Source organism: Myotis yumanensis, unplaced genomic scaffold, assembly GCF_028538775.1.
Source record: "Myotis yumanensis isolate MYYU_CA2020_CCGP unplaced genomic scaffold, mMyoYum1.0.hap1 SCAF_18, whole genome shotgun sequence".
Taxonomy (NCBI): domain Eukaryota; kingdom Metazoa; phylum Chordata; class Mammalia; order Chiroptera; family Vespertilionidae; genus Myotis; species Myotis yumanensis.
Genome location: NW_027223769.1, coordinates 202,917 through 275,005, shown reverse-complemented (window position 1 = coordinate 275,005; position 72,089 = coordinate 202,917).

Genomic DNA, 72,089 nt, shown 5'->3' with positions numbered 1-72,089 from the left:
ATTTCTTCATTTCTGGAGAGCAACTTGACACACATCATCCATAGCTGTTCATGAAGAAGTAGGAGTCCTGAGACCTTGACTCATGTCTCAGATTAGTGTTTCCACCATCAGTGCTCACTGCTTAAGCTGTTCCTTTGTTGTGTTTGTACGTGTCCCTAATTTTGACTAGTATGTGAGCTTCTTGCCTGCCTGCAGGACTCCTGTCACGTCTCTATTGTTGAGGAATTGGGGGCAGGAATCTTGCTGAGGATTGCCAGAAGGCTTCAATATTACCCATGCACTTTCATGTGTGTACAGCATGAATGCTGGGGAAAGGTCCTGATGTAACATACAAAAACAAAGGGATTCATAAGGGCCCCTGCAGTCATGATAACTTTATGGCATTTCTGTATTTTTTCAGTCACTAAGAGATATTGTGTATGAGTGTAAAGGATAGGATCTGATTGTTCATTTGTCGATTCTTGGAATATGTAATTGACTCCTACTATGTACCTCCCCATCACTATCCAGGTCCCTAGAGGCACAAGAGTGGATGAGAGAGACAAATTGGACATTATGGCTTATGTCCAACTATTTATTTACAACTAATATGTAAAAGGCACTTGAAGATGCCCTAAGATCCTTGATCCCTGCCAAACTTCTGACCTCAATGTGCTCCTCCAAAATTTTCCTGAATCTCTTTCACTGTCTCCCACACCCCACATCCAACCTTTCATCAAATCCTCTTGAATCCATGCTTTCAACAAATACAGAAACTGACCCCTTCCTCCCACACTAGTCTGACCACCCTCAGCTGTCACCTGGATGATTGCACTTGCCTCCTCACTGGGTTCCCTGCCTTCCACCCAGAAGCCACACAGGTGCTGAGGAAAGTAGGCTAAGGTGAACATCCTGATTCCTTTCTTGAGCAAGTTTTTCTGTCTGAATCTATGGCAGGAATGTGGGGTGCGGGGTGGGGAAGGGTCAAAAGTTCTTTCTGAGTTTTGTTTCTTAAAAGCTTGAAATCAATATCCCAAAATAGGAACTTCAGAAAGGCTAAATTTTGGATGCCTTCACTAAACACAGATCACTCACGCCCACTGCGGCTCTGAGCCCTCCAGAGGCTCCTCAGGGCACTCAGAGGGAAGCCAGACTTCTGGCTGTGGCCCCTCCCTTTCTAACTCCATCTCCTCTCATCTCCAGCTCTATCTGCTCCAACCAGTTTGCCTCCATTTTGCTGCTTCAACATTTTAATTTTTATTTTTTTATTGCTTAAAATATTACAAAGAGTAGTACATTGGTCTCCTCCCGCCCGCCCCCCCCCCCCTTGACCTTCCCCCGGCCTCCCTTATCCCTCAGTGTCTTGTGCCATTGCTCATTCTTATATGCATGCATGCAAGTACTTTGGTTGATCTCTTAACATCCCCCAATCCTCCCCAACCTTCCTGCTGTAGTTTGCCTGTCTGTTTAATGCAGCTCTGCCTCTGTATCTATTTTTTCATCAGTTTGTAACGGTCTTTATTATCCATAAATAAATGAGATCACGTGGTATTTTTCTTTCACTAACTGGCTTATTTCACTTAGCATAATACTCTCCACTTCCATCCATGCTGATGCAAATGGTAAGAAGTCCTTCTTTTTTACAGCAGCATAGTATTCCATTGTGTATATGTACCACGGTTTTCTAATCCATTCATCCGTTGATGTGCACTTAGGCTGTTTCCAGATCTTAGCTATGGTAAATTGTGCTGCTATGAACATAGGGATGCATATATCCTTTTTGATTGGTGTTTCTGGTTTCTTGGGATATATTCCTAGCAGTGGGATCAATGGGTCAAATGGGAGTGCCATTTTTAACTTTTTGGGGAAACTCCATACTGTCTTCCACAGTGGCTGCACCAGTCTGCATTCCCACCAGCAGTGCACGACTGATCCTTTTTCCTTGCATCCTCTCCATCACTTGTCGTTTTTTGATTTATTGATGGTAGCCATTCTGACAGGTGTGAGATAGTACCTCATTGTTTTGATTTGCATCTCTCAGATGTTTAGTGACTTGGTGCATGTTTTCATATGTCACTTGGCTTTCTGAATGTCCTCTTTTGAAAGGTGTCTATTTAGGTCCTTTGTCCATTTTTGGTTGGGTTGTTTATCTTCATTTCATTAAGTTGTATGAGTTCCCAATAAATGCTGGAGATTAAACCCTTATGGGTGATAACATTGGCAAATATGTTCTCCCATGCAGTGGGCTTTCTTGTTGTTTTGTTGATGGTTTCTTTTGCTGTGCAGAAGCTTTTTATTTTGATGTAGTCCCATTTGTTTATTTTCTCTTTAGTGTCCAATGCCCTAGGAGATGTATCAGTGAAGAAATTGCAGCGGCATATGTCAGAGATTTTGTTGCCTTTGGATTCCTCTAGTATTTTTATGGTTTCCCGTCTTACATTTAAGTCCTTTATCCATTTTGAGTTTATTTTTGTGTATGGTGTAAGTTGGTGGTCTAGTTTCATTTTTTGCATGTATCTGTCCAATTTTCCCAGCACCATTTATTGAAGAGACTGTCTTGACTCCATTGTATGTTCTTGCCTCCTTAGTCAAATATTAATTGAGCATATTGGTTCGGGCCGATTTCTGGGTATTCCATTGATCTATACGTCTGTTCTTGTGCCAGTACCAGGCAGTTTTGAGAACAGTGGCTTTGTAATACAGCTTGATATCTGGTATTGAGATCCCACCTACTTTGTTCTTCTTTTTCAGGATCACTGCAGTTATTGGGGGCCTTTTTTATTCCAGATGAATTTTTGGAGCGTTCGTTCAAGGTCTATGAAATATGTCATTGGTATTTTAATGGGGAGTGCATTGAATTTATAGATTGCTTTGGGTAGTATGGACATTTTAATGATGTCAATTCTATCAATTCAAAAACATGGTATGTTCTTCCATCTGTTTATGTCTTCCTCTATCTCTTTTTTCAATGTCCTGTAGTTTTCTAAGTAGAGGCCTTTTACCTCTTTATTTAAGTTTATTCCTAGATGTCTTAATTTTTTTGGTGTGATGGTAAATGGGATTTGTTTTTTAATCTCTCTTTCTGTAAGTTCATTATAGGTGTATAGAAATGCCTCAGGTTTCTTGGGGTTAATTTTGTATCCTGTTACATTGCTGAATTCATTTATTAAGTCTAATAGTTTTTAATGGAGTCTTTACGGTTTTTTATGTACAATATCCTGTCATCTGTGAATTAGGACAGTTTTACTTCTTCATTTTCAATTTGGATGCCTTTTATTTCTTCTTCTTGTCTAATCACAATGGCTAATACTTCCAGTACTACGTCGAACAGGAATGATGAGAAGTAGGCATCCCTGTCTTGTTCCTGTTCTTAGGGGAAATGATTTTAGTTTTTGCCCATTGAGTATGATGTTGCTTAGGGTTTGTCATATATGCCTTTATTATGTTGAGGTATGATCCTTCTATTCCCACTTTGCTGAGAGTTTTTATCAAAAATGAGTGTTGGATTTTGTAAAATGCTTTTTCTGCATCAATTGATATGACTATGTAGTTTTATCTCTCAATTTGTTTATGTGATGTTTTACATTTATTGATCTGCAGATATTGTAACATCCTTGCATCCCTGGGATAAATCCTACTTGGTCATGGTGTATGATCTTTCTGATGTACTGCTGGATCAAATGTGCTAAGATTTTGATGAGGATTTTGGCATCTATGTTCATGAGGGTTATTGGCCTGTAATTCTCTTTCATTGTGTCTTCTTTATCTGGTTTTAGTAAATGGGTTATGCTGCCTTCATAGTATGAGTTTGAAGTGTTCCTTTTTCTTGAATATTTTGGAATAGTCTGAGGAGGATAGGTTTTAGTTCTTCCTTGAATGTTTGGTAAAACTCACCTGTGAACCTGTTTTCCTTGGATGTTAGTTTGCTGGAAGCTTTTTGATGACTGCTTCAATTCCTTCCATAGTTTTTGGCCTATTGAGGTTTTTAGATTCTTCCTGATTGAGTTTTGGAAGGTTGTATTTTTCTAGGAATATGTCCATTTTCTCCAGGTTGTCTAGTTCATTGGAGTAGAGTTGTTCATAGTATTTTTTTAAATCATCCTTTGTATTTCTGTGGGGTCTGTTGTTATTTCGCCTCTTTCATTTCAGATTTTGTTTGTTTGGGTTCTTTCTTTGCTTCTTGGTGAGCCTGGTTAGAGGTTCATCAATCTTGTTCATCCCTCCACGACCCCTTCTTATGTTCCCAACTTTGACCAAGTCCAAAAACGATCCACCATATACCACGGAGGCCACAATTAGCAGGAAACAAAACAAAATTAGAAGAGAGATTTGTTTCCATTTCCCAGGTTCTGCTTTTTGAATTTCTAAGACCGGACACATCGAGTTTGCAAAGCAACAACAAAAACCGACAACGAATGAAGACCCTGATGTCTGGCCTGAGCTCTGGGTCATGGAGGGCTGGAAACAGGGTAGTCCAGTGTAGCCTGCAGGTGGCAGACGTCACAGGGACATGCATGTTTACTGGAGTTGTTCTTTTATCACTGAATATTTATTTAATTCTTGGAGATATTGTTCTTCAAAGGTGCAGTGAAAATGAATATAGAATGAGAACACTTTTGATGGTTAGTTCGAGTCTTCTCAGATCTGGTGAAAGTGCCACTCAGAGGCAACCTGGGAATGATCTGGGAAGTCAAGCCATCTATTGCTGTAAACACCACATCAGAGGAGAGGAAGAAAAATGGGAAACATTTATTTGGAGGATTGTAGCCACATAAGGAAAGAAATGGGAAAATATGAAATTATGGTAAAGATCGGCACTGTAAGATGACAGGTTCAGCTAATTACAGGTAGATGATGTCAAAGTAAAACTTGAGCAGAAAAATTTTGGGAGGCAAGAAAGTCCTTATTCAAGACCATGCAGCAGGGGAGTGAGACTGACCTCAACACCACTGATAAAAGGCTGGTGAGATTTTAATAACAGAAGGAATCATAGGCATCTCTGTTTGCTAATTGGATTGACACAAAAGATAAATGAAATTCATTAAATCCTGACAGGATGGTTTTCATTCTTGTTACATTTAAACCTCGCTCACAGATAGGTTTTTTATTAATGAGAGAGAGAGAGAGAGAGAGAGAGAGAGAAAATATCAGTTGCCTCCTCTAAATGCCTTGACCAAGGACTGAACATGCAAACTTTAGGTGTTTGGGAGAAAGTGCCAACCAACTTGGCCACGCTGATGAGGGTAAGCAGGATTTTTTACATCTTGGTTTTAAATCTCCCCACCCAAGTTAAGCTTCTACACTTCCTCAGAGCTTGAGACACAGAAAACAGGATAGTTACATTTTAACAGAATGGACCCAAACCCTCTATGCAGATATTCTAAGAATCATATTACTGGTAAGAAGTTGTGTTTATGAAAAATACACTTCTATTGATTTCAGAGAGAAGAAGGAAGAAGGAGAGAGTCATAGAAACATCAATAATGAAAGAAAATCATTGATTGTCTGCTTCCTGCACACCCGTACTGGGAATCAAGCCTGAAAGCCAGCATGTGGCCTGACTGGAAATTGAACCATGAACTCCTGTTTCTTGGGTTGATGCTCAATCACTGAGCCTCTCCAGCTGGGAGGTAAGAAGCTTTTAAGTAGACTTAAGTATATTTCAAAAGGACAGAGAAAGAATCTGCAATTAGAAATTACAGTTACATTTATTTCTAAAGGAAATACTCTAAAAAATTAAAGAATCCTAGTCAGGAAGAAAAATTAACAATTCTGAGGGAATAATGAGGCCTCTTGTTCATAACACAGCTACTTTCTGCACAGTGAAGTGAAACACAACTAAATCCTTTCAGCCAAGTCCCAGTTTGCATTGCCATCAGTTCCTGCAATTTATAAAGAAGTGCAAGTTCCCAGCCATTTATAAATAGATGCCAAATAGTTGAGAGAGTGAACAAAGATGGCATCTGATATCCCAGAATCCTGTGCTTCTGGAGTTTTCCATGTAGACACTACATTTCTCTCTACAGTCACCTTCCCTTTGTTCAAACTTCATCTCCAAGGAAGAAGAGTATTCTACATTCTCCAACATGGATGGTTTCTGATTAGTGACCTAAGTGCAGAGGAATGACATTCACCTTCTACTTTGCTCTGATGCAGTTTTTTCTATGAAAACTGAAATGGGAGCCTTAACAGCCTCTTGAGATTAGGCGGCCTCACCCTCACACTTGACCTGCAGTCTCTCTAGCTTTGGGTAATGCCCTCCTTTCAAACAAATTATGAGTCTTCAACAGGTCAAAAATAGCTCCATAAAAGGTGAGGTCATTTGCACTTCTGTGGGCATCAGTTTGAACTAGGACATTTCCTAAGCATCTCTTATATTACCAATGATTTAAATTCTATTATATCAACTTAGACAACAGGGTGCTACTGAACTTATGCAAATAAGTCTATTGCCATAAACTTAAGAATACTCCAGAGGGCATTAGTAGCTTTGGGGAAGACAAAGTTCCCTGTTGCATCTCACATAGGTGTTCTCTTGTCTATTCCCATCATCCCAGGGTCCAGGCACCCTCCACAGGTCTCCCGGGAAACGTGAGAGAGCTCATGTTCCTGTCAGCTTACGTATTACTCCTGGGGGTCATTACACAATAACTGCCCCTCCTGTGAAGCACATGGTGTCCCCTCCATTGTGGACATGGTGCAAATGGAACCAACCAGAGTTGGGGTCCAATGTGGAATGTTACCTTATGCTAACAATTATGACAATGCCAGCTCACATTTTTTAGTATTTATTGATTCACAGCAAGTCTTCTAAGCAATTTCCACCAACACAAGAAATCTAATAGGTGCATTTGTATTTTCATTTTTTTTTTTTTTAGTTTAAGAATATAAGGGAGGGAAGGGAAGAGGATCACTAGTACTTGACATCTAACTCTACAGGTGCACTTTCAGTGGAGCTGACAGGGTTGGAGACTTTACACTGGTAGTTGCCAGCATCCTTTCTCCTGACAGGGTCTATGATGAGGGTTCTGTGGTCCTGGGAAAGCTTCATCCGCTTCCTGAGCCGAAGACTCGTAGCATTGAATAGCCAGTTGATGTAGATCTCATCTGTGTAGCAGGTCATGACCACGGCATCCTCATTCTCTGTGACTGAGGTATTGCTGGCTAAGAGTGTGGGCACACTCAGTGGCCCTGTGAAGAAATAGAGGATGAGAATTATTGAGTGTGGGCTTGAGACAGGGGGCTATGCTCCTTCCTCATAGATATCAGCCCCGACTCTGATTGCTCTGAGGGTAATTTGTTTCCACAGTAAAAATTAATTAATTCTAAAATTGCCATCAGTCCCTAGACCAAATCTACATCTCTGAGCTGAAGACCCATAAGTAGGAAGGATATGAACCAACGATTGATCTAGGGATCCAAAGACATCCAATAAGGCCACTGGGATTGGAGGAAAAGATGGGGCTATGGCTGCAAATAGACCTCAAGTGACTCAGTTCACTTTCTCGTGGTCTTTGGGATTCTGCTTAGGAACTGTATCTCCCTATGCCTCACTTTCTCTTCAGTGAAGAAAAATGAATATTTGACTGATAGGCGGACCATGTACTAATCATAAAATATTCACAGTATCTGACATAAATATTTGGAAGGAAAGCTGCTCAAATAAGAAGCATTTGTTATTGATGGACTTACAGAGAATCCCCTGGGCTGATCTCTTGTGGCTGAGCTGCTGCCAGGAGCATGTTTTCTCCTGCTCCTCCCTTGGGACACTGATCTTTCCCTGGACTCTCCTAAGTCCCCCAGAACAGTCAGATAATAATCTGGAGAGCTAGTCCAGTTGTGCTCTCCACACACAGTGTCAGGTGAAGGAGGGTTTAGCCCCAACTGGTGACTAGCTCAAGATCCTTGTGACTCTGCCACATGGGTAAATGTTGTTCTCACTCAGCCCTTCCCCGGAGGCAAACCCCAAGCTGACACAGGCTCCCCGGGGCATTTGCAGTTAGGACATTGTGACAGGGGCCTGAGAGGGGCTGCCCAAGCTAAGCTCCTCTGTGAGGAATTAAGGAAGCCCCTCAGGCCAGGTCCTTACAGAGCCCTGCAGGTTCTATCTCAGGGACAGGATCAGGGAAAGGGGCCAGGGACCTGGACTGAGACTGGTCTCCCTCTGCTGACTCACTCCCATCAAATTGCTCCTTCTCTATGTGGTGAATGTCTGTGGGGCTGGAATCTGGGAAGGGAACTCTGACCTTAGGGTATTTGTCTCCACTGTGTGTGTCATGCACTAAATTCCCAAACCCAGCTTGGGACATGATGCAGGGAGGGATAGAGGAGAGTCTAGGGCTGGCAGTCCTGTGTGTGAAGTAGAATTCACCCCTCCCAACACCTAGAGGTCAGAGAGCAATCACTCACGATATACTCTGAGCCGTCCAAATCCTCTTACTCTTCGAGAGTTTCGAAGGATGGCTACTACGATGTAAATTCCTAGGTCCCTCACAGTGACATTTCTTATGATCAGGGATCCATCAAAGTTTATTTGCTCTCGACCACTGTATTCGGGACCTGTTACATATTCACTGGAATTCCATTCACGAGACCCAATGAAATTATGGAACTTCGTCTCCATTCCCCTGTACCAAATAAACCCTGTAACATTTGGAGGTGTGTTGCGGAGACTTAGAATCACATCCTGCCCTTCAACAGCACCAGTGGAGAAAATAGCAAATCGAGCAGTGGTGGGCGGGATCCAGAAGGTTAAGAGGAAGACTAGAAGGGAAGAGAGAAATTGATCAGTATTTTGATCTATGTATTGGGATGGAGAGATGAAGCGTTTCTCTTCATCTCTCAACCTTAGTCTTCATTTGAGTTCCTGTGTGCATCTCCTTGGTCAAGGTCAGCAACATGGCCACCATGGCTTCAGCACCTCGGAACCTATGCTTCTTATTTTCAATTCTCTTTCCCAGCTGTCTGTGTGGCTGTCCTCCTTACTTCCCTCAGATCACTGTTGACATTAGGCGGCCTTCTTGGAGGACCTTCCCTGACCACGTCCTCTAAAGACCCTGTATCTTCACTCTCTGACCTGTCCCTCCTCTGTGACTTTCATGGCGCTAGTGGGTACCTGATGTCACAAGTATATCTCTTCTTGTTTCCTTTCTTTCCATGTAATGTGAGTTGCATATGGGCAGGGGATTTTGTGATCTTGTGTCCCCAGTGCCTGCCTGCAATAGGCTGCAAAAACCTGTTGGTGAATGAATGAGTGTCCCCAGGCTTGTTCACCTCTGATGTTGTATTTTCCCATATTTGTAGCTGGTGGTGGGGACAATGTTTAGCACTCCTGTTTAAAATGATTCTGGTATCACCTGAAATAAATTGTCATGACTGTGGTCAGTTGTCAAAATTTAATACTCAGTGATCAATAACTTAGCAAATTAACCACAATTGAGGTTTTCCTACCTCTCACCACTTCCACATGATCAGATATTACTGTTGCTGAGCTCCCTCTCTCATCCTACTCTTCACACCTGTCCTTTCACGCAGGTCCAAAGGGAAGCCCTTCCTTCCCTCACAGAGTATTGTCCTCCCCAGGAGATCTTGGCCAGTCTCTGACTCCCAACCTCCCTTCCATTCCCTGGGATTGTCCTTTCCTTACCAGCCAGCAGGAGCCCCAGCCAGGGGACATGTCCTCTGAGGGCAGAAGCTGCAGGGAACTCCATGGGGACTGCTGACTGCTCCGTCCCTTTCTCTGAGAGAAGAGCGCTAGGTCCAATAAGGCTCCCAGACACCTCTGTCCAGACTGGTGGGATGTGCTCTCCCTCCTCCCTGTGTGCTGAGCCTCCTGCTGGGACAAGATAACCTCTCTGGTCATGTGGGCCTGGGTGGGGTCAGGGCCCAGGACATTCCCCTCATTTTTTCCAACCCTGTTGCCCCTTTGAGTTTATCTTTACCCTGTATTTTTGTTCCTTGGAAACTCCTGAATCCTCTGACAACACACACACACATACAAACACAAACTGACACATGCACAGACATGTGCCCAGAAAGGCACTGGCCTGGGGCGTTCATTTCCTGGTCATTTTCTACAGCTCCCTGTCAGTGCACATTTGACTTTTCCCTTCAGAGCAAGAGGTCTGGGGCTGTTATGGGTTTACTCAGCGAGATAGACCACTGACTCAGAATTTAAATTTATGAGCCTTTATTAAGCTGGCCAGCTGACAACAGTTACACCACCCTGCCAGAGAGCAAAGGCTGAACTGCAAAGGTGACTGCAAGAGTTACAGTTTATTACTAAATTCTGTGGAGGCATAGAGAAAAATGTGTCTTCCAAATTCTGGGCCCCCCAATATGGAGGAAACTCTCTTTATTTATACTTTTTCTAGTCCTTTGTCTCCCAAATTTGGATTGAGACTTCTGGGCCTTCTGAGAAAGAAGGCCTGTGTGCTGGGAAGGGGCCATGAGACCATATCTCAAGGCCTGGCCTGATGTCAGTACCTTCCTATATATGTGTTTTAGGAACAGACAGCACAGCATGACCCATCAGGACAAAGTGCCACATATGCAGCCCAGCACATTCCCCTCTGGTTTTATGTACATGAATGGAATCATTGACTCTTCTGGGTTATTGTTGGGGAGGGAGTTATATTGACTGCTGAGGATTATAGAATTAATTCTTTGCTGAATGAAGTCAGTGGGACTGTTTATAAGATAAGGGCCTGGAATGATGGCCCACTGAGTCCTGTACTTTTTATTTTTCCTGGGCTGTCTTAAGGCGGGTGTGATGAAAACATGTCAGTATCCTGTCGACCTTGGTTGCCGTTGGGGTGGTCCTTTCCAAGCAGGACTCAGTCCTTGAGTGGCAAATTTTTTACCCAAACAGAGTCACCATGTTGGAAGGGATGAACCATATACAGGCAGATTATCTCAGAAGTGCTTCTGGTCTGCTTTCTGGGTATACTGTAAAGCCTGAAAGAACTTGAGTAAACTGGTAAGATGAGTAGTTCAGGGTCTGGAAGAGTCACTAGAATCTGTAAAGGCCCCACTGGTTTTAGGACAGCCTCTTGGGCTGCTTCGTCTTCAGCCTAGTTCCCTCTTGCTTCTGGGAGTCCATGCCAGTTGCCCCATTGTCCTTGCTCTGCTCATGTCTGTCTAAATGCCTACTATATTACCTCAAGGAACCTGGCTCTGAATTCTTACAGGGAAAATGGGCCTTGGATTTCTTCTGTAACTGCTTCAAGCTGAGGAGGATCAGAAGTTTCTCTCAGAGCCAAGGGATTCTTGCTGACTGTCAGAGGGACGATGAGGCCTGGACACAGAAGGTTGTGGGCTTGTGACCTGTCAGAGGCAAACTATAACAAATGGTCTGGTGGGAGGGAAAGAAAACATTTCAGTTTTAATAACCTCTATTGAAATCACGTTTATCTCCTTAAAATTACCCCTCTGTTTATTAAAATACTAATTTATTTACTGTATTCAATTTGGCCTGATTGTTTGCATAAACATAATAAAAATGGTAACCGACTACCTTTGCTGGAATCCTATGATTGAATCTTAATGTGCCCCATAGGGCCAGGAAGCCAAGCCATCCAGCTGCCATCAGGCCTGCCTGCAGTATCTGCTGCTCATTTTCCTTGCTTCAAGGCCCTTCTCAGCAGCCCTTCTACTCATCGTGGCACAGAGTGCATGGGGGTTCCATGCTCCCCTTCTACTCTGAGCAACGGCCAGTGATGGTAGGGCAAGGGCCTGACTCCAGCGCCAGCTATTTTCAGAGCTCCCAAGCAGGATACCAGCCTTTCTCCATGGCATCTTATTGGCTTCAAGTCTCCAGAGCTCAGAAGGGTTCTTTAAAATATGATACTCCAGCCACAGTTTCTAATTAATAAAAATACTATTGGAAACCGGTTTTATTGAATTTATGCAAAGAAATGTATTGCCATGATGTATTTAGCATTGCCAAATTTCGGAGGAATTATATAAGGAGAAAAAGCCACTGATCTGCCTTAAGATCTTCTGATTTTCCTTGTCAGTCCTTTTTAAGGACTCTCCAAAGTTATAACAAAATAATAACTGTGGTATTTCTTTTATCAGTCCCCTCTAAGTACTTTGGCATAACTATTTACTCTCTCTGGCTTACTGGCATGTACCATTTGATTAATTTCCTTTCATATTTCTTTTCTCCTTCTTATCACATACACAACCTTTATAAATTTTATACTTTTATTTTTTTATTTTATTTTTTTTAAATATAGTTTATTGATTTTTTACAGAGAGGAAGGGAGAGAGATAGAAAGTTAGAAACATCGATGGGAGAGAAACATCGATCAGCTGCTTCCCGCACACCCCCCACTGGGGACGTGCCCGCAACCCAGGTACATGCCCTTGACCGGAACCGAACCTGGGACCCCTCAGTCCGCAGGCCGACGCTCTATTCACTGAGCCAAACCGGTTTCGGCAATTTTATACTTTTAAATTAGCCTTTACACCTTCTTTCTATGTCCTTTAAAAATGCATAACTATGCCTCAGACCTTCTACTCAGTAATTCCTTATTCTTAGAAACCTCAATCCTTTCATGATTACTATAAAGTAAATAGCCAGTATTTCTTAGATTGTATTAGTCTAATTTAGTATTGGAAGGGTTAAAGAGAACAAAACGGGGCAGAGAAAAACTTACTGTGCTCAGTAGCGGCTTTCAGCCTTGAGTCCAGCACAGTTCAGAAAAGTAAAAATCAATCAAACTTCTGGTCTGCTTTCCCTGCCAACGGCCCTCCTCATTCCTGCATTAACCATTTCCTAAGCTGCTCTCTCTCCTAGATTTTTCCTTTTCTACTCTAAGCCCCAGAGGCTCAAATTCTTCTCCTCCTTTACCACTTTTGACCTCTCTGACTATCCCCCTGTACCTCCTTCTCAGCAGGCTGAGAGCCTACCACCCTATATAGCGAATCCTACCACTACTACCCCATCTCACACCCGCTCTGGAGCAGTTTTCAGCTCTCTTCCTCCCCTAGTTAGAGCAGATGCTGTCCCCAACAGAGACCTACTGTAAATCTATCAGGAAGGGCAGGCAAGCCGTAAGTCTCGGGCCACATGATAAAAATACATCAGTTCCTCTCCCTCACCCTATACAGGCTATAAGAAAATGTACTAATCTTAACCTAATAAGCCTTTTTTAAACTTCTTTGGGTTGCAACCTTATACCTTTAAATTAACCCTAGACTTCTAAAATTTTAACCTAACACAGCAAAATTATACATTAGGGGAAAGCATTTAAAAGTTCTCTACTTTCTTCCCCTTAAAGCACAGTTTGCCCTATCTTTAACAAACAACAGAAAGAGATAACAAATACTCTTATGTGTACATCCAGACAGCACAAAGTAGTTTTGTTTCACATAGACTCTTACACTGACATTCATACACCAGACAGTCCAAGTTTTTGACTTCTACCAAATGTTTACTTAGAGTATAAGCAATCCAAACAATTCCTGACTAATTGCCTAAGGGAGCTCCATGGCTTCACGGGATGTGATCAATCTCCCCTTCCACTCACTTGGAGTAGGCCTGATTGATAGGGGGTCGATGAAGATGACTGACCCTGACCCATTTTGACAAAGACAAAGACAACAAAGAACAAAGACAACAAACACCAGACAACAAACACCAGACAGACAAACCCGGTGCAGCCTAAAGCCGCATGAACCAGGGATGCCAGCTACCATCGTGGCCACAGGTCAGGACCAGGAGTACCGCTGCGTCCAGCCCTTTGTATAGGTCCTTCCGTGGGACTTCCCAATTCCATAATAACGACGGGAATTCCTTACCTCTCTTGAGAGTCCAGGTGGCTCGGTTTTCTGAATTGAAAGTTTTGGGTGAAGTCTCCTCCGGCTCCCTGGGACCAGGACAGAGACTGGAGGCCTCCTTTTTAGTCGTTCCCCACAGGGATGTGGGGTATCTTGCTACGTGCCTGGTGATAAATTGCAGAGAGCCTCCTGCCCTAAATAAGGGGTCCCTCTCACCCCTGTTGGGGATCTCGCTGGGGCCTCCGAATGCTTTGGGTTCACTCAGTGAGATAGACCACTGACTCAGAATTTAAGTTTAAGAACCTTTATTAAGCTGGCCAGCTGACTACAGCTACAGCTACAGCACCCTGCCGAAGCAAAGGCTGAGCTTCAGTGCCAACTTCCATGGCCAGCAACTACAGTTATAGCATCCTGCCTGAGCAGAGGCCGAACTGCAACCCTGACTGCAAGCGTTACATTTTATTATTAAATTCTGTGGAGTCCCAGTGAAAAATGTGTCTTTCAAATTCTGGGACCCCCAATATGGAGAAAACTCTCTTTATTCATACTTTTCCTAGTCCTTTGTCTCCCAAATTTGTAATGAGACTTCCAGGCTTTCTGAGGAAGAAGGCCTGTGTGCTGGGAAGGGGCCATGAGACCATATCTCAAGGCCTGGCCTGATGTCAGTGCCTTCCTATGTATGTGTTTTAGGAACAGACAGCACAGCCTGACCCCTCTGGCCAAAGTCCCAGATGTGCAGCCCAGCAAAGGGCCACATCAGGAAAATAGTCACAGGGATGCCCCGGCTCTGCATTAGATCTCCTTTGAAACTTTGTAAGGATTGGGATGCACAGATGACATTTTTGAAAGGCAGCTTCAGCAGCTGCCCAGGTACATGGATGCCAGGATGAGACTCTCTGAGGTGAATATGGGGGGGCTTGTCTCTCTCCTGTGTACAGGGAGGGTCTCCACATCTTGTTAAAATGCAGGTTCTGATTCGGCAGGTGTGCAGTGGACAAGAGACTCTGCATCTAACAAGCTCTCATGGGAGGTGGAATATACTGGCTTGTGGAGCCCACTTGCAACAGCAAGGCTGATGGAGTCACATTGCCTCCAGAGAGGATGACCCTCTAAATCCAGCATTTGCTCTTGCTACATCTTGGTCTTTGGTCAATCACCACCACACAGAGAGCCCCACAGGCCCCAAACTGGGGATTATTTCTGGTGGTGACACAGAAACACAGATGGGAACTAGGTCTCCTGTGTTTTCAAAGTTGGGATTTCCTCCCAGCAGGAAGACCACAGAGATAACTGGCGGAGAGAAAGCATCAAGATGGGTGATGACTGCAGAGGGGACCCTCCTTCTACCTCTGGTTGTCACCAGCCTGGCCGTTGTTTCCAGAGGCAGAGACCCCATCACGATGGGTCTCAGAAGGACATGTAGATTCTGGTGTAAAGTGTAAGTTGTGAAGGAAGGACTGTGTTGTGAGCCTAGGTGGTTGTGGGCTCCCTGGTCCTTGGGGAATATTTTCAAGGAGACCCTCCCTCTCTTTGCTGGTTGACCCTCTCTATGTCCTCCCTGACTGTTCAGGCAGCCTCTGTCCTCTGCCTGGGGGACTTTTTTGAGTTCACCTCGCCTTGCCCATGTGTGATTCCAGTTAAGAGTTCTGGAGCAGAGAAAACCAAGATGGCGACATAGGTAAACACCGGAGTTTGCTGCCTCTCACAACCGCTTCAAAAATTCAACTAAAAGACAAAACAGACATCATTCAGAACCACAGGAAGGCTGGCTGAGTGGAAATTCTAAAATTAAAAGGAAATAGAAAAGCATACTGAGACTCAGAGGAGGTGCAGTGCGTAAGTAAAATAGTAAGGTAGAGAGGCGCACACAGAGCAGACTGGTGGCTGAGGGTGCGGTTCTCTTTTTCAATCGGGAGAGAGTCTCAGCCTTGAGCTCCAATTTCAGGCAAATCTCTGGGGACCAAGACTCATATGGGAGAAACGGGACTGTCTGTCATCAGTCGGAACTTGAGGGCAGCTTTCATTCAGAGGTACTAGCAGCAATTGCTGGAAAAGTGAGAAGCCAGGACTCTGAAGGCAGGACTGAGAGCAGCCATAACTGCTTGCTCTGCTTGCCCAGTTGATCCACTGGGACCCGCCCGCCCGAGACTTGCACAGAGGCATTTGCTGAATAGCCTCAGGCAGAGGCGAGATTAGCAACTCCATAGAGATCCAGGACAGAAGTTCTCCCACTGCAGACACAGCTGAGACTCACAGCCAATTGGCCTGAAGGATAATCCCTCCTAGTGTTTCCTACAACAATCAAGGCTTAACTACAAGAAGACTGTGCACAAAGCCCACAAGGGGGTGCACAAAGAGTGTCCTCCTCATGTAATCGGGGAGGCTGAACCACTAGGCCCTAGAGGACACTTAGTACAGAAAAGCACTTTATCAACTCAGGGAAGCATAAAAAATGTGGAGAAAAAGAAACAGGACACAAATGACAGAAATGACAGAAATGGAGGAAAGCAAACTGCTGGATATAGAGTTCAAAACCACATTTTTAAGGTTTTTCAAGAACTGTCTAGAAGCCGCGGATAAATTTAGTAAGATCCTCAAAAAGACTGGTGAGACTGCCAATAAATGTAGTGAGATCCTCAAGAAATCTAGTGAGACCCTCTATGTTGTGATAAAGGACCAACTAGAAATTACCCATACACTGACTGAAATAAAGAATATTATACAGACTCCCAACAGCAGTCAGAGGACCACAAGAATCAAGTCAAAGATTTGAAATACGAAGAAGCAAAAAACACCCAACCGGAAAAGCAAAATGAAAAAAGAATCCAAAAATATGAAGATAGTGTAAGGAGCCTCTGGGACAGCTTCATGCATACCAACATCCAAATTATAGGGGTGCCAGAAGAAGAGAGAGAGCAAGATATTGAAAACCTATTTGAAGAAATAATGACAGAAAACTTCCCCTAACTGGTGAAAGAAATAGACTTACAAGTCCAGGAAGCGCAGAGAACCCCAAACAAAAGGAATCCAAAGAGGACCACACCAAGACACATGATAATTAAAATGCCAAGAGCAAAAGACAAAGAGAATCCTAAAAGCAGCAAGAGAAAAAAAGTCAGTTACCTACAAGGGTGTACCCATACGACTGTCAGCTGATTTCTCAACAGAAACTTTGTAGGCCAGAAGGCAGTGGCAAGAAATATTCAAAGTGATAAATGCCAAGAACCTACAACCAAGATTACTTTATCCAGCAAAGCTATCATTCAGAAGTGAAGGCCAGATAAAGAGCTTCACAGATAAGAAAAAGCTAAAGGAGTTCATCACCACCAAACCAGTATTATATGAAATGCTGAAAGGTATCCTTTAAGAAGAGGAAGAAGAAGAAAAAGGTAAAGATACAAATTATGAACAACAAATACACATCTATCAACAAGTGAATCTAAAAACCAAGTGAATAAATAATCTGATGAACAGAATGAACTGGTGATTATAATAGAATCAGGGTCATAGAAAGGGAATGGACTGACTATTCTTGGGGGCGGGGAAAGTGGTGTGGGGGATGCAGGAAGAGACTGGACAAAAATCACGCACCTATGAATGAGGACAGTGGGTGGGGAGTGAGGGCGGAGGGTGGGGTATAAACTGGGTGGAGGGGAGTTATGGGGGAAAAAAAGAGAAACAGATGTAATAATCTGAACAATAAAGATTTAATAAAAAGCCAAAGCCGGTTTGGCTCAGTGGATAGAGTGTCGGCCTGTGGACTGAAAGGTCCGGGGTTCGATTCTGGTCAAGGGCATGTACCTTGGTTGTGGGCACATCCCCAGTGGGAGATGTGCAGGAGGCAGCTGATTGATGTTTCTCTCTCATCGATGTTTCTAACTCTCTATCTCTCTCCTTTTCTCTCTGTAAAAAATCAATAAAATATATTTAAAAGAAAGATTTAATAAAAACAAAAGAGTTGGGGATAAGCATAGAGATTCCTGAAAAAGCAGCTGCCCCTAGACCCTGTTAAGGTCAGAAATGTCCAAACCTGTGGAGGATTGCTATGAGTATTTTAGGTGAATTCCTGTCATATGACTGCAAGCAAGACCTCAAATCCTGAGAGGAACAGCAGTTTTGTAGCTTGTTTTACACATTATAATCAAAGGAGAAGATGAAAAAAGTTACAAGAAAGATATTGGAAAGTGTGGAAAAGGATAGCAGGGAGATCTCTAGAAATAAATAAAAGGCAAAATAAAGAAAAAAAATATTATTTTTACTTTAGAGGGTCCAGGAGAGTTAACATTTCCAGCAGGTACAGAGGCTGTGCAGATAACCAGGCAACATGAGCGCTCTGTGGTCTTGTATTGGGGCGCCACAGGCTCTACTTTCAATGGATCTAGCAAAGAAAATTTGCTGGAGGTATGTGATGTCAAAGGTATGTTATTCATGATGCATAAGAACAAGGAAAGATCTCACTTGAGGTAAAGTCTAACATTTGCTAAGGAAGCTGTGGGCCTGTGACCTGACTACGTGCCATCTCCTGCCCAATTAGGCATTTGTGATCAGACCACACTTTACATCACTGAGCTTGTCAGGCCTGCCATCTGTCCCCCTGGGCTTATCAGGTTTCTGACACAACCTCATTTTCATTCACAGTTTCTGAAAGAGCAGGTGGGAAAGCACAGGCTTGACAGAGGGGCCCAGAAAAATCTGTTAGTCAGGGAATGGAAATAGGTCTCCTTCTGCACCTCCTTAGGCAAAATCCAGTTCAAGTGTGGATTCCCTATGTTTTGTATTTGCATCTCAATATCACCTTCTGGAAGGCAAAAGGAGACCTGCAGGCAATGTCAGGTCCTGCACTAGGAATGCTGACCAGGCTCCAGAAGGTGGAGCTCACTGTGAGCCCTGGACACAGGTGATCTCTGACCTCATGACTAAGAGCCAGACTTCTGGGGCCCAGTTGCAGTGTTACTCATGCCTCATGACTGCATCCCAGGGCAGGCTGGGAACAGTAATAGGATTGGCTTTTTCCAGAGTTTTATGAGTCCAATGTCCGGAGAGCTGTCACCTGTGGTGGTTCTGCTGTTTCCGGAGGATGTGCTGTTCCAGGTTTTCAAAGCCAGGTCCTGGTGAGGGCTCTTTTGGGAGAGGGTGCTGGCCTGGATAGTTGATCCCCTAAATGCCCTCCGTGTTTCTCATCACAGCATTGGGATGTTACAAGTAGTCCCCTGTGTCCCTGTCTGTCATCTGCTCTAGGCCTCAACACAAGGCCCAGGTTCTGGAGCAGCTCCACATGGACTGTAACCAGGGGACTCTGTGGGTCCCTCTGTTAGGGGAGTGGAGGCCCCCGTGGGACCCTCAGCACCTCTAAAATGAAAGCAACCTGAGATCCTATGTTCTCCTTTCCCATCCTGCTGAGGATGTTCCCCTTGCTCCCCAGGACACTGTGGGCTGGTGAGATGTCTTTAGGGGCCACAGGCAGCTGTATTCCTACCAGGGACCTTGGGGATGGGGAGTCATCCACTCATTCCCTTGAGGTGGGGGTGAGCACCCTCTTGCCTTGGTAGAAACTCTACCTGGGATAGAGAATCCAGAATGTCTGCCAGTTCAGTGATCTGTGATAAAAGGAAGAAAATAGGCTGCTTTCCAGTCCCTGAAGAGATAAGGGATGGGGAGGGCTGTGATTTCCTGCCAATGAAATCTGACTGATCTGCCCCTTCACTGTTAGGAGGTACCTGTCCCCCTTTCCTGACTCTAAGTGGGGTAAACACTTGGACCTGGGACATCACAGTGTAAAAGGGCTGTGGCCTCCTCCCAGGCTGACAGCAAGGCCTTTGTGTAGATAAAGAACATGATCTGACTGCAAGTGTCGCACAGGGTGACCAGCTTCCATGATATGACTTCCCTCATCCATTTAATGAATGCTTCCTGAGTATCTGTGGTGTTTCAGGTCGGGGCTGGGCCCTGGGAACACCACAAAGAGCAGAAAGTGCATGTGCCCTGCACTTGAGGAGTTTAACTTGTAAGAAGAGACAGGGTCTCAGATAAACGTTCCATAAACATTTGTGTAGAAAAGTCTTTCACACAAAGAATTAGGTACTTGTAAAATTATGAAAGGTCTAGAGCAGCGGTTCTCAACCTGTGGGTCGTGACCCCTTTGAGAGTCAAACAACCCTTTCACAGGGGTTGCCTAAGACCATTGGAAAACACATATATAATTACAAATTGTTTTGTGATTAATCAGTATAGTTAAATTATGTTCAATTTGTCACAATGAAAATACATCCTGCATATCAGATATTTACATTATGATTCAAACACTAGCAAAATTACAGTTATGAAGTAGCAACGAAAATAATTTTATGGTTGGGGGTCACCACAACATGAAAACTGTACTAAGGGTCACGGCTTTGGGAAGATTGAGAACCACTGGGCTAGAGATATGGAAGTTTAGGAGTTGCCACTGGAAGTTCCGTTTCAAGGTCACACTGGCAGAGCCCCTCCAAAAGGGAAAGAATTAGCTGTGTCTGCCAGAGGCCAACCATCAGTCAACACAGTATCAGAAATAATAGGACCATCTCCTCTCCAGCTTCCAAATTACACACCTGTGCATCTCAGGGGCTGAGTTTAATTCACATCTGGATTCTCAAGGAGTGGGTGAATGGAGTATTTAACCTTTCAGTCTACCTGATATCAGAGGGAACATGAAAAGGGGTGGAACATAAATGCCATGTGCCAATACATGGCATGTTTGAGCCCACATGCAGGCTGTGGGACTCTAGGCTAGTGATCCCACCTCAAAAATCTTCAGTTTCCCTATGTGATATCATACAAAGATATTTGGTGTTATTTCCTGGTTCTTAGAACTGAGCAACAAAAAATAGTTGGAATTTTCTGGTTTATAAGGGTTGATAAGAGTGTCTTTTGCGATGATGAAGAAACTCTGACAGGCCTCTGGATAGATGCAAGGTAAGGGCAGGTCACCATAAAGACAACATCTTGCTTAGAAGCTGGAATTTCCCTGAAGAGATGAGGGTACGTAAAATGTGTAGGAATTTTTGGCTGCCAATGTAAGAAGTGTTTAAACTTCTTTTGCTGCTTCCTGCATACCCTTACAAGATTTCAAGCCTGAAACCCAGGCATGTGCCCTGACTGGGAAATGAACCATGATCTCCTGGTTCTTGGCTTGATGCTCAACCACTGAGCCACTCCAGGAGATATAGGTATATTTCAAAAGGACAGAGAATGAATCTGTATTACATATTGCAGTTACATTTCTAAAGGAAATGCTCTAAAAACAAAAAATTGAGGTAAGAGGACTATAGTCAGGAAGAAAGGTTAGAGACTCTGACGGAATAATGAGACCTTTGGTTTATAACACAACTGCTTTCTGCACAGCGCAGGGTAACAGAACTGATTCCTCTCAGTCAACACAAGTTTGCATCGCCATCAGTTCCTGAAATTTATAAAGAAGTGCAAGTTAACAGGCACTTATAAATGGATGCAAAATAGTTGAGAGACTGAACAGAGATGGCATCTGATCTCCCAGAAGAATGTGCTTCTGGAGTCACCTTCCCTTTGATCAAATGTCATCTCCAAGGAAGAAGAATATCCTCCATCCTCCAACATGGCTGGTTTCTGCTTAGTGACCTAGTGCAGAGGACTGACATTCACCTCATCCTTTGCTCTGATTCAGGCTTTTCTATGAAACCTGAGATGGGACATTTAACAGCCCCTTGAGGTTAGGCGGCCTCACCCTCACACTTCACCTGAAGTCTCTCTAGCTTTGGGTGATGCCCTCCTCTCAAACAGATTATGAGTTTTCATCAGGTCACAAGTAGCTCCATAAAAAGTGAGGTAGTTTATAATTCTGTGGGCATCAGTTTGAACTGGGACATTTGCTATGTCTTGGTTACATTACCAACGTTTCCAATTCTAGTATATCAACAAAGAGGACAGGGTGCTACTGAATTTATGCAAATATGGCTATTCCTATAAACCTAAGTCTACTCCAGATGGCCTTAGTAATTAGGTGTTCTCTTGTCTACTCCCATTAACATAAGTGTCCAGACACCCTCCACAGGTCTCCCTGGAAATGTGAGAGAGCTCATGTTCCTGTGAACTTATCTCTTACTCCTGCCAGTCATCACACAATGACTGCTCCTCATGTGAAGCACATGGTATCCCCTCCATTGTGGAGATGGCACAAATGGGACCAACCAGAGATGGGATCCAATGTGGAATGTTACCTTATGCTAACAATAATGACAATGCAAGCTCACATTTTTTAGCATTTATTGATTCAAAGAAAGTCTTCTAAGCAATTTCCACCACCACAAGAAATCTAATAGGTGCATTTTTTATTTATTTATATATTTATTTATTTATTTATTTATTTATTCATTTTAAGAATAAAGGGGAGGGGAGGAGGATCAGTGGAGCTGACTGGGTTGGAGACTTTACACTGGTATTTCCCCGCATCCTCTCTCCTGACAGGGTCCGTGGTGAGGGTTCTGTGGTCCTGGGACAGCTTCATCCTCTCCTTGAGCCTCAGACTCCTAGCATTGAACAACCAGTTGGTGGAGCTTTCATCTGTTTAGTGGACCAGGTCCACAGCATCCCCATTCTCTGTGACTGTGGTGTTGCTGGCTAGGAGTGTGGGCACACTCACTCGCTCTGTGAAGAAAGAGAGGGTGAGAATGATTGAGTGTGGATTTAAGACCTGGGGCCATACTCCTTCCTCAAAGATCTCAGCCCTGACTCTGATAGTTCTGAGGGTAATTTGGTTCCACAGTAAAAATTAATTTATTCTAAATTTGCCATCACTCCCCTGACCAAATCTATCCCTCTGAGCTGCTGAACCCTAAGAAGGAAGGATCTGAACTAATGTTTAGTCTAGGGACCCATAGACACCTAATAAAGCCCTCAGTTTGGAGTTAAAGATGGGGCTATGGCTGCACAGATCTCAGGTGACTCACATTGACTTCTCATAGTCTGCGTGACTATGTTAGGGAATGTATCTCCATGTGCCTTGGTTTCCCCTCAATGAAGTAAAATGAATATTTGTCTGCCAGGCTGTCAATGTATTAAGCATAAAATATTCACAGTATCTGACATAAACTTTGAGGATGGATACCTGCTCAAATAAGAGGCATCTGTTATTGATGGACTCCATGAGAGAATCCCCTGGGCTAATTCCTGGTGGATGAGCAGCTGCCAGGAGCATCTTTTCTCCTGCTCATCCCATTGGATGCTGACCTTGGTTTGGACTCTCCTAAGTCCCCCAGAACAGTCAGCTAATAATCTGAGGATCTTGTCCAGTTGTAATCTCTGCTCGCAGTCTCAGGTGAATGACCAGGCTCCATCTCTTCCCGTCGTGGCTCTTAGGTTTGAGCCCCAACTGGTGACCTTGTGACTCTGGCATATGGGAAACAATTGGTCTCACTCAGCCCTTTTCCGGAGGCAATACCCAACCTGACACAGGCTCCCCAGGTGCCTGGAGTCAGGACATTGTGACAGGGGCCTGGAGCGAGGCTGCCCAAGCTGAGCTTCTCTGTGATGAACTCAGGGAGCCCCTCAGGCCAGGTCCTAACACAGCCCTGCAGGGACTACCTCAGGGTCATGGTCAGGGAGAGGGGACCAGGGACCTGGACTGAGACAGGTCACCCTTTGCTGACTCACTCCTATCAAACTGGTCCTTCTCTCTGTGGTGAATGTCTGTAGGGCTGCAATCTGGGAAGGGAAACTTGAACTTAGGAATTTAGTCTCCACTGTGTGTGTCCTGCACTATATGCCCAAACCCAGCTTGGAACACTATGCAGAGGGGGATGAAGGGGATTCCAGGGCTTGCAGTCCTGTGGGTGAAGTAGAATTCACCCCACCCGACACATAGAGCTCCGAGAGCAATCACTCCAAATCCTATTTCTCTTAGTGAATTTTGAAGGACGGCTATTACGACGTAGGTTCCTGTGTCCTTCAGAGTGACTTTTCTTATGATCAGGGATTCTTCAAGATTTACTCTCTCGACCACTGTATTCGGGCCCTGTTCTATATCATCTCACATGCCATGCAACAGAAGCAATAAAATGATAGTAGTCTGTCTTTTCTCCCCTGTACCAAATAAAGCCTGCACAATTGGGAGGCCTATTGCGGGTACGAAGAATCACATCCAGCCCTTCAGTGGCATTAATTGAGACAATAGCAAATCCCGCAGTGGTGGGAGGGATCCAGTAGGTTAAGAGGAAGACTACAAGGGAATAGAGAGATTTATCAGTATTTCATCTGTGTATTGGGATGGAGAGATGAGTCATTTCTCTTCATCTCTCAGCCTTGGTCTGCCTGTGAGTTCCTGCGTGCATCTCCTTGGTCAAGGTCAGCAACATGGCCACCATGGCTTCAGCACCTCGGAACCTATGCTTTTTTATTTGAATTCTCTTTCCCCACTGTCTGTGTGGTTGTCTTCCTCACTGCCATCAGATCCCTGTTGACACGCAGGGGCCTTCTTGGAAGACCTTCCCTGACCACGCCCTCTAAAGACCCTCTATCTTTACTCTCTGACCTGTGCCTGCTCTGTGCCCTTCAGGGCACTAGTGGGTACCTGATGTCACAAGTATATCTCTTCTTGTTTCCTTTCTCTCTATATAATGTGAGCTGCATGTGGGCAGGGGATTTTGTGATTTTGTGCCCCCAGTGACTGCAATAGGCTGCAAACGCCTGTGGGTGAATGAATGAGTGTCCTCAGGCTTGTCCATGTCCCATGATGTATTTTCCCATATTTGTAGTTGGTGGTGTAGACAATGTTTAGGGCCCCTGGTTACAATGTTTCTGGTATCACCTGAAATAAATTGTCATGACTGTGGTCAGTTGTCAAAATTCAATACTCAGTGATGAATAACTTACCAAATGAATGGTAATTGAGGTTTTCCTGCCCATCACCACCTCCACATTATGAGATTTTCCTGTTGTTGAGCCTCCTCTCTCATCCTACTCTGCACTCTGTCCTTTCACTCAGGTCCAAAGGGAAGCCCTTCCTCCCCTCGCAGAGCGCTGTCCTCCCCAGGAGATCTTGGCCAGTCTCCGACTCCCAACCTCCCTTCCATTCCCAGGGATTGTCCCCTCCTTACTGGCCAGCAGGAGCCCCAGCCTGGCGACAAGTCCTCTGTGGGTAGAGGCTGCAGGGAACTCCATGGTGACCGCTGCCTCTCCCTCTGAGAGAAGAGCTTGAGGTACAGTAAGGCTCCCAGGCACCTCTGTTCAGACTGGTGGGATGTGCTCTCCCTCCTCCCTGTGTGCTGAGCTTCCTGATGGGGCTAGATAACCTCCCTGGTCATGTGGGCTATGGTGGGATCAGGGCTCTGGACCCTTTCCTCATTTTTGCCAAGCCTGTTGCCCCTTTCAGTATTTTGGTTCCCTGGAAACTGGTGAAGCCTCTGACAACACACACATATACAAACACAAACTTACACATGCACAGACAAGTGCCTAGAAAAGCACTGGCCTGTCGCGTCCAGTTCCTGGTCATTCTCCACAGCTTCCTGTCAGTATACATTTGACTTTTCCCTTCAGAGCAAGAGTTCTGGGCCCCCCTCAGGAAAACTGTCACAGTTATGCCCCAGCTCTGCATTGGGTCTCCTGTGAAACTTGTAAGGATTGGGATGCACAGGTGACATTTTAGAAAAGCTACTTCAGCAGATGTCCAGCTTACATGGATGCCAGGAAAAGACCCTTTGATGTGAGGTTGGGATGCCCTGCCCCTCTCCTGTGCACTGGGAGGGTCTCCAGATCCTACTAAAATGCAGATTCTCACTTGGCAGGTGTGCCATGGACCAGAGCCTCTGCATCTGAGGAGCTCTCAGGGGAGGAGGATCTTACTGGCCTGTGGAGCATATTTGCAACAGCAAGGCTGGTGGGGTCACATGTCCCCTGAGGGATTACCCTCACACCCCAGCATTGGCCCCTGCTGCATCTTGGTCTTAGGTCTGTCAGCACCACACAGAGAGCCCCACAAGCCCCAAAATGGATATTATTACTGTTTGTGACACAGAAACCCAGCTGGGCACCGGGTCTTCCATGTGTTCTCAAATGTGCTGGGAAGCTGGGATTTCCTCTCAGGAGGAAGGCCACAGAGGTGACTGGCTATGAGAAGGGGTCAGTCTGGGTAATGACTGCACAGGGGACCCTCCCTCTATCTCAGGTTGTCACCAGCTAGGCAGTTGTTTCCAGAGACAGAGATCCCATCACCACGGGTGTCAGAAGAACCTGCAGTTGCAGGTGTGAAAGGTAAGGTGTGAAGCAAGGACTGTGGTGGGAGCTCAGGTGGCTGTGGCCTCCATGGTCTTTGGGGAAGGTTTTCAAGGGGACCCCCACTCTCTTTGCTGGTTGACCCTCTCCATTTCCTCCCTGACTGTTCGGGCAGCCTCAGTCCTCTGCCTGGGGGACTTTTTTGAGGTCACCTCACCTTGCCTTATCCATGTGTGATTCCAGTTATGAGTTGTGGAGCAGCGTGGAGATCCCTAAAAAAGCAGCTGCTCCTAGGCCCTATCAAGGTCAGAAATGCTCAAACCTTTCGGGGACTGTTATGAGTATTTCAGTTGAATTGATGTCATATGACTGCAAGCAAGATCTCAAATCCTGAGAAAAAAAGCAATTTTGTATCTTATTTTATATGTTACAATCAACGGAGTAGATGAAAAAAGTTGCATGAAATCCATTGGAAAGTGAGGAAAAGCATAGCAGTGAAATCTCTAGAAATAAATGAAATGCAAAATGGAGAAACACATATTATTTTTATATTGGAGGGTCCAGGATAGTTAACATTTACAGCAGGTACAGAGGCTGAGCAGGGAACCAGGCAACATGAGGGCTCTGTGGTCTTGTATTCGGGCACCACAGGCTCAGCCTTCAATGGGTCCAGCTAAGAAAATTTGCTGGAGGTATGTGATGTCAAAGGTACATTATCCATGATGCAGAAGAACAGGGAAAGGTCTCACTTGAGGTAAAGTCTGACATTTGCTAAGGAAGCTGTGGGCCTGTGACCTGACTACCGGCCATCACCTGCCCAGTGAGGCATTTGTGATCAGACCTCACTGTGTTTCACTGAGCTTGTGAGGCCTGCCATGGGGCCCCCTGGGCTTATGAGGTTCCTGGCACAGCTGCTTTTTCATTCACAGTTTCTAGAAAGAGCAGGTTGGATGGCCCATTCATGACAGAGGGGACCAGAAAAATCTTTTAGTCAGGGAATGGAAATAGGTCTCCTTCTTCACCTCCTTAGTCAAAATCCAGTTCAAGTATGGATTTCCTGTGTTTTGTATTTGCTTGTCAATATCACCACCTGGAAGGCAAGAGGAAACCTGCAGGCAATGTCAGGTACTGCACTAGGAATGCTGACCAGGCTCCAGAAAAAGGGAGCTCATTGTGAGCCCTGGACAGAGGTGATCTATGATTCTAGACTAAGAGCCAGACATTTGGTACTGGATCCCTGTGTGTCTCATACTTCGTGACTGCATCCCAGGTCAGGCTGGACACAGTAAGAGAACTGGTTTTGTCCAGAGTATTATGAGTTCAATGTCAGGAGAGCTGTACCCTTAGCTAGATGTGCTGTTTCAGGAGGATGTGCTGATCCAGGTTTTCAACTCTATGGCCTGGTGAGGGCTCTTTGAGAGAGGGCGCTGGCCTGGATAGTTGATCCCCAAAATGCCCTCTGTGTTTCCTGTCATAGCATTGGGATGTTACAAGCAGTCCCCTGTGTCCCTGTCTGTCATCTGCTTTAGGCCTCCCCACAGTACCCAGGTTCTGGAGCAGCTCCACATGGAATGTCAACCAGGGGACTCTGTGAGTTCCTCTGTTAGGTGAGGGGAGGCCTCCGTGTTATCCTCAGCACCTCTGAGATGGAAGCACTCCCAGATCCTGGGTTCTCCTTTCCCATCCTGCTGAGGAAGTTCCCCTTGTTCCGCAGGATACCGTGGGGTGATGAGATGTCTTTAGGGGCCACAAGCAGCTGTATCCAGACCATGGATCTTTGGGATGGGGAGTCATCCCCTAATTCCCTTAAGGAGAAAGTGAGCACCCTCCTGCCTTGGTAGAAATTCTACCTGGGATGGAAAATCCAGAATGTCTGCCAGCTGAGGGATCTGTGCTAAAAGGAAGAACATGGACTACTTTCCAGTCCCTGAAGAGATGAGGGGTGGGGAGGGCTGTGATTTCCTGGCAATGAAATCAGAGTGGTCAGGCCCCTTACTGTTAGGAGGTTCCTGTCCCCCTTCCTGACTATAAATGTTGTAAACACCTGACCCTGGGACATCCCCTTGTAAAAACGGGCTGTGGCCTCCTCCCAGGCTGACACCAAGGCCTTCGTGTGGATAAGGAACATGATCTGACAGCAAGTGTCACACACGGTGACTGGCTTCCATTATATGGCTTCCCTCATCCACTTATTGAGTGCTTACTGAGTATCAGTGGTGTTTCTGGTCAGGGCTGGGCCCTGGGAACACCACAGAGAGCAGGAAATACGTGGGCCCTGCGCTCGTTGAGTTTAAATTTTAAGGAGAGACAGGCTCTAAGATAAATGTTCCATAAACATTTGTGTAGAAAAGTCTTTCACACAAAGAATTAGGTGTTTGTAAAATTATCAAACATCTAGAGAAATGGAAGTTGAAGAGTTGCCAATGGAAGTTGCTTTTCAAGTTCACATGGCAGAGCAGCTCCTCAGGTAAAGAATTAGCTGTGTCTGCCAGAGGCCACGCCTCAGTCAACACAGTAACAGAAATAATAGGCCCATCTCCTTTCCACCTTCCAAATTACACACAAGTGCACCTCAGAGGCTGAATTTAATTCACATCTGGATTCTCAAGGAGTGGGGGAATGGAGTATTTAACCTTTCAGTCTACCTGATATCAGAGGGAACATGGAAAGGGGTGGAACATAAATGCCATGTGCCAATACATGGCATCTCTGGGCCCACATGCAGGATGTGGGACTCTAGGCTAGTGATCCCACCTCAAAAATCTTCAGTTTCCCTATGTGATATCATACAAAGATATTTGGTGTTATTTCCTGGTTCTTAGAACTGAGCAACAAAAAATACTTGGAATTTTCTGATTTATAAGGGTAGATAAGAGTGTTTTTGTGATGATGAAGAAACTCTGACAGGCCTCTGGATAGATGAAAGGTAAGGGCAGGTCACCATGAAGACAAAACCTTGCTTAGAAGCTGGAATTTCCCTGAAGAGATGAGGGTACATAAAATGTGTAGGAAATTGTGGCTACCAATGTAAGAAGTGTTTAAATCTGTAGATAATTTTTATGAGTTCATTTGATCCAAACTGATGAGAATTACTGGAATGCCAAAATTCAATGGATTGAGAAAATGCTTCAGAGAATGGGAGTTTTACTTCTTATTTTATACATTACAATCAAAGCAGAAGGCATAAGTGGTTACATGAAATCCATTGGTAAAATATTAGAAGGCAGGAGAGAGCAAAGTGGGGAAATCTCTAAGATTCAATAAAAAGTGAAACAAGTTGACACATACTAATTTTACATGGTTGGGTGCAGAATAGTTAACAGTTAACAATTAACATGATGACAATAATAATGAGGGGTTCTGCAGTGCAGTAGGAAGTCTGGAAATAAAGAAATTACTCAAACATTCCAAAGGTATGCTATTGTACACAGGCTCCATTAAACTGAAGATTGGCCTTTGTTAGGGAAGAGATTGGCCTAACACATGATTACCCACCATGGCTAGCTTTTGTTTAGAAAAATGTTCATTTCAGACCATCCTATGTGGTTACTGTAGGTCTCTGAGTTTGTAAATCCCACCACAGGCCTCCCCTGTGCTTGGTAGGTTGAGTATGTGGCCCGTTTATGTCAACAGGTTCATATTTTCGTCATAAGTCAATCTAAAGGATGAATTAATGACCAACATTTTGATTGGATAATGTGCTCCCACAGGGCTAAGAAGGCTCAATCCTAGGATGTCTTAGTGTAAGCATTTGTCTTGCTGAACAACCAACCATTGGGGATGAGCCAAGACTGTAACATTCGATGGAATTAAAGGCTGAATTTTCTTAAAACTGAAAAGCAGGTAAATGGGAGGCAGGAAGGTTCCATGGGAATTCACTAAAAAAGCCACTATGGATTATTTCTAACCTATAATCCAAGTTCTACTCTCTTTCTCATTTCTCTGTGTTTTGCATCTAGTATGACATTTACTTATAGTTTGAGAACAAAATCTACAACTCTTCAATTATTATAATCTGACCAGGAGATCGGTTCCCATTTTCTATGGTCCCTATATTTCCCATTGGAAATGCTCAAGTGCTATTCATTATTAATCTGATTCCTGCTAGTTTTGCAATTGGAAGTTATAATCTTAAGGTATATACAGAAACAAGACTCTAAGAACACAACGCTATAAATTACAATTACCATCTAAACATTCCAAAGTCAAGGAAGACAGTGATGTTTAATCAGTAAATGTCCTATGTCTCAGCAGCTATTATAGAGGGCCTTGTTTGTAAAGGTTCTATTTTAATATATATAGTTTAGTAATCCTTGCTAGGTTGAAGTGTAAGCTTATTCCCATAATCACGTTCTAGCATTCTTAAAAAAATACCTTTCTCAATATTTCTTTTCGACTAACTTTCTAGATCTCCCCATGATCTTCTTGGTTTATCGCTTTTTAATCATTCAAAAATAACCAACTTATGAATCATGATCAAAGTCACTAATCATCTGAGAAATGCAAATCAAAATGACAGTGAAGTACCATCTCACACTGACAGAATGACTATCATCAACAAATCAACAAATGACAAGTGCTGGCAAGGATGTGGAGAAAAAGAAACCCTTGTGCACTGCTGGTGGAAATGCAAACTGGTGCAGCCACTGTGGAAAACAGTATGGAGTTCCTCAAAAATTAAAAATGGAACTTCCATTTGACACAGTAATTCTATTTCTAGGAATATATTCCAGGAAAACAGAAACACCAATCAGAAAGGATATATTCACCCCTATATTCATAACAGCACAATTTACAATTGCTAAGATCTGAAAACTACCTAAGTGTCAATAACAGATGAGTGGATTAGAAAACATTGGTACACATACATGATGGAATAGTACACTGCTGTAAAAAAGAAGGAATTCTTACCATTTGCAACAGCAGGGATGGAACTTGAGAACATTATGCTCAGTGAAATAAGCCAGTCAGAGAAAAGTAAATATCACATTACCTCACTCATTGCGGGATATACTAAACAACAAACTAATGAACAAAAATAGAACCAGAGACATAGAAGCATCAAACAGACTGTCCAAACGATGAGGAAAGACGGTGGATGAGAGAGTAAGAGATCAACCAAAGGACTTGTATGTATGCATATGAGCATAACCAGTGGACACTGACAGTATAGGTGGTGAGGGCATGTGCTGGTGGGTGGAAGTGGCCAGGGAGAGGTCAATGGGAGTAAAAGGAAACTCATGTAATACCTTAAACAATAAAAAATTTAAATTTATTTAAAAGCATAAAAGTGCTTTTAATCTTAAAAAGAATAAAAAAATAACCAGCTTGCCCAGCCAGTGTGGATGAGTGGTTGAGCACCAACCATGAACTAGGAGGTCACAGTTCAATTCCCATTAGGGCACATGCCTAGTCCCTGGGCTCCTTTCCCCGCAGGAGACTTGCAGAAGGCAGCCAATCTATTTATGATTCTCTCTCATCATTGATGCTTCTCTCTCTATCTCCCTCTCCCTTCCTCTCTCTTAAATCATTAAAAGTATTTTTTCAAAAAACCTACTGATTAGGAATAACTACTTACTTTTAAATTGTCTTAAAAAAACACACACACAACACATTCCTTTCCTTTGCAATTGCATTCCTTCTAACTTTCAAAATGTTACCAGAAACGGAGCCAGGTCCTGAACAGATTTGCTTAAGGCCGGCCTGCAGTATGTGGGTTCATGATTTGGTTCAAGAAATATTTTACAACATGATTTCATGTGATTTGAAAGTATGTTTTTTAAAGCTTGGAACAGTGAAACAAGCAAAGGCTTAGAATAGCGGCAGTAGGAGGGAGACTAGGCAGGACTGTTTGGGCTCTCTTGAAACATGGGAATGAAGTGAGTCTAGGTGGGGCTGCTGTCAGCTCACATGTAAAACTGTTAGGGGGACAAATCAATGGGATTAGTCCCAGACAAGCTGCTTCTGCCCATTGCTCCCCTGGTTGCAAGATTCATGGGGACCTCATAGAGATTAAAAGAAAGAAAATTCACTCAAAAAGGAGATTTGGGGGGTGGGGGTGCCACAAGGAGGGCACACACTGGCTTCTTTGTCTTGAGCGATTTTATATACTTTCCAAACGTGCGGATTTAGCGGAGGTCTCAGGGGAGATCTCAAAGGAGTTTTCATCAGCTTTCCCAGATATCCCGTTTAAGGGTCACAGTCTAATAATAGTTCATTGCCAGGACAGGCAGTCTAAACCTCATTATCAGCAATATTACAGGGAAGGGACGGCCTCCCTGGGGCCAGTTTTGCACATTACTAGGCACCCGGGGCTCTCTACCCTGATGGCCTTCCATATCAGGCTGTAAATTGCTTCTCTAGTTTGTTCAGCTGTCTGTCTCAATTGTCTAATTCCACTCTCCAAGGAAGTTTCCTAGCTTCTTACTATCCTGTCTCAAAAAGAGAAAACATAAAATAGTATTATTAATAATACAAAGATATCATATATACCTTTAGTCATTATTAAAAATTGGACTATATATACAATGTTTGAGAAAAGTCCAAAGAACAAATATAATTACTATTATCACTAGTATTCACAGACAGGTAAAGATAATCAATTTGGACAGTTACTGTGTGTGAAGCCTCCCTACGCCAGCCAGAAGATCCACCACAGCTGAGAACAGCACCCACCAGAGGCCCTGCTACCAACGGAGGAGCAGCTGCTACCACAACTGACCAAGGAGCAACCACAGCCCGAAAAGCCACTGCCACCCAGGGAGCAGCCACTGAATGACTCAACAACTAGATATGTCAGTGAGATCATTCATGGGTAGACAAAGAAACCCTCAAAGGAAAGAAAAGAAGGACTCACCAGAAAAGCAGCTAAGTGAGACAGAGGCATGAAACATGATGGAAAAAGAATTCAGGATAAGGGTCCTAGAGTGCATGCACCGGACGGAGGAAAAAATCAATACCATATGCATGAAGCAAGAAGAAACAGATGAAAAAATCAATAACTTATGCAAGACCCAAGAAGAAATGAAGAGCGATATAGCTGCAATAAAAAATACCATTGAAAGCATCAACAGTAGACTAGGAGAAGCGGAGGACCGAATTAGTGAATTAGAAGACAAGGAAGCAAAACACACCCAAAATGTACTGCAATTGGAGAAAAAAATGAAAAGACAGGAGGAGAGCCTAAAGGAGCTTTAGGACAACATGAAATGAAACAACATATGAATAATAGGGGTGCCAGAACAACAGAAAGAGGAACAAGGGTTAGAAAACCTACTCAAAGAAATAATATCAGAAAACTTCCCTGAGGTGGGGAAGAAAAAAGTCACACAAGCCCAAAGAGTAACAAACAAGGTGAACCCAAAAAGACCCACACCAAGACACATCATAATTACCATGGCAAATGTTCAGAACAAAGAGAGAATCTTACAGGCTGCAAGAGAGAGATGGAAAGTTATATACAAGTGATCTCCCATTAGATTATCAAATGGTTTCTCAACAGAAATACATCAGGACAGAAAAGAATGGACAGAAATTTACAAAGTGATGCAAAGCAAAGGACTGAATCCAAGAATACTCGATCTAGCAAGGCTATCATTCAAAAATGAAAGGGAAATAAGAACCTTCACAGACAAAAAAATGGCTAAGGGAGTTTATCACCACCAAGCCAGCCATGCAAGAAATGCTAAAGGGATTGGTGTAAAAAGAAGAAGTAAAAAGCTCAGAAAGAAAACAGACACACAAAAAAAGAAATGCTTACAAACAAGTACCTCTCAATAATAACTTTAAACGTAAATGGACTAAAAGCTCCAACCGAAAGTTATCGAGTGGCTGAATGGATAAAAAAAAAACAAAACATGACCCATACATCTGCTGTCTACAAGAGACCCACCACATTAGAAGGGACTCACACAGACTGAAAGTGAAGGGATGGAAAAATATCTTTCAGGCAAATGGAAAGGAAAAGAAAGCTGGGGTAGCAATACTTATATCGGACAAAATACATCTCAAAGTGAAGGCCATAACAAGAGATAAGGAAAGCCACTTCATAATACTAAAGGAATCAATACAACAAGAAGATATAACCCTGGTAAACATATATCCACCCAATGCAGGAGCACCCAAATTCATAAAAAACCTCCTGGAAGATATCAAAGGAGAGATCAACAACAATACAATCATAGTAGGGGACTTTAATACACCACTGACATCACTGGATAAGTCATCTAGACAAACAATCAGCAAAGAAACAGCAATCCTAAATGACTCACTAGATCAGATGGACTTAATTGACATCTTCAGAACACTTCACCCCAAAGCTATGGAATATACCTTCCTCTCAGGTGCTCATGGGACATATTCAAAAATAGAGCACATATTGGGTCACAAGCAAAGTCTCCACAAATTCAAGAAGATTGAAATCATAAAAAGCATCTTCTCAGACCACGATGGCATAATGTTAGAAATAAACTACAATAAAAACAACCCAAAATAGTCAAACACTTGGAAACTGAATAGCATGTTATTAAATATTGATTGGGTTATCATTGAGATTAAAGAAGAAATTAAAAACATCCAGGACACTAATGACAATGAAAAAAAGAAAACAATCCAAAATCTATGGTACCCAATGAAAGCAGTCCTGAGAGGGAAGTTTATAGCTCTACAGGCCTATCTCAAAAAAATAGGAAAAAATGGTAGTAAATCATCTAACTCTTCAACTCAAAGAATTAGAAAGAGAGCAACAAGAAAACCCCACAGTGAGCAGAAGGAAGGAGATAATAAAGATTAGAGCAGAAATAAATGACATAGAGGTGAAAAAAACAATACAGAAAATCAATGAAACCAAGAGCTGGTTCTTTGAAAGGATAAACAAGATTGACAAACCTCTAGCCAGGCTCACCAAGAAGCAAAGAGGGAGGACCCAAATAAACCAAATCAGAAATGAAAGAGGCGAAATAACGACAGACCCCACAGAAATACAAATGATTGTTAAACAATACTACGGACAGCACTACTCCAACAAACTAGACAACCTGGAGGAAATGAACAAATTCCTAGAAAAATCCAACATTCCAATACTCAATCAGGAAGAATCTAAAAATCTCAATAGGCCAATAACTATGGAAGGAATTGAAGCAATCATCAAAAAGCTTCCAGCAAACAAAAGCACAGGACCAGATGGCTTCCCAGGGGAGTTTCACCAAACTTTCAAGGAAGAACTAAAACCTATCCTCCTCAGACTCCTCCAAAAAATTCAAGAGGAAGGAACACTTCTAAGCTCATTCTGTGAAGCCAGCATCACCCTAATACCAAAACCAGGTAGAGACAACACAATGAAAGAGAATTACAGGCCAATATCCCTCATGAACATAGATGCCAAAATCCTCAACAAAATCTTAGCAAATCGGATCCAGCAGAACAGCAGAAGGATCATACTCCATGAGCAAGTAGGATTTAACCCAGGTATGCAAGGATGGTACAACATCCGTAAATCAATAAACGTGATACATCACATTAAAACAATGAATGAAAAAAACCACATGGTCATATCAATTGATGCAGAAAAAGCATTTGACAAAATCCAACACCCATTTTTGATAAAAACTCTCAGCAAGTTGGGAGTAGAAGGACCATACCTCAACATAATAAAAGCCATATATGACAGGCTCACAGCCAACATCATACTCAATGGACAAAAATTAACACCATTTCCCCTAAGAACAGGAACAATACAGGGATGCCCACTCTCACCACTCCTGTTCAACATAGTCCTGGAAGTATTAGCCATTGCAATTAGACAAGAAGAAGAAATAAAAGGCATCCAAATTGGAAAAGAGGTAGTAAAACTGTCCTTATTTGCAGATGACATGATATTATAAATACAAAACCCTAGAGACTCCATCAAAAAACTACTAGACTTAATACATGAATTTGGCAATGTACCAGGATACAAAATTAACCCCAAGAAATCTGAGGCATTTCTATACACCAATAGTGAACTTTCAGAAAGAGATACTAAAAAAACAATCCCATTTACCATCGCACCAAAAAAATTAAGACACCTAGGAATAAACTTAACTAAAGAGGTAAAAGACCTCTACTCAGAAAACTACAGGACGTTGAAAAAAGAGATAGAGGAAGACATAAAGAGATGGAAGAACATACCATGTTCTTGGATTGGTAGAATCAACATCATTAAAATGTCCATACTACCCAAAACAATCTATAAATTCAATGCACTTCCCATTAAAAAACCAATGGCATACTTCAAAGATCAAGAACGAACTCTCCAAAAATTCATCTGGAATAAAAAAAGATCCCGAAAAGCTGCAGCGATCCTGAGAAAGAACAAAGTAGGTGGGATCTCAGTGCCAGATATCAAGCTGTATTACAAAGCCACTGTTCTCAAAACTGCCTGGTACTGGCACAAGAACAGATGTATAGATCAATGGAATACCCAGAAATCTAACTGAACCAATATGCTCAATTAATATTGACAAAGGAGGCAAGAACATACAATAGAGTCAAGACATTCTCTTCAATAAACGGTGCTGGGAAAATTGGACAGATACATGCAAAAAATGAAACTAGACCACCAACTTACACCATAAACATGAATAAACTCAAAATGGATAAACGACTTAAATGTAAGACGGGAAACCATAAAAATTTTAGAAGAATCCAAAGGCAACAAAATCTCAGACATATGCCGAAGCAATTTCTTCACTGATACAGCTCCTAGGGCAGTTGAAACTAAAGAGAAAATGAACAAATGGGACTACATCAAAATAAAAAGCTTCTGCACAGCAAAAGAAACCATCAACAAAACAACAAGAAAACCCACTGCGTGGGAAAACATATTTGCCAATGTCATATTGATTAAGGGCCTAATCTCTAAAATTTATAGGGAACTCATACAACTTAACAAAAGAAGATAAACAATCCAATCAAAAAATTGGCAAAGGATCTAAATAGACACCTTTTCAAAAGAGGACATTCAGAAAGCCAAGAGACATATGAAAACATGCTCAAAGTCACTCATCAGCCGAGAGATGCAAATCAAAACAACAATGAGGTACCATCTCACACCTGTCAGAATGGCTATCATCAACAAATCAACAAATGACAAGTGCTGGAGGGGATGTGGAGAAAAAGGAACACTTGTGCACTGCTGGTGGGAATGCAGACTGCTGCAGCCACTATGGAAGACAGTATGGAGTTTCCTCAAAAAAAAACTAAAAATAGAACTCCTATTTGACTCTGTGATCCCACTACTAGGAATATATCCCAAGAAACCAGAAACACCAATCAGAAAGGATATATGCAACCATATGTTCATAACAGCACAATTCACCATAGCTAAGATCTGGAAACAGCCTAAGTGCCCATCAACGGATGAATGGATTAGAAAACTGTGGTATATATACACAATGGAATACCATGCTGACATAAAAAATAAGGAATTCTTACTATTTGCATCAGCATGGATGGAACTGGAGAGCATTATGCTAAGTGAAATAAGCCAGTCAATGACATAAATACCACATGATCTCACTCATTTAAAGATAATAAAGATCCTCGCTCTGAATTCTTTCAGGGAAAATGGTTGTTGGATTTCTTCTGTAACTGCTTCAAGCTGAGGAGGGTCAGAAGTTTCTCTCAGAACCAAGGGATCCTTGATGTCTGTCAGAGGGACGATGAGGCCTGGGCTCAGAAGGTTGTGGGCTTTTGACCTGTCAGAGACAAACTATAACAAATGGTCTGGTGGGAGGGAAAGAAAACGTTTCAGTTTTAATAAGCTCTATTGAAATTCAGTTTTCTCCTTAAAATTATCCCTCTGTTTATTAAAATACTAATTTATTTACTGTATTCAATTTGGCCTGATTGTTTGCATAAACATAACAAGAATGGTAACCGACTACCTTTGCTGGAATCCTATGATTGAATCTTAATGTGCCTCATAGGGCCAGGAAGCCAAGCCATCCAGCTGCCATCAGGCCTGCCTGCAGTATCTGCTGCCCATTGTCCTTGCTTCAAGGCCCTTCTCAGCAGCCCTCCTGTGCATCATGGCCCAGAGTGCACGGGGGTTCCATGTTCCCCTTCTACTCTGACCAACTGCCAGTGATGGTAGGGCAAGGGCCTGACACCAGCGTCAGCTATTTTCTGGGCTCCCAAGCAGGATACCAGCCTTTCTCCATGGCACTCTTATTGGCTTCAAGTTCTCTGAGCTCAGACAGGGCTCTTTAAAATGTGATACTCCAGTCAAAGTTTCTAATTAATAAAACCACTATTGGAAACCGGTTTTATTGAATTTATGCAAAGAACTGTATTGCCATGATTTATTTAGCATTGCCAAATTTCAGAGGCATTTTATAAGGAGAAAAAGCCACTGACCTGCCTTAAGATCTTCTGATTTTCCTTGTCAGTCCTTTTGAAGGATTCTCTAGAGTTATAACAAAATAGTAACTGTTGTATTTCTTTTATCAGTCCCCTCTAAGTACATTGGCATAAATATTTACTCTCTCTGGCTTACTGGCATGTACCATTTGATTAATTTCCTTTCATATTTCTTTTCTACTTCTTATCACATACACAGTCTTTCTAAATTTTATACTTTTAAATTAGCCTTTACACCTTCTTTCTATGTCCTTTAAAAATGCATAACTATGCCTCAGACCTTCTACTCAGTAATTCCTTATTCTTAGAAACCTCAATCCTTTAATGATTACTATAAAGCAAATAGCCAATATTTCTTAGATTGTATTAGTCTAATTTAGTATTGGAAGGGTTAAAGAGAACAAAACGGGGCAGAGAAAAACTTACTGTGCTCAGTAGGGGCTTTCAGCCTTGAGTCCAGCACAGTTCAGAAAATAAAAATCAACAAAACTTCTGGTCTGCTTTCCCTGCCAATGGCCCTCCTCTTTTCTGCATTAACCATTTCCTAGGCTGCTCTCTCTCCTAGATTTTTCCTTTTCTACTCTAAGCCCCAGAGGCTCAAATTCTTCTCCTCCTTTACCACTTTTGACCTCTCTGACTATCCCCCTGTCCCCCAGCATAAGGTTCCTCCATTTCAGCAGGCTGAGAGCCTACCACCCTATATAATGAATCCTACCACAACTACCCCATCTCACACCAGCTCTGGAGCAGTTTTCAGCTCTCTTCCTCCCCCAGTTAGAGCAGATGCTGTCCCCAACAGAGACCTACTTTAAATCTATCAGGAAGGGCAGGCAAGTCGTAGGTCTCGGGACCACATGACAAAAATACAGCAGTCCCTCTCCCTAACCCTATACAGGCTATAAGAAAATGTACTAATCTTAACCTAATAAGAATTGTTTAAACTTCCTTGGGTTGGAACTTTATACCTTTATACCTTTATACCTTTATACCTTTATACCTTTACCCTAGACTTCAAAAATTTTAACCTAAGACAGCAAAACTATACATTAGGGAAAAGTAATTAAAAGTTCTCTACTTTCTTCCCCTTAAAGCACAGTTTGCCCTATCTTTAAAGAAACAACAGAAAGAGATAACAAATACTCTTATTTGTACATCCAGACAGCACAAAGTAGCTTTCGCTTCACATAGACTCTTACACTTACATTCATACACCAGACAGTCCAAGTTTTTGACTTCTACGAAATGATTACTTAGAGTTTAAGCAATCCAACCAAATCCTGACTAATTGCCTAACGGAGCTTCATGGCTTCCCGGGAGGTGATCAGGCTCCCCTTCCACTCACTTGAAGTGGGCCTGGTTGATAGGGGGTCGATGAAGATGACTGACCCTGATCCATTTTGACAAAGACAAAGACAACAAAGAACAAAGACAACAAACACCAGACAGACAAACCCCGGTGCAGCCTAAAGCCACATGAACCAGGGACTCCAGCTACCATCGTGGCCACAGGTCAGGACCAGGAGTACTGCTGAGTCCAGCCCTCCATATAGGTCCTTCCGTGGGAAGTCCCAATTCCAGATTAATGACCGGTCTTCCTAACCTTTCTCGAGAGTCCAGGTGGCTCGGTTTCCGAATTGAAAGTTTTGGGTGGAGTCTCTTCCGGCTCTCTGGGACCTGGGACAGAGGCTGGAGGCCTCCTTGGTAGTCATTCCCCACAGGGATGTGGGGTATATGGCTGCGTGCCTGGAGATAAATGGGGGAGAGCTTCCTGCTTTAATAGAGGGTTCCTCTCACCCCTGCCGGGGGAGAGCCTCCTGCCCTAAATAAGGGGTCCCTCTCACCCCTTTCGGGGATCTCGCTGGGGCCTCCGAATGCTTTGGGTTCACTCAGTGAGATAGACCACCTACTCAGAATTCAAATTTAAGAGCCTTTATTAAGCTGGCCAGCTGACTACAGCTACAGCACCCTGCTGAACCAAAGGCTGAACTGCAGTGCCAACTTCCATGGCCAGCAACTACAGTTACAGCACCCTGCCAGAGCAGAGGCTTAACTGGAATGCTGACTGCAAGAGTTACATTTTATTATTAAATTCTGTGGAGGCCCAGGGAAAAACGTGTCTTTCAAATTCTGGGCCCCCCAATATGGAGGAAACTCTCTTTATTTATACATTTTCTAGTCCTTTGTCTCCCAAGTTTGGAATGAGACTTCCAGGCCTTCTGACAAAGAAGGCCTGTGTGCTGGGAAGGGGCCATGAGACCATATTTCAAGGCCTGGCCTGATGTCAGTACCTTCCTATCTATGTGTTTTAGGAACAGACAGCACAGCATGACCCGTCGGGCCAAAGAGCCACATATGCAGCCCAGCACAGGGCCACCTCAGGAAAATAGTCACAGGGATGCCCCAGCTCTGCATTAGATCTCCTGTGAAACTTTGTAAGGATTGGGGTGCACAGGTGACATTTTTGAAAGGCTGCTTCAGCATCTTCCCACCTACGTGGATGCCAGGATGAGACCCTGTGATGAGAGGGTCTCCACATCTTGTTAAAATGCAGATTCTGACTCAGCAGGTGTGCGGTGGACCAGATACTCTGCATCTCACAAGCTCTCATGGGAGGTGGAATATACTGGCCTGTGGAGCCCGCTTGCAACAGCAAGGCTGATGGAGGCACATGGCCTCCTGAGAGGATGACCCTCTCACTTCAGCATTTGCTCTTGCTACATCTTGGTCTTTTGTCCGTCACCACAACACAGACAGCCCCACAGGCCCCAAACTGGGGATTATTTCTGGTGGTGACACAGAAACACAGATGTGTACCGGGTCTTTTCTGTGTTTTCAAATCCCCTAGGAAGTTGGAATTTCCTCCCAGCAGGAAGGCCACAGAGGTAGCTGTTAGAGAGAAGGCATCAAGCAGGGTTATGACTGCAGAGGGGACTCTCCCTCAACCTCAGGTTGTCACCAGCCTGGCCATTATTTCCAGAGACAAAGAACCCATCACCACGGGGAGCAGAAGGACCTGCAGTTGAGGTTTGAAGGGTAAGGTATGAAGCAAGGACTGTGGTGGGAGCCCAGGTGGCTGTGGTCTCCCTGGTCCTTGGGGAATGTTTTCAAGGAGACCCTCCCTCTCATTGTTGGTTGACCCTCTCAATGTCCTCCCTGACTGTTTCTGCAGCCTCTGTCCTCTGCCTGGGAAACTTTTTTGAGGTCACCTTGCCTTATCCATGTGTGGTTCCACTTATGAATAGGGGAGCACCATAGAGATCCCTGAAAAAGCAGCTGCCCCTTGTCCATGTCAAGGTCAGAAATGTCCAATCCTGTGGAGGATTGTTATGAGTATTCCAGCTGAATTAGTGTTATATGACTGAAAGCAAGATCTCAAATACTGAGAAGAACAGCAGTTTTGTAGCTTATATTATACATTATAATCAAAGGAGAAGATGAAAAAAAGTTGCATGAAATCTATTGGAAAGTGAAGGAAAGCATAGCAGGGAGATCTCTAGAAATAAATAAAAAGCAAAATGGAGAAACATATTATTTTTACTTTGGAGGGTCAGGACAGTTAACATTTCCAGCAGGTACAGAGGCTGTGCAGGGAACCAGACAACATGAGTGCTCTGTGGTCTTGTATTTGGTGCCACAGTCTCTGCCGTCAATGAGTCTAGCAAAGAAAATTTGCTGGAAGTATGTGATATCAAGGATATGTTATCCATGATGCAGAAGAACAGGGAAAGGGCTCAGGTGAGGTAAAGTCTGACATTTGCTAAGGAAGCTATGAGCCAATGTGCCATCACCTGCCCAGTTAGGCCTTTGTGATCCGACCACACTATGAGTCACTCATCTTATCAGGCCTGTCATGTGGCCCCCTGGACTTATCAGGTTTCTTGCACAGCCCCTTTTTCATTCACAGTTTCTGGAATGAGCAGGTGGGACAGCGCAGGCATGACAGAGGGGATCAGAAAAATCTATTAGTCAGGGAATGGAAATAGGTCTCCTGCTGCACCTCCTTAGGCAAAGCCCAGTTCAAGTATGGATTTCCTGTTTTTTGTAGGTGCATCTCAATATCGCCCCCTGAAGGCAAAGGAGACCTGCAGGCAATGTCAGGTACTGCACTAGGAATGCTGACCAGGCTCCAGAAGGTGGGAGCTCACTGTGAGCCCTGGACAGAAGTGAGCTCTGACCTCTAGACTAAGAGCCAGCCAGCCAGGGCTTGGTCCCTGTGTGTCTCATGCCTCCTGACTGCATCCCAGTGAGAGGACTGGCTTTTTCCAGAGTATTATGAGTTCAGTTTCCAAAGAACTGTCCCCTCTGGTTGATGTGCTGTTTCAGGAGGATGTGCTATTCCAGGTTTTCAAAGCCAGGTCCTAGTGAGGGCTCTTTTGGTAGAGGGTGTTTGCGTGGATGGTTGATCCCCAAAATTCCCTGTGTCCCTACCTGTTATCTGCTCTACTCTTCCCCACAGAGCCCAGCTTCTAGAGCAGCTCCACATGGAGTGTCAACCTGAGGACTATGTCGCTTCCTCTGTTAGGGGAAGGGAGGCCCCTGTATGACCCTCAGCACCTCTGAGATGGAAGCTACCCCAGATCCTGGGTTTTCCTTTCCCATCCTGCTGAGGACGTTCCTCTTTCTCCCAAGGATACCGTGGGCTGGTGTGATGTCTTTAGGAGCCACAGGCAGCTGTATTTGGACCAGGGACCTTGGGGATGGGGAGTCATTAACTAAATTCCTTGAAGGGATTCTACCTGGGTTGGAGAATCCAAAATGTCGGCTAGGTCAGGGGTCTGTGATAAGTGAAAGAGCACAGGCTGCTTTCCAGGCCCTGATGTGAGGAGGGTTGGGGAGGGCTGTTATTTCGTGGCAATGAAATCAGAGTCGTCCGACCCCTCACTGTTAGCAGGTTCCTGTCCCCCTTTCCTGACTGTAAGTTGGGTAAAGACCTGACCCTGGGACATCCCCGTGCCCAAAGGGGCTGTGGCCTCCTCTCAGGCTGACAGCAAGGCCTTCGTGTGGATCAGAAACATGATCTGACTGCAAGTGTCACAGAGGGTGACAGGCTTTCATTGTGTGGTTTCCCTCATCCATTTACTGACCTCTCCCAGCCAGTCCCCACCCCCCACCACAGGACCTCACTCCCATATTGTCTGTGTCCATTGGTTATGTTTATATGCTTGCATACAATCCTTTGGTTGATCTCTTACCAGCCCCTCCCACCCTCCCAGCATTTCCTCTGAAGTTTAATGGTCTGTTCGATGCTTCTTTGTCTCTGGATCTATTTTTATTCATCAATTTATGTTGTTCTTATATTACACAAATGAGTAAGATCATGTGATACTTATCCTTCTCCAACTGCCTCATTTTGCTTAGCATAGTTCATCCATTGATAAGAGTTGCAAATGATAAGAGTTCTTTCTTTTTTGCAGCTGCATAGTATGCCATTGTGTACATGTACCACAATTTTTTAATTCACTCATCTGCTGATGTGAATTTAGGCTGTATCTGAATATTAGCTATTGAAAATTGTGCTGCTATGAACATAGTGATGAATATATGCTTTCTAATTGGTGTTTCTGATTCCTTGGGATATATCCTGAGAAGTGGGATTACTGGGTCAACAGGGAGTTCCATTTTTAATTTTTTGAGGAAACTCCATACCGTTTTCTACAGTGACTGCACCAGTCTGCATTCCCACCAACTGTGTACAAGGGTTCCCTTTCCTGCCAGCACTTGTAGTTTGTTGATTTTCTTATCACAGCCATTCTGACACGTGTAAGGTGGTACCTCATTGTCGCTTTTATTTGCATCATCCGGATGATTAGTGACTTTGAGCATGTTTTCATATGTCTCTTGGCCCTCTGTATGTCCACTTTTGAAAAGTGTCTGTTTAGTTCCTTTCCCCATTCTTTAATTGGATGGGTTATCTTCCTTTTGTTAAGTTGAGTGAGTTCCCTATAAATTTTGGAGATTAAACCCTTATTGGATGTAACATTGGCAAATATGTTCTCCCATGCAGTGGGCTCTCTTTTTGTTTTATTGATGGTTTCTTTTGATGTACAGAATCTTTTTATGTTGATGTAGTCTTATTTGTTTATTTTCTCCTAAGTTTTTTTTTTGCCTAGGAGATGTAGCCATAAACATATTGTAATGAGACAAGTTTGATATTTTGCTACATGTAGCTTTTTCTATTATTTTTATGGCTTTGTGACTTACATTTAAGTGTTTTATACATTTTGAGTTTATTTTTGTGTATGGTGTAAGTTGGTGGTCTAGTTTCATTTTTTTCATATATCTGTCCATTTCACTCCCATTTATTGAAGAGACTGTCTTGAAGTCATTGTATGCTCTTACCTCCTTAGTCAAATATTAATTGAGCATAATGGCTTGGGTCAATTTATGGATTCTCTGTTTTGTTCCATTGGTCTATATGTTTGTTCTTGTGCCAGTACCAGGCAGTTTGAGAACAGTGGCTTTGTAATACAGCTTGATATCTGGTATTGTGATCCCTCCAACGTTGTTCTTCTTTCTCGGGATTGTTGCAGCTGTTTGGGGTATTTATTATTTCATATGAATTTTTGGAGAGTTTGTTCTAGGTCTGTGAAATGTGCCATTGGTATTTTAATGGGGATTGCATTGAACCTCTAGATTGCTTTGGGTAATATGGGCATTGTAATGATGTTGATTCTATGGATCCATGAACATGGTACATTCTCCCACTTGTTTGTATCTTTCTCTATCTCTTTTTTCAACATCCTGTAGTTTGCCAAATACAGGTTTTTACCTCCTTAGTTAAGTTTATTCTTAGGTATCTTAATTTTTTTGTTGCAATGGTAAATGAGATTGTTTATTAGTTACTCTTTCTCTGAGTTCATTATTGGTGTATAAAAATGCCACAGATTTCTGGGTGATAATTTTGTATCTTGCTACATTGCCAAATTAATTTTTAAATGTGGTAGTTTTTTATGGAGTCTTTAGGGTTGTCTATGTACAGTATCATGTTATCTGAAAATAATGACAGTTTTACTTCTTCTTTTCCACTTTGGATACTTTTTATTTCTTCTTCTTGCCTGATTGCTATGGCTAGCACTTCCAATACTATGTAGAATAGGAGTGGTGAATGTAGTCATCCCTGTCTTGTTACTTGGAAACATTTTTCGTATTTGTCAATTGAGAGTGATATTGGTTATAGGTTTGTCATATAAGGTTTTTATTGTGTTGAGGTGTGATCACTCTATTTCCACTTTGCTGAGAGTTTTTATCAAAAAAGGGTGTTGGATTTTGTCAAGTGCTTTTTATGCATCAATTGATATGATTATGTTGTTTTTGTCTTTCAATTTGTTTATGTGATGTATCACGTTAATTGATTTGCGGATGGTGTACCAGCCTTGCATCCCCGGAATAAATTCCACTTGGTCATGGTGTATGATCTTTATAATGTATTGCTGGATGTAATTTGCTAAATTTTTGTTGAGGATTTTAGCATCTATGTTCATCAGGGATATTGTCCCATAATTCTTTTTCTTTGTAGTGTCTTTATCTGGTTCTTGTATTAGGGTAATTCTGGCTTCATAGAAAGAGCTTGGAATTGTTCCTTCCTCTTGAATTTTTTGGAATATTCTGATGAGTCTATGTTTTATTTCTTCTTTGAATATTTGGTAAACTCACCTGTGATGATGTCTGGACCCAGCCTTTTGTTTGCTGAAAGTTTTTTTTTTTTTATTATTACTGCTTCAACTTCATTGGTAGTTATTGGCCTATTCAGGTTTTCTGATTCTTCCTGATTGAGTTGTGGAAGATTGTATTTTTCTAAGAATATGTTCATTTCATCTAGTCCTTTGCTCTACTTTCCCTATTTTGTTGGAATAGAGTTGTTAATAGTATTTTGTCATAATCGATTGTATTTCTGTGGGGTTGGTTGTTACTTCATCTCTTTCATTTCTGATTGTTTATTTAAGTCCTCTCTCTTTGCTTCTTGGTGAGCCTGGCTAGAGGTTCATCAATCTTGTTTATCTTTTCAAAGAACCAGCTCTTGGTTCGATAAATCTTTTGTACTAGAGCCCCAGTGCACAAAATTTGTGCACAAGAGGGAGGAGGTTCTCTCAGCCCAGCCTGGGCCCTCTCACATTCCAGGACCCCTCGGGGGATGTCAGGCCTAAACGGGGAGTCAGACATCCCTTTTACAATCTGGGATGCTATATGCACCAGTGACCATACTTTTCATACAGCTGAAAACATCTTGCTATTGTATGGGCAGCTACATTTTTTGCCCTGATTACAAAAAGTGGTCCATAAAATGATCCTTCTGAGGCAGTAGTATTATTTCCCCCATCTTATGAGTGGAAAAACTGAAGCAGAGAGAAGTTAAGTAATTGGCTTTGTCACACCGTTATAAGTTGCAGAATCAGGTCTGACCACAAAATGTGCAAGCCGGAGTCCATGCATGTCATCACTGCATCATCCTGTTTTTTTCAGTGTTAGAGTAGACTTGTCAGGTTTTAATGTTTAAATCTAAGAGACTGTTCCCAATATATAGGGTAGGATCACTAGGCCTGGCCTATGATCAGGGCCATCTGCAGGGTAACTGGCAGGCGATGTGATTGGGGGGCCCCCCTGGTACCTGGCTTGCCTGGTGGCCTGGCACTGCCCGCTGGCCATCCCTGCTCCCTGATCACCACTGCTATACCTCCTTCTCAGGGGACAGTGAGCATCATATCAACTGGTCATTCCACCAGTTGTTCCGCTGTTTGGTTGATTTGCATATTAGGGTTTTACTTTATAGGACTAGAGGCCTGGTGCACAAATTCATGCATAGGTGGGGGTCCCTCAGCCTGGCCGGTATTTGGAGCCAATCGGGGCCATATCGCCCAGTCCTGATTGAGGCCGGTTGGCTGGGGGGAGTGGCTGTGGGAGGTTGGCTGGCTGGGGAAAGGCACCACAGAAGGTTGGCTGTCTGGGGGGTGGGAGGGGCCACGGGAGGTTGGCCCACCAGGGCGAGGGGCCGTGGGAGGTTCTGATTGGGGCTATTGGGGCCGGTCAGCCAGGGGGAGGGGCCATGGGAGGTTGGTTGTGGGAGTGCACTGACCACTAGGGGCAAGTTCCTGCATTGAGCTTCTTAGTGGTCAGTGTATGTCATAGCAATTGGTCAACAGGTCATTCTGATTGTCTGGTCATTCCAGTCGTTTGGTCCTAACGGTCGCTTAGGCTTTTATATATATACTAGAGGCCTGGTGCACAAAAATTTGTGCACTCGGGGAGGGGTGAGGGGGGGTCCCCCAGCCCGGCCTGTGCCCTCTTGCAGTCTGGGACCCCTCGGGAGATAACGACCTGCTGGCTTAGGCCTGCTCCCGGGTGGCAGAGGGCAGACCCAATTCCTAAGTGCAGCCCCTGGTCAGGCTCAGAGCAGGGCCAATTGGGGAGTTGGGGCGCCGCCCCATCATGCACAGAGCAGGGCGGATCGGGAGGTTGCAATGCCACCCTCAGTCATGCTCAGGGTAGGGCCGATTGGGGGGTTGGGGCACCGCCTCCTGTCACACTCAAGGCAGGGTCGATGGGGAGGTTGCGGCGCCACCCCCTGTCATGCACAGAGCAGGGCCCATCAGGGGGTTGAGGAGCTCCCCGCTGTCACTCACAGAGTAGGGCCGATAGGGGAGTTGGGGCACCGCCCCCTGTCACACACAGAGCAGGGCGGATCAGGGGGTTGGTGCGCTGCACCCTGTCAAACACAGAGCCGCAGGGCAATCAGGGGATTGGGGAGCTCCCCCCTATCAGGCACAGAGCAGGGCAGATAGGGAGGTTGTGGCCCCGCCCCCTGTCACACACAGAGCCACAGGGCGATCAGGGGTTTTGGGCGCTGCCCCCTGTCACGCTGATCCCGGTGCCGGGAGGCATATTACCCTTTTACTATATAGAATAGAGGCCTGGTGCACGGGTGGGAGCCAGCTGGTTTGCCCTGAAGGGTGTCCTGGATCAGGGTGGGGGTCCCAACTGGGGTGCCTGGCCAGTCTGGGTGAGGGGCTGAGGGCTGTTTTCCAGAAGCGAGTGACTGAAGCTTCCAATCGCTCCTTGTTTTCTTTTTTTTTTTATTCTGGGCCAGCTTTAGCTCTGAGGCCTTGCTGCTGAAAACATCGATACAATGTTGCTAAAGCCCAGCTGACTGAAAGCCGGTTTCTGGGCTTTTGTTTAGCTTCTTATTTGCAACATAGTACATAGTTGCTTAGAGTTGCAACTGAGAGGCCGGAAAGTGAGGTGGGGAACTTTGGAGTCCATAGTCACTGAAGCAAGCAAGCCTCATGTTTGCTTCCAGCTGCCTGGCTGCCAGCCGCCATCTTGGCTGACAGTTAATTTGCATATACTCACTGATTAGCCAATGAAAAGGGTAGCGGTCGTACGCTAATTACCATGTTTCTCTTTTATTAGTGTAGACTAGAGGCTCGGTGCACCAAAATTTGTGCACTCAGGGGAGGAAAGGGGTGTCCCCCAGCCCGGCCTGTGCCTTCTCGCAGTCTGGGACCCCTCAGGAGATAACGACCTGCTGGCTTAGGCCTGCTCCCGGGTGGCAGAGGGCAGGCCCAATCCCTAAGTGCAGCCCCTGTTCAGGCTCAGAGCAGGGCCGATTGGGCACTTCGGGCGCTGCCCCCTGTCATGAACAGAGCAGGACAGATCAGGAGGTTGCGATGCCACCCTCAATCATGCTCAGGGTCGAGCCAATTGGGGGTTTGGGCACCGCCCCCTGTCACACTCAAGGTTGCAGCACCACCCTCTGTCATGCACAGAGTAGGGCCAATCAGGGGGTTGGGGAGCTCCCCCCTGTCATGCACAGAGCAGGGCCCATCAGGACGGTTGGGGCTCCATACCCTGTCGCACACAGAGCAGGGCCGATCAGAAGGTTGAGGAGCTCCCCCCTGTCACACACAGAGCAGGGTATATCAGGGGGTTAGGGCGCTGCACCCTGTCACACTCAGGGCAGGGCAAATGGGGAGGTTATGGCTCTACCCTGTCACACACAGAGCAAGGCCCGTGGAGGGGGTTTGGGGCGCCACCCTCTATCACCCACAGAGCAGGGCTGATCAGGGGGTTGGGGCGCCGCCACCATCACACTCAGGGCAGGGCCAATGGAGGGGTTATGGTTCTACCCTGTCACACACAGAGCAGGGCCCGTGGGGGGGGGGGGGGGCGGTTGGGACACAGCACCCTGTCACACACAGAGCCACAGGGCTATCAGGGGATTGGGGAGCTCTCCCCTATCAGGCACAGAGCAGGGCTGATCAGGGGCTTGGGGCGCCTTCCCCTGTCACGAACAGAGCAGGGAAGATACGGAGGTTGTGGCCCCGCCCCCTGTCACCTACAGAGCCACAGGGCGATCAGGGGGTTTGGTCGCTGCCAACTGTCACGCTGATCCCGGTGCTGGGAGGCATATTACCCTTTTACTATATAGGATAGAAGCCTGGTGCATGGGTGGGGTCTGGCTGGTTTGCCCTGAAGTGTGTCCTGGATCAGGGTGGGAGTCCCCACTGGGGTGCCTGGCCAGTCTGCCTGAGGGGCTGAGGGCTGTTTTCAGGCTGGTGGGCGACTGAAGCTCCCAACTGCTCCTTTTTTCCTTTTCTTTTTTTTTTTTTTTTAATTCTGGGCCAGCTTTAGCTCTGAGGCCTCACTGCTGAAAGCAGGTTTCTGGCCTTTACCTTCTGTATTTGATACAATATTGTGGTCCAGCTGGCTGAAGCCTGGCTGACTGAAACCCGGTGTCTAGTGTTTTGTTTAGCTTCTATATTTGCAACATAGTTGCTTAGAGTTGCAGCTGAGAGGCCGGCAAGACAGGCGGGGAACGTTGGAGTCTGCCATCACTGGAGCAAGCAAGCCTCCCTGTTTGCTTCAGTGCATGGCTGCCAGCCACCATATTGGTTGACAGTTAATTTGCATAAGGATATGCTGATTAGCCAATGGGAAGGGTAGTGGTCGTACGCTAATTACCATATTTCTCTTTTATTATTGTAGATATAGTTTGTTTGTTTGTTTTTGGTCTCTAAATTGTTTATTTCCTCTCTGATCTTTATTATTTCTTCTACTTACTCTGGGCTCTTCTTGTTACTCTCTTTCTAGTTCCATAAGTTGTAGGGTTAGATAACTTATTACCACTTTTTCTTGTTTTTGTGGTAGACCTGCAGTGCTATGAACTTCACTCTCAGATTGCTATCATTGTGTCCCATAGATTTTTGACTGTTGTGTTTTCATTGTCATTTGTTTCTAGGGTGTCTTTTGTTTCTTCTTTGATCTCTTTGGTAACCCAGTCATTGTGTTTGATTGTTTTTGAACATTTTTATTGTGGTTGATTTCTAATTTTATGCCATTGTGATCTGAGAACATGCTTATTATGATTTTAATCTTCTTGAATTTGTAGAGACTTAGCCTGTGTCCTAATATGTACTATATCTTAGAAATTTTCCCATGTGCATTTGCGATGAATGTATATTCCATTGCTTTCAGGTGAAATGTACTGAAGATGTCAATGAATTCTGTCTGATTTAGTGAGTCATTTTAAATTGCTGATTTTTTGTTTAGGAGATTTACCCAGTGATGTCAATGGGGTATTAAAGTCCCCTACTATGATTGTATTGCTGTCCAACTCTCTCTTGATATCTTCCAGAATTTTTTTCTTTTTATGTATTTGGGTGGTGCTGCATTGGGTGCATATATGTTTATCAGGGCTGTATCATCTTGTTGTATAGATTTCTTTAGTATTGTGTAGTGGCCTTCATTATCTCTTGTTGAGGTCTATTTTGTCAACTTAATTACTAGGTGTCTTGTTGTTGGTCTTTTTTAATTCATCCTGTTTAGGTCTCTCTGTGCTTCTTGGAGTTGTGTGAGTTTTTTCTTCCCAATATCAGGAAAGTTTTCTGTCATTATTTCTTCAAACAGGTTTTCTATTCCTTGCTCAGTTTCCTCTCCTTCTTGTACCCCTATTATGCACATGTTGTTTTGTTTCATATTTTGGTACTCCTGTATTGTGTGCACATATGTTTAGCAGAGTTATAGCCTCTTGTTGAATAAATCCCTTTATTATTATTAAGTGGCCCTCCTTATCTCTTGTTACATTCTTCACCTTGAACATGCCACAAGCTGATAAGCATAGCTAACAAAAATCTGCCTCAATTGGGTTTTCTCATGGGCTACCTGGTCTAGCATATTTAGGTAGCAAGTTTCTAAGCAAGGAGCAAAGGAAGGCATGACAAGGTGTAATCCAACAATCAATGATAAGCCCTTTGTTTCCTTGCTGTGTGGGAAGCAGTGATTTTATGGTGCTTCTGTGTTCCAGCAAGAGCAGATGAGTTCTCCTCCTGTTACTAATCTTGGATTCTGCTGGCACTCATCAAAAGACAAAATAAGAATTATTAGATAAAACCAGTGATTATCCAGAAATACTAGAGCATGTTACATTAGGAGGAGATAAGAAAGAAAGCTTAGTGTTAGGGAGAATTCAGCAGGGTGTCATCTGAATTCCTTGGAGCAGGTTGCTCAGCCAGGTCTGCTGTCTTCTTGAGGGTGATCTGCAGGGGGTGTTACTGGTCACAGGTCACCTTCCACTCAGACTGGATGTCACTCAACTGGTGTTCTGCCTTCACCCAGGAGTGGTGGATCCAGGTGTTTAGTCCTGCAACCTTAAGAGCTGTGGGGGTTATTAATATGACTGGATAGGGTCCCTTCCAGGTAGGCTTGAGGGGCTCCTTTTTCCAATCCTTTACCCAAACCTGATCTCCAGGTTTATAAGGACGTATGGCTGTTCCTAGAGAGAAGGGTAGTTGGTCAGTAACCCACCTGTGGACCTCAGAGACAATTTTTCCAAGTCCTTGTAGTTGTTTTTGGATTTCTAAGTTTCCCCCAAATCTCTCTTTGGCCGAATTAAGGGAGGGGGTCTATATTCTTTGAATATAGAATTTCAAAGTGAGAAAAACCTACCCTGGCCCTTGGGGCACAGCATACCTGCAAGAGTACAAGAGGCAAAATATCTGTGCAGGGTAAGGTTGTCTCTTGGCATAGCTTAGCCATAGTCTGCTTTATGGTCTGATTCATGCGTTCCACTTTCCCTGAAATCTGAGGCCTGTAGGCTGTCTGTCGGTTCCATTTAATTCCTAAAGACTTAGCTACTTGTTGTACTATTTCTGCTACAAAGGCTGGTCCATTATCAGACCCTATGGTCAGAGGCATTTCATACCATGGAATTATATCCTTCAGCAATGCCTTAGTGACTTCTCTCACTAAGGAGGAGAACTCATCTGCTCCTTTTCAGTGTGAATGGGATATGCCTCAACCCAACCTGAAAAGGTGCAAACAAAGAGTAGCATGTATTTATTCCTTCTGCTAGGCCCTATTTCTGTAAAATCTACTTCTAAGTCCTCAAAAGGAGCTTGCCCACAGTGCTGGACTCCTATTGGTCCCACAGGACCCTGTTTAACATTAGTTCTGAGCACAGAGGAGGCAACACTGAGAGACTGAGGCACACCAGGAGGGTAGACAGGGAATTAGGGAGTACCTGCCTAACAAAGCTTCTAGGGCAGTCTTCCCTAAATGAGTAAGTTCATGCTGCTGAAGGACTACCTTATGGGCTAACTGTTCTGGGACATATATAATCTTGGAGTATCCAACAGCCTTCCTTTGTTCTCTTGCCCCCTTCATTCTGGGTCCATTTCTCTTCCTGAGGGGTGGTATTTTAGAGGTACAGGTAATTCGGGGGCCAACATGATCCGTGCTGGTGCTGCTTGTCTTTAGCAGCCAGCTTGGCTGCGGCATCAGCATGCTGGTTTCCTTCTGATACTGAGTCATTGGAGCATGAGTCAGCCAGTGCTGCCCCTGGCTTCCATCAGGGGGACAACAGCATGAGGTATTTTACATTTCAGTTTTGTCCTAAGGTAAGCTTATCCGCTTCCTTGACTAATAATGCCGTGGCTGCAAGGGCCCTGAGACATGGGTTTCATCTGTAGGCAACTGAGTCAATCTGTTTGGAGAGATAGACTACTGGTCTTTGCCAGGGTCCAAACTCCTGGGTTAGAACTCCTAGGGCTACGCCGCTGTTCTGGAGAACAAAAAGATTAAAGTCTCCTGTCACATGTCACATCTGGTAGCCCTAGTGCTGGGGCCTCAGTGAGCTTTGCCTTTATGGTGATGAAGGCTTTCTCCTGTTCGGGACCCCAGTTGATGGGTGCCTTCTCTTCTCCTTTTAAAGCTTCATAGAGAGGTTTAGCTGGGTCTGAAAACCCTGGGATCCAAATTCATCATAACCATGCTGCTCCCAGGAATTCTTGAATCTGCCATTTGGTGCAACGGACTGGAATGGCGCATACGGCCTGCTTTCTTTCAGTCCCTAGCCTTCGTTTCTCTTGGGTGATTCGGAAGCCTAGATACTTGACTACTTTCTGACAAATCTGTGCTTTTTTGTTTCTTGGACACTCTGTAACCTGTTTCAGTTAACAGTCTCAGAAGGGCTCATGTTCCCTCCCAGCACTGAGCTCATGTGGAGCTGGCCAGTAGGTGGTCATCTACATACTGGAGTAGAACACACCCCAAGTCCTGTCCTGGGAACTTAGACAGATCAGATGCTAGTGCTCCACTCAAAAGAGTAGGGGAGTTCTTGAACCACTGTGGCAGTCTGGTCCATGTGAACTGCCCCTTGGCCCCTGTAGTTGGGTTTTCCCATTCAAAAGTAAAGAGAGGCTGACTGGAAGGCACTAATCAAAGACAGAAAAAGACATCTTTCAGATCTAGGCATGTAAACCATTCTGCCTCTGATGGGATGAGTCCCAGAAGAGTGTAGGGGTTTGGCAGTGCTGAATGCAGGGTTATAACAGCTTCATTAATAGCCCGTAGATGCTGTACGGGGTGGTAGTCATTAGTCACAGGTTTTTTCACAGGCAAGAGAGGCGTGCTCCATGGAGACCTGCATCATTTAACAAGTCCCCACTGAAGCAGCTGGTCTAAGTGGACCTGGATTCCTAGGCGTGCTTCCCTTGGTATTGGATATTGGTGGATTTTAACAGGCTGTGCCCCAGGCTTTAAGTCAATCAGTACTGGGGCGTGGTCCTTAGCCAGGCCTGGAGGATTCCCATCTGGCCAGACCAGCTAGAACTCTTTCTCTAATTCAGGTTCTAATGGTGAGGCCTTTACTCTGGGAGGTATAAAGTCTCCATTCTTCCTCCCTTGGCACTGCTAAAGACAGGATCATTGGGGACGTCTCTTCACCTAGGCAAAGCTGTGCTAAGCCATCTGGAGCAAAAGTGGTTTCTGCTCCCATTGGGCTAAAATGACTCTGACCATTAGAGGGACCAGGCAATCTAGCAAATAGAGAAATTCATGAACCACCTGGTGGCCCCCTAAGTGACATCGGTGGGGGCGGCAGAAGGGTCTGCAGCTGTGGTCCCTGGTAGCTCCAATAATGGTGACTTCCTGTCCTGAGTGGGGAGCTACCTTCTGAGTAACTACCGAGTGCTCTGCCCCTGTATCAACCATAAAGTTCACAGTCTGGCCTCCTATTTTCATTTCAACTATGGGTTCATGGAGGCCCACTTGGAAAGAGTCCAGTCTGTCCTAGTCGGAGTCAGCTGTTGCCAGTCCGATGAGGTCTGCCTCAGGCGGCTCTGGCAGATAGCGGCTGGGTTTTTTCATTGGCCTGGCCAGCTTCTTCTGGCTTGCTCCTGCCCTGCCTGCCTCTTCACTCCTGCTACTAAACCTTACTCTGTCCTTTCTTACCCACACAGAACCACACCCAAGGCAACAAGGTTTGAGCAATTTCTAACCAGCTGTCTATATAAGGGAACTGATCTGGGTGCCCTGGGCCTCCTGTGATAATTCTGTGAACATTCCTGATCGTGGGGACAAACAATGTGCCCTCAGGTGGCCATCCTAATCCTTTTAACTCCCAGGGGAAGAGTTTTACTCTGTAGTCCTCAACAGACCCCTATTAAAAATTCCTTAATATACATTCTAAGATAGTTCAATGTTGCAGAAAGGGAATCAGTTGCCTCCTCTTTAAAAAATACCTGAATAAAAGAACTAATCAATATAAGGCTTATTTCCTATCTTCATTTGTCCTTGGGTATCAACAGCAAATGACACTAATCAGATTGACATAAATTATTTAACCTCTGTTTAGGGAGGCAAATGAAAATCATTTACCCCCAAGTGTCCTTGGCTTAGGGAAGACAGGATTTACAAGATGTCTCCAATGTCCTTGATTTAGGGAAGACAGGATTTAAGGATTTAGGAAGACAAAATTTCTGCTCAGTTTCCCTATTCTACTTGTCCCAGCTTACTGGCCTGTCATCCATTCAACTTTCTTTCAAAATTTCTCTTTACTTTCCTCCATTACACTAAAGCCATACTTTCAAGTTAGTTAGAACTCTTAGCCTTAATTTTTAGGTGACATGTAAATATTTAACATTCCTCAGATTAGCAATACATTCATATTTTTAAGTGACACAAACAGAAATTTCACTAGCTAAACAATTTTAAACAAACAACAAAGACACATATTTAAAAAATAAAGACAGATAACATTCCCCATTAAAAACTTTGAATCACCATGGAAACACGGGAGAGCTTTAGAAGGGTTTTAAAAAAAAACAACAATAAACAGAAACAAACAAACATAAAAAAACAATTTTACACTGGCACGCACCACATTTACACCACAGAATATCACCAAATCAGTTTCAATAGTGCAGAGATACAGAACAAGTACCTGAACAGAGGCAGTAGAAAACTGCCTAGCAATGCTATTCTCCTACCTTTTTTTTTTAAGACAGGCCAGACTCGAACCCTTAGCCAGTCTGAGTTTTGACTTCCCTCCCGGTAGTCCCAGTGTCTGTGAATACCATCTAGAAGCCATTCCTCCAGATACCGGACAAGTCCCTAGTACACAAACATAGACAGAAATTTTTACTAAGTGGGCTGATTCCTTCCATGATAGAGAGCAAACGTCTCTGAGAAAACTAACTCAACAATGCTGCTTGCCACTTTTGCAGACCATCACAGGCTCAGCCTTCAGCAAATCAAAGGTTTTAACCAGATGAGCAAACAGAAAATCAAAATAGCTTTCGCTTTCATACAGAACAGTTAATCAGCAAACATCCGTATCCACACTCTCTCAGACTAGCCCAGACTGCAGCTGAGCAGATAATGCCCAATTCCCCAGATGGGCATGGGGGAACTCCCGGCACCCACGCCCTAGACCAGAATTCTTGGCCAATGTCTTGGTGAGAACCTACCAGAGGAGTTACAGCTGCGTCCAGCCCACCTTCTTGGTAGCAAATTGCCTAGTTTCCAAACACAAACAAAGAAAAGAGTGAACCTATAGTTCCTTAATTGAATCTGAATTCACTCACCTCCAGAGTCCTGATTCCTGATTTACCTGACAAAGTCCTATGACTTCCGGGGAGGTGATCAAGCTCCCCCTTCCACTCACTTGGAGTGGGCCTCACTGAGTGGGGCCCCTACCTTACAGATTCTGTCTACAGGTCCAGAGGTGTTCGTCCACTTTCTCCAGATGCTGGCTGGGTCCTGGGCTGAGGTCCAGGAGCGCCTAGAGTTCCCCCCAGTTCAATTCTGCTAAAATCAGCAGTGTGCACCTTCCAGAGGCCTGTCCTGCAACCCCGGGGCACAAGCTTTGCCCACTCACCAGGGGCAAGAGCCAAATGCGGTTAGCTTCCTGCTTCAGGGAACTATATGATACAGAAGAGCAACAAAATACCAAGCACACTTCCTAGAGAAAGAGAGGGACACCGTTTATTACCATTAGTGAACTCCTAGAATAATTTCCAAATCAGAGTGAAGTAACATGCAGAGGCTTCACTTTTTATAACCTTCTGGGGTCCTTGTCTTCCAGATATGGTTCTGCCCCCTTTCCTGGGCTTACAGGAAAGCCACCAGGTGTTGATGATCTGTCCTGGGGCCAGCATTAAAGACCTTCCCTCCCACCCAGGACAGTGCATTGTTCACAGGTTTTATGGCCTAACACACCTTGCAAGACCATTTTCCTCCTCAAAGAGAGTAGATAGGCCTATGTGTAGCAAGTGAAACAAGTTAAAAATTAGTAAAAGCAAAGAGCAAGAGGAGAGAGAAAAAAATTGAGTAGTGAAGAAAAAGGAAAGAGAAGGGGGAAATGGAGTAGGTGCAGGAAAAAGGAAATTAGATATTTGAATAAGCCAACAGAGACTAGAATACTAACACATCAATAAAGCAGATAAAGAGATCCATTTTTAAAAGGGTGAAAGAAAGGAAAGAGATAAACTAAAATGGGGATAGGAGAAGAAAAACAGGAGGATAAAAACAGAAATGAGAAAGACAACGGTGCAAAAAAAAGGAAAATAAGATAAAGTGAAAAATAAAAAATAATAGTGAAACTCAAAAAATTAAAAAATGAAGTGTCATTTGCTTCGGCTGAGTTTTAATGCCCCATGGGAGCTCATTTAGGACCTCACTCTTCTGTTCTGTCTGCTAATTCTGGGCTTCCTGTTAGGTACTTAGATGCTGGCCTCTGTCCAACACTTTCTTTCGGCTTTTAGCCTCCTGCTTGAAGCTCCAGGTGATCCACAGGGCCTTGGCTTGTGTCTGTCTCCACAGGCATTGGCTGCAAGCTGATGGAGCCAAACTGCCCTCATTGCCTGTCTTCCAGCTATCAGTCTTAATCACTCAGGAGTCTGTTTCTGACAGGGCTTTAGGTGGGGTTAGTGCTGTTTCACTTTCAGGGAGTAAGATGGGTTTTGTTGTGTGTTTTTTCTGACCTAGAGCCACTCCTCCTTGGTGGCCAAAAATATTACTCTGGCCTTGGTTGGTCAGAGATCCTTCTATGGAGACCAATGGGGTTGGCTAGCAACCTGGAGTTTTTATCAGTCTGGTTCCCAGAATAGCGGGGTGGACCTGCCCCACTTCCAATTCAGTTACTGAGGGATCTATTCAGACTTATAAACTTGGCCTCTGCCTTTGTTTCCTTTTTATAGCTCAAAATGCAGGCAGGTTATGGCAGACTGTATTGCCTGCCTTGAGGCTACAGGAAGGGGATAGATCTTCTGGAGATAAATGGCCACTTAGGTTGGTAAGCTTGAGAATACCCCAATGCAGGATTCCTGGCCAAGACTCCCTGCCCTGCTTCCCTCCCCAGCCTCTCCTCAGGCTCCTCAAGTCTGCGCCTCTCTCCCTGTGCTGAGGCCTTGGGTGAGTGTTTGAAATTGAAAAGTCCTGTGTTCTGGGTTTAGCAAATATAATCAAGGACAAAACAAAACCAAAACAATCATGAAACTGTGGGTTTCTCTCCCCCCACTACTGTGCTGCTCAGGCAGCCTTTTCGGCTGCCTTTCGCAGTGCAGCCTTTTGGGGCTGTGGTCTTAGGTCCAGATCCCCTGGTGCCAGCAGCCCTATGGCATTTCCTTTCCACAGTTGTATGTTATGCCTGTCGCCAAGGGATGCAACTTTGGTGCAATGCAGCTTTCTCCTGGCACTCTTGGCCCACTGGTCGGGTGTCCCTCTCAAGCCCATATCCTTGATCCTACCATTCTCCAGGCATCCTCTGCCATTCCTGGTAAAATGTATCCTCAGCTGTGTCTAATTCGTTAATTCCAGGTGGATGTTTTCAATTTGGTTGTTATTCAAGTCTGGACCCAGGACGAGGTGCATGAGATGTCTGCTTACTCAGTCGCCATTTTCTCTCCTCTGTCCCACACTCTTAAAGACTCCTCAAGCCCTCTTGTGTCTCTTCATTCTGTCCTTCTTCCACCCTCATTCTCCGTGTTAAGGAAACTCTCATCTGCTTTCTGGAATTATAGATGAGTTTGCATTTTCCAGAATTTCCAAATGTTGAATCATACAGTATATAATTTTGGGCAGAGTTTGGCTTCTTGAGTCAACATGATTTTATTGGTTTAATAGGAAGTTAGGAGCATTCTGAAGTCTAAATAATTTGGCTGTTTAATGCTGTCTGTCAATCTGCAGCACCAGCTAAGTGGTTTCCTTTTGCATTAATGGAGGCTGCTTTAGAATGCTCTGGAATTTTTAAATTGCCAATTGTTTTGATTTCTTCGACATCTAATAAGTCTACAGCCTATTTTCTATTACTTATGCATTGCCATGAGAAGGTTAATAACCCTCACTACTTCCATGGCATTCTAGAGTTGTGAGCTATACCAAGGGCATAGTTACTATTAGTTCAAATATTGGCTGTTTTATTTTTGGTCAATTGACAAGCCTGAATTAGAACAATTAATTAAGCTTGTTGGGCATATCTTATTCAGGTAAATAAGAACTTTCAATTGTGTCCATCATGGAAGTTGTTGCATATTCAGCTGGGTAACATACCTGATTATCTATAACATGTCCATCTGTAGACCAAATTACGTCAGCATTAGCAAGGACTTTCCTACAAACCATTCCTAGAATCAAGAAGCTGGTCAGTGGACAAAACACAATTGTGGATGTCTTCATCCTGCTAAAAAAAAAAAAAAAAAAAAAAAAATGTAGCAAAGTTGTTAGGTTAAGACTTTTACATCGATTTAAAGACATTTTAATAAGAGCCAGTAGACTGACATTAATGTTGAATGTGATGAGAATTCAGTGAAGATTTAATAGAATGAGGAACATAAACAAAAGAGAGCCCATAAATACCTTTTATTAGTTTGCATATCTGTCTTCAGCAGAGATGACTTTCATGCAGAGAGGGAGCCCTTTGGCTATTGAGTCTAACTGCTGACTATAAGATTCTACAAGTATATGATAACCTCTGTTTTTTATCTAAAACTTCCCAGATATTTTGTTTATTTTTATGTATAAAAAGTTAGAAAATGTATACTTAAGGTGTCCCAGAGCATGAGCTTCAGATAATTCTTTAAAGATTTTACAGCTTATTTTCCTTCTCAGTTCCACTGAGTTAGAACAGGTCAATTTGACTTTAATAGGATATATAAGTTAATGAAAAACTTGAAACCCAATTGAAACAATATCCAGTCACAAACTCAGGAATCCTCTAAGCTTCTTTCTTGGTTTTGGAAGAGGAAATGATAGAATCAGAGGAAACTCTGATTCTTTCAGAGTTAATCATTAGCCCATCCCATATCATAAAAGCCTTATCTGCAAATCGACCAAACAGAGGAACAACTGGTCACTATGATGTGCACTGACCACCAGGGGGCAGATGCTCAATGCAGGAGCTGCCTCTATCCCGCAGGCCCCAGGTCAGCCAAGGTAGCTGCAGCGCGGACCCTTTGATCTCCCCTCCAGATGCTTCACAGGTCGGCCCTGATCACCAGCCAGGCCTAGGGACCCTACCTGTGCACAGGTTTTTTGCTTTGGGACTTGTCTTTATACAAGAGATGGAAAAGGAAATTTACTTGAGCAAAGCAAAATAAAAACTTGTCCTTTGAGACCTTATGTCTTTTTATAGCTAGCTGTTGTAATGGGTAAATTGTGTCTTTTGGGGAGTTTAGTAATGTCCTAGAGCAGTGGTTCTCAACCTTCCTAATTCCATAACCTTTTAATACAGTTCCTCATTTTGTGGTGACCCCAAATTTCATTGTTACAAATTGAACATAATTAAAGCATAGTGATTAATCACAAAAACAATATGTAATTATATATGTGTTTTCCGACGGTCTTAGGTGACCCCTGTGAAAGGGTCGTTCGACCCGCAAATAGGTCTCGACCCACAGGTTGAGAACCTCTGTCCTAGAGAATAAAATTATGTCATCCACATATTGGATGAGAGGGGAATTTCTAGGAAACATAACGTAATATCAACTTTTAATATCTTAGAGAAATAGGTGGGACTATCTGTATGTCCCTGGGGCATTTCAGTCCATATAAATTGTGGATCTTTCCAGGTGAAAGCAAAGATATATTAACTGTCATTTTCTGCTGGAATGCTGAAAAGGCACTCCATACATCTATTATTAAAAAATATTGGCAATCCATAGGCATCGCTGATAATGAGATATGTGGACCTTTAATCCTTAATCACACATCAAATAAATTTTTAAAGACTTTTTAAAAACCCTCAGATAAAAAAAAAAAAAGAACCCACTGTCTAAAGAAAAACAAAAAAACAAAAAAAAACAAACCTCAGATAAATGTAAACCTCTTTGCTTAAAACAGGAAGGTCGGGAATTGCAAGAAAAACTGACTCAAGCTCACCGAAAGGAGCCACATGGTACAATGGACCACTGCTGTTACGTAGCACAGGTCTGTGCCCTGGGAGGGCATTTCTGAAATTCTGACACACTACGCCAAATAATTGTCAACATAAGAAATGTTTTAACCTGTGGAGAATTATTATTCTGGGTTGTTAAGGCAAAGCTGATAACAATTACCTGGAAGCAAAATTTGAAGGGATTGAGAAAATGCTCCAGAGAATGGCAGTTTTGCACCTTATTTTATAAACTATTGGCCTGGTGCACAAAATTTGTGCACAGGAGGGGGGGTGCCCCTCAGCCTGGCCTGCACCCTCTCCAATTGGGGTCATCCCTCTCACAATCCAGGACTGCTGGCTCCTAACCGCTCACCTGCCTGCCTGCCTGCCTGCCTGCCAGATCACCCTAAAACTCTGCTTGCTGGCCTGATCACCCCCAAGTGCCTCCCTTGCTGGCCTGATAACCCCTAACTGTTCCCCCACCGCTGCCTGCCTGCTGGTCCCCAACTACCCCCCTGCCAGTCTGATCACCCCCAAGTGCCCTCACCTCATGGCCTGATCACCCCTAACCACCTCTGCCTCAGCCCTGCCACCATGACTTTGTCTGGAAGGACATCTGGAAGGTCTCCTGGTGTAATTAGCATATTACTCTTTTATTAGTATAGATTACCATCAAGAGAGGAAGCATAAGGAGTGACATGAAATCCATTGGACATACATTAGAGAGGTGGTAGAAACATAGCAAGGCATAGGGAGAGTCTCTGGGATTCAATAAAAAGTAATAGACACATACTCTTTTGTATTGGTTGTACAGGAATAGTTAGCAGTAAACAATTAACATGATAAAAATAACAATGAAGGGTTTTGTGGTCTCTGCTCTGAAGTTGTGAGAGGTTTAGAAAAAAGAAAATTACTCTGACATTCCAAAGGTATGTTATTGTAGATGCAAAAAGTCAATGGATGGGCTAGGTAAGGTAAAGACTTACCTTTGTCAGGAAAGATACCAACCTGACACATGACTACCCACTGTGACTCACTTTAAGTTAGAAGGTTTTATTTTCAGACCATCCTATGGGGTTACTTCAGGTTTCTGAGTTTGTAAGGCCCCCACACTGGCCGTTCCTCAGCTCATCAGGTTGAGTATGTAGCCCCTTTTTCATTCACACAGCCCAACCCCTTAACCTCCTAGGAAGAGAGAGGAGCTAGAGATAATTACCAATGGCTGATTATTTAACCAATTATGCAACATAAAGATACTTCCAATAAAATCCCTAAACATGGGGTTCAGAAAGCTTTGTGTTGATGCTGGAAGACTGGGAGCTCAGGGAAGATATGAAAGTTTCACACCTCTCCCCATGCCTTCATCTGAGCATCTCTGAATTGTATACTTTACAATAAACCAGTAACAGTAAGTAAAGCCCTTTCCTGAGTTCTGTGAGATTTTTTTTTTTTTGATAATTATAATATGAAACTGGGAACCTCCAAATTTGGAGTTGACCAGACAAAAATGAGTTACCTGCCCACCCCATTTGTGATGGCATCTGAAGAGGGGCAGTTTATGTTACTGAGCTTTGAACCTATGGGGTCTGCACCCACTTCAGGTAGTTATTGTTAGAACTGAAATTAATTGTAGGACATCTCATTGGAGAATTGGTTGTTGATGGGAAAAAAACAAAAACCTTCAGCGCGTATAAAAACTACCTGGCAGAGTGATGCTAAAAATGATTATGACATGTCAGTGATCTGCCTGTATTAGGTGCTCAGGGAGTTTGAGAAGACTTTACTTTCACTCCCTTCTCTCACTAAGCCCTCTCACCTTCACAGTCCACCTTCACCCCTTTTCCTCTTCTCTGTTCTCACACAATGAGGCCTGAAACAGTGATTTGATCCCAGGGGCAGTGGAGGTACAGGCCTGTAAGTCTATTTATATTGTCCACCCTGAGGTGGGGTCTGTTCTCCTAATGCCTAGACAGCCAGTAAACTGACACCAGGTTGCAGTGAAAGGAACGAAAGCATATATTTCAAAGGTACCAATGAAGGGGAATGAGGCAGCTGATGCTGAAAGACCAGAATGCTCAGTGATTTATATTTAGGGTCTTTTAAGTCATGGATTTTGAGGATTGGTCAGTTATAAGTACAGTGGGGCCTTGACTTACGAGTTTAATTCCTTGCGTGACGGAGCTCGTACCTCAAATTACTCATATGTCAAATCAATTTTCATCATTACAACGAATTGAAATGCCATTAATCTGTTCATGACACCCAAAAACACCGCATTTGTTTTGTTTAAATGTTTTTAAATAAGAAAAATGTATTTAAAATAACAAATATTGTATAAAAACACAATACTGAACAATAGAATGTCGTGCAATAAACTTTTTTTATTAAGTTTAATGTACAGCATTTTACCTTGGAGATCAAATGACTTAAAGATGCTGATGGAGTTGGAGGAGAAAGGCTGAACTGAATAACTGAATAACTGAATCTTATTTGCTGATTTTTGCCCTTTTCGCCACGCTTTCATCACTTTCATCTACAGGAGTTTTCGATAAAAACCTGTCCAATGAGATCTGTTTCATCCTCCCTTTAAGAATATTTCTGAAATGAGTTAGGCAAGTGTCATTAACTAGCTCCATCCCAAGCCCAGTTGCAATTTGTTTCTGGGTGTTTCTTTTGAATAAAGTCTGAAAGTTTCTCCCACCTTCCCAACAAATCCTTTATCTCACTTATAGAGATAACCTCCTCCTCCGTGTCATCTATTTCCTGCAAAATCTTTTTTTAAAAATATATTTTATTGATTTTTTACAGAGAGGAAGGGAGAGAGAGATAGAGAGCCAGAAACATCGATGAGAGAGAAACATCGATCAGCTGCCTCCTGCACATCTCCCACTGGGGATGCGCCTGCAACCCAGGTACATGCCCTTGGCCGGAATCGAACCCGGGACCTTTCAGTCCACAGGCCGATGCTCTATCCACTGAGCCAAACAGGTTTCGGCTCCTGCAAAATCTTTGTGTGCTGCTGCATCTGTAGCTCCTTTAGCTCCTGCGTTGTCAGTTCTTCGGAGTGCTCCTCGATGAGCTCTTTGATGTCACCTTCCTTTATATCCGTGCTCGCTGCCTCACCATGTCTAACAACAGAGTGAATGCTGGTCCTCTTTTTAAAATTTTCGAACCAGCCCGACTGGCTTTAAATGGCTCCCCAGATGCCTCACCCATTGAAGTGCCTGGGGTCTGCTGCAGCAAATCAGCATAAATAGCTCATGCCTTCTCGCAGATTATAGCCTTTGTCATGGTACCTCCTGCGAGCTGCTTCTCCGTTAACCACAGGATTAGCAGCTTCTCCATATTTTCATGGTTAGATGTCTGCTGTTTAGAAATTATTTTAACGCCCTTGGCTGGAGTTGTAGCCTGTATCGACTCCTTCTGCTTCAGTATGGTGCAGACCGTAGAAGTGCTAAGCTCGTACTGCTTCGCCAAGTCGATTGCACACACATCTTGGTCATGTTTTTCGATAATTTCTTTCTTTAATTCAATGCACATCATTCGCTTTTTCTTCTCAGCACTGTCCTTCGCACTTACTTTCTTCAGATCCATTGTTGAAAAAATGAAGTTCTGCAAAATAACTGCAAGCACAAATGCAAGCACAACAATGATGCTTCAACTAAGAGCTAACCGCTTAAAGTGAAGGAGTGAGATACCTGATGCTGGGCTGATGTTGTGGCGTTCACTGTGATGTTCGCTGCACCAACTAGCCGTGGGGTATCTGAAGGTGGCTCATAACCAAATTTTAGCTCGCAACACAAAGCAAAAAAGTGGCCAAGAGATGGCTCCTATCTCGAAAAACTCGTTAGTCGGGACACTCGTAAGTCAAGGCCCCACTATACTCATAATGTGACTTATTTCTTCCTGCATCATCCTGGCTGGGGTCTTTGGTTATTGGGGCCTAGAGGTCTTTCTTCATGCAGACAACCCAAAGTTCTGCAACCCATTTGGGGTTGGGTCGGTGATGAGACCCTAAGAGCAGAAAACGTCTATCTATCTTGTGCTTAGCAGACAACATCTTGCTCAATCTCGAGCAAGATATCTGCTGCAACCTGTTTCACTGACTAGTTTCCAGGCTCCAGGCCACATCTGCATTCTCTCCTACTACACCTGCCAGGTTCAATTTTCTATTTATTCTTTAACTAGAAATCATAACATCCAGCTGTGGGAAGAAAGGGTATTCTTCCTCTCATCTTTTAAATTCTTCTATCTGAGCTAAAAATCAAGTTAACAGAGACAGATTAAAAGGAGACAATGTACAAAGTCTGTTATAAGAAAGAATAATCTGGTGCTATTAGAATAGAGACCAAAGGAAGCATTGGGTAGTAGAATCTTATATGTCATTCTGAAGCTGAGGGGGAAAGAGGGTGTGGTCTGAGGTTTCAAAAGGCAGGAACATTGGCATGGATATGCCAAAGCAAATGAGAATGTCTCTCCTGGAGCTGGTCCTCCATCTAAACACATTCTAGGCAGTTTAGTGGGAAGGTCCAAGGCTTATCTCTTAAAACTCCTTTTTCCCAATGAGGATATCAAAATCAATACCCTAACAGGCACATCTGGGGTAAACACTCAGCTTCCCTTCACAACAAAACCACGACTTGTAAGAAGGTTTAAAAGTCTAACTAAAAGCTCAATCCTAGTTACCTAGTCATTGAGTACCTAACACTTTACCAAAACAAAACAAAACATAAAAATACTGAAACATTGCTCTTTCAGTCCATATGTGTCCACTTTAGACTTCTCATTAGAAAAAAAACTAAAAGATACATTGGAATCTGCTAATAAAAAATGTCTTTGTTCCTGGAGAGCACCTGGACACACTCACACCATCCATAGATGTTCAGGAAGAACGAAGTGTCCTGAGGCCCTGACTCACGTCTCACATTAGTGTTTCCGCCATCACTGCTCACTGCTCAAGCTGCTCCTTTGTTGTGTTTGTACGTGTCCCTAATTTTGACTAGTATGTGAGCTTCTTGCCTGCCTGCAGGACTCCAGTCACGTCTCTATTGTTGAGGAATTGGGGGCAGGAACCTCGCAGAGGGTTGCCAGCTAGGTTTCTATATCACCCATGTACTTCCATGTTTAACTTAATTTAGTTCCAAAATGCGTACAGCATGAATGCTGGAGAAAGGTCCTGATGTGACTTACAAAAACAAAGGAATTCATAAGGGCCCCTGCAGCCATGGTAACTTTATGGCATCTCTGTATTTTTCCAGTCACTAAGAGATATTGTGTATGAGTGTCCAGGATAGGATCTGAATGTTCATTTGTTGATTCTTGGAATATGTAATGTACTCCTATGATGTACCTGCCCATCACTATCCAGGGCCCTAGAGGCACAAGAGTGGATGAGAGAGACAAACTGGACATTATGGCTGATGTCCAACTATTTATTTACAACTACTATCTAAAAGGCACTTCAAGATGCCCTAAGATTCTTGATCCCCGCAAAGCTTCTGACTTCAGTGTGCTCCTCCTGAATTTTCCTGAATCTCTTTCACTGTCTCCCACACCCCACATCCAGTCTTTCAGCAAATACTCTTGAATTCATGCTTTCAACAAATACAGAAACAGACCTCTTCCTCCCACACTTGTCTGACCACCATCACCTGCCACCTGGATGACTGCACTTGCCTCCTCACTGGGCTCCCTGCCCTCCAACCAGCAGCCAAACAGGTGCTGAGGAAATAGGCTAAGGTGAACATCCTGATTCCTTTCTTGAGCAAGTTTTTCTGTTTGAATCTATGGCAGGAATGTTGGAAGGAGAGGTCAAAAGTTCTTTCTGAGTCTTGTTTCTTAAAAGCTTGAAATCAATATCCCAAAATAGGAATTTCAGAAAGGCTAAATTGTGGATGCCTTCACTAAACACAGATCACTCACGCCCATTGGGGCTCTGAGCCTTCCAGAGTCTCCTCAGTTCACTCAGAGGGAAGACAGACTTCTGGCTATGGCCCCTCCCTCTCTGTCTCCTTCTCCTCTCATCTCCAGCTATGTCTGCTCCAACCAGCTTGCCTCCATTTTGATGCTCCAACATTTTTAAATGGAAAGAGTCAAAAACACCCCACACATCCCTTAATTCACTCTAACGTACTATCACATTATTACTGTTGTTGCTGTGTGAGTTACTGAGCAACTCCTCCACCAGCATACCATGTCCATGAGGAATGGGAATTTGTCTGTTCTGTCTCACACCTGCACCTACAGTGATTAGAGCAGTGTCAGCAGATGGTGAGCAGTAGTTTGGTCTTCTTTGATAAATGAGTAAAGAAGTTACACATGTGATCATGGTTGAAAGGCTGAAATATGGAGCGTCATGACCTCACATAACTGAGATTCTGACCTAGACTGAGGGACCAGGGAGACTTTCCTGAAGAGCGGTATTTAATAGAGCAAGAGCCTTGGCTAACCTAGACCTGACGGAGGGCAAGAGTAAGAGGTCCAGGCAGAGGGCACAGCTGATGCAAAGGCCAGGAGATGGGAAAGTCGAGGGAAGTAAATGAATGAAACTGAATCATTTGGGTGATTAAATGAGTTAATAGACCTGAAGTGCCCAGTACACAGTGTGTGCTGGAGAAAGGCCAGCCATTGTCATTATGCACATCCAGGGTCTGCCCACCTGGGTAAAACAATAACAGAATAAAGGGGTTCTTCCCTCCCAAACTGCACAAGCAATTCATGACATCAAGCCTTGAATACAGCTTGACTGTGGTATAAGTGACAGGCGACAAACCACACATATGTAAATAAACACTCCCTGTCACGCAAAAGTTTCTCATGTGTTTTGTAGTCCCTCTCTCTGCACCCCACCCCACAGTTATCAGGCAATCACTCATCCTGTTTTTCTTGATAGATTATTTTGCATTTTCTAGAATGTTATATGCATGGACTTACATTATTATGATCTCCTTTTGGAATGGCTTCTTTCAGTAAGCATAATGATTTTTTTGAGGTGAAATTCTTATAACAAGCCATTAATGCCTTAAAAGTGAACATTTCACTGGCAGTATAGCCACAATGTTGTTCAGTCACTAGGTTACTTAGTACTAAAACATTTTCATCACCCTAAATAAAACTCTGCACCCAATGAGAGGTTGCTCCCATCCCCCAGCCCCTATCCCTGGAAACCCCCAATCTGAATTCTGTCTCCTTCTCTTTCTTGTCCCCTGTTTTATGAACCATCTACCCTGTCAGCCTGTACATCTGGTGCCCCACTTGCCCCAGTGTCAGGGCACTAATCTAAGCCTTCAAGACCTTATTATTCCTCTGAACCTCGTTTCTCACCCCTCACATCCATCTAGCTTTGGGCAAATGACACCCCAATAGCACTGCCCTAGCTCTAGTGGCTGCTTTCTCAATTGGTAGATCAGCCCGTCTCATGTATCTCAGCCCAACCTAAACCCAGACATAGAGAGCCTTCCTACATTACAGCCCTAGGTGCCATTGAACTCATAAAATGCCTCACACCCCCAAACCTCCCAAGTTTTACAATTTCTCATACTGACTCTGAACAAACCCCATCCCTCCACGACCCCTTCCTATGGTCCCTTCTGCTTACCCACAATCCAACTTTGACCAGGTCCAAAAACGTTCCACCATATACCCCAGAGGCCACAATGAGCAGAAAACAAAAGAGAACCAGAAGAGAGATGTATTTCCATTTTGCAGGTTCTGCTTGTTGACTCCCTAAGGTGAGGCACATCGAGTTTGCAAAGCAACAACAAAAAGAGACAAAGAATGAGGACCCTGATGTCTGGCCTGAGCTCTGGGGCATGGAGGGCTGGAAACAGGGTCGTCCAGTGTGGGCCTGCAGGTGGCTGACGTCACAGGGACGTGCATGTTTACTGGAGTTGTTCTTTATCACTGAATATTGGCTTAATTCTCTGTGATATTGTTCTTCAACGGTGCAGTGAAAATGAATATAGAATGAGAACACTTTTGTTGGTTAGGTCTCGTCTTCTCAGATCTGGTGCAAGGGCCACTCAGCGGCAACCGGGGAAAGATCTGGGAAGTCTAACCGTCACCTCCTATGAACCCCACTTCAGGAGAGAGGAAGAAAAGTGGGGAACATTTATGTGGAGGATTGTAGCCACATAAAGAAAGAAATGAGAACATTTGAAAATATGATAACGATTGACACTGTAAGATGACAGGTTCAGCTAATTACAGGTAGATGATGTCAAAGTAAAACTTGAGCCAGACAAATTTAGGGAAGCAATAAAGTCCTTATTCAAGACCGTGCATCAGGGCAGTGAGACTGACCTCACCACCCCTGAAAGAAATGGCTGGGAAGATTTTAAGAACAGGAGAAGGAATCATAGGCATTTGTTTTTGCTAGTTGGATTGAAACAAGAGACGAATTAAACTCATGAAATCCTGACAGGAGGGTTTTCATTATTGCTACATTTAAACCTCGCTCAAGGATAAGTTTTTATTGATGAAAGAGAGAGAGAGAGAGAGAGAGAGAGAGAGAGAGAGAGAGAGAGAGAGAAATCAGTTGCCTCCCCTAAATGCCTTGACCGAGGACTGAACCTGCAAACTTTAGGTGTTTGGGACAAAGTGCCAACCAACTTGCCCACACTGGTGAGGGTAAGCAGGATTTTTTACATCTTGGTTTTAAATGTCCCCACCCAAGTTAAGCTTCTACACTTCCTCAGAGACTGAGACACAGAAAACAGGAGAATTATATTTTAACAGAATGGACCCAAACCCTCTATGCAGATATTCTATGAATCGTATCACTGACAAGAAGCTGTGTTTATTAAAAATACACTTTTATTGATTTCAGAGAGAGGAAGGAAGAAGGAGAGAGACATAGAAACATCAATGATGAAAGAGAATCATTGATTAGCTGCTTTTTGCACACTCGTACTGGGGATCAAGCCTGGAAGCCAAGCATGTGCCCTGACTCGGAATGGAACCATGACCTCTTGGTTCTTGGGTTGATGCTCAACCACTGAGCCATTCCAGCCAGGAAGCAAGAAGTTTTAAGGAGACATAAGTATATTTCAAAAGTACAGAGAAAGAGTCTGCAATTACAAATTGCAGTTGCATTTATTTCTAAAGGAAATACTCTAAAAAAATAGTGGTAAGAGGCCTAGTCAGGAAGAATGGTTAGAGACTTTGAGGGAATAATGAGGCCTCTGGTTCATAACACAGCTACTTTCTGCACAGTGGAGGGAAACACAACTAAATCTTTTCATCCAACACACAGTTTGAATTGTCATCAGTTCCTCCAATTTATAAGCAAGTGCAAGTTTCCAGCCATTTATAAATAGATGCAAAATAGTTGAGAGACTGAAGAGAGATGCCATCTGATCTCCCAGAAGGCTGTGCTTCTGGAGTTTTCCATTTAGACACTACATTTCTCTCTACAGTCACCTTCCCTTTGATCAAACATCAGCTCCAAGAAAAAGAGGATTTTGATCCTATCACATATATGTCTGGTGTCATTCTATTTGCCCTGATTAATGACCTAAGTGCAGAGGAATGACATTCACTTTATAGTTTGCTCTGATGCAGGTTTTTTTATGAAGCCTGAGATGGGAAATTTAACAGCCTCTTGATGTTAGGCGGCCTCACCCTCACACTTCACCTGCAGTCTCTGTAGCTTTGGGAGATGCCCTCCATTCAAACAGATTACAAATCTTCATCAGGTCAAAATTAGCTCCATAAAAGGTGAGGTCCTTTATAATTCTGTGGGCATCAGTTTGAACTAGGACATTTGCTAAGCCTCGTTTATATTACCAACGTGTCCAATTCTATCCTATCAACAAAGAGGACAGGGTGCTACTGAACTTATGCAAATAAGTCTATTGCCATAAACTTAAGAATACTCCAGAGGGCATTAGTAATTTTGGGGAAGACAAAGGTCACTGTTGCATCTCACATAGGTGTTCTCTTGTCTATTCCCATCATCACCTGTGTCCAGGCACTCTCCACAGGCCTCCCTGGAAAGGGGGGGGGGCTCATGTTCCTGTGAGCTTATCTCTTACTCACAAGGGTCATCACACAGTAACTGCCCCTCCTGTGAAGCACAGAGTGTCCACTCCATTGTGGAGATGGTGCAAATGAAACCAACCTGAGGTGGGATCCAATGTGGAATGTTACATTGTGTCAACAATAATGACAATGGCAGCTCATATTTTTTAGTATTTATTGATTCAAAGCAGGTCTTCTCAGCAATTTCCACCACCACAAGAAAGCTAATAGGTACTTTTTTTTAAGTTTAAGAACATAGGGGAAGGAAGGAGGATCACTAGTACTTGACATATAACTCTACAGGCGCACTTTCAGTGGAGCTGACGGGGTTGGAGGCTTTACACTGGTAGTTCCCAGCATCCTCTCTCCTGACAGGGTCTATGGTGAGTGTTTTGTCATCCTGGGACAGCTTCATCCTCTCCTTGAGCCGCAGGCTTGTAGCATTGAATAACCATTTGATGGAGATCTCATCTGTGTAGCAGGTCATGACCACGGCATCCTCATTCTCTGTGACTGTGGTGTTGCTGGCTAGGAGTGTGGG